This window comes from Ptychodera flava, chromosome 16, assembly GCF_041260155.1.
Source record: "Ptychodera flava strain L36383 chromosome 16, AS_Pfla_20210202, whole genome shotgun sequence".
Classification (NCBI taxonomy): domain Eukaryota; kingdom Metazoa; phylum Hemichordata; class Enteropneusta; family Ptychoderidae; genus Ptychodera; species Ptychodera flava.
In genome coordinates, this window is record NC_091943.1 from 14,540,462 (window position 1) to 14,612,550 (window position 72,089).

A 72,089-nucleotide genomic window follows, 5' to 3' on the forward strand; every position below is an offset into this window, starting at 1 on the left:
AACTCTTCATAGGATATTAAAATTGAATACTTATTTTTTGAATTTGAAGGAGGAAATTTACAGAAAAGTCATGTACACGTTCTACATGAGTAATTGCATGGTTTTCAATAAAAACACCAAACATATGTAAAAACATTGCAAAGACTATGCATGAAAGTCTGTTCTTACGATAAGCCATAAATATAAGAATTAACACAGAAGACAGTATCCAACCCAACAGAAATGTTCAATCCTATTAACTGTATGGTTTCACAAAAAAACAGAAATTCTAGGTATACAGTTCTTGAAATGCCACTGTAAGTATTTCTTACAAAACTTCAGGATGAATTCAGGATGAATTTCAATTTTACAGTTGGTTTATCATAGGAAATAAAGTGACATAAAGTTATATTTACCAATGGCAACATTTCTTAGTGAATGAATATGTTGCCCTAAGTTACCAAGGAAACTATAATATTTTTTTGAAATTATATATTGTTATGTTAAAAAAAATCATGAAACTGCCTACAGCAACTTTGTGTTCCACAAAAACATGTTTAGAGTTATAATGTATAAATAAACAATTTTGCAATGATTACTTGCAAAGACTGTTGGGCTGGGTTATGGTTAATAGTTAATGGTTTATGGCAACTGACAGGCAAATTTTCTAAATGGAGTTATTTTCAGACAAAATCCTACGAATTGACTTCATGACCAGTGCTTAAAACATGAAAAATCCATGGCATACCATTTCTTATCCAATGAAGCGTTAAGAATGAGCCTAAAAAAATTTACATTTATGGTATTTGAATAAATATATGACAAAACTTTCACGCGCATCCCCTCCTGACATCACGTATGATTTGCTTCGCTGCAAAGGACACCTCATATCACAGCGTTCCGATTCCACACCGTTTCCGCTCCAATGAACAAATTTAATCTGACAGAGGCAAAATATGGCATGAAGTCCCCGTGACATCATCCATTGGCTATGACGTCATCCGTGTCAAGAGCCCAATGAATTGGTCATAAATTCTTGATGCTTTAGAGGACTCCCAAAAAGAAGTCATTACTTAGCGGCTATTTATAAGATCTCCATGGCAGCTGTCACTTAGCAACTGAATCTTTGGCTCCTGTTCCATTTGTCAACTTTAATTTTTATCATGAAGAAAGAAAAAAAAATGATTGTATTTCCGAACACACATGGCGCGGTTTGTATACATTTTCTACCTCTAGGGGGCAGTGCATCAATACTCCTGTATCAATACTTCTGCAGGTGCGACCTACACGACAGCAGAATTGTTCCATTGATGACAGACAGACATTGAATCCTGTATTCTTGCTGACGTTGGGGAACATTGACAAATGCTTTGGGAAGCCCTGGTGACATTTCTGCTGTCCCTAAATCTGATTGCATTGATATACCAAGGGGAACCCCTAGTAATATGACTGGGGAACCTCGGTAACATTTATCTGTTTACTACCCTTCACAAAAAACTTAGTAAGCTGCTACCAGTAATTTTTTCGATTTGATTTTAATCAAAAGCAGGTAATTTTCCATTTTTGTCTCAAGTAATATTCACACAAACACATTTAACAATTCAATCACCACAAATCTTGGTTCAACTAAAGAACACTGGATGCAATCTTCATTATGAAAACTGCATGATTTTCTTAGGGGGCCTTCCATAGCTTTGTGAAGCAACAGATCCCCCTAGGGCTATGGTGATTTGTAAACTTTTCACTGTGAGCCCAGTCTTGTTCAGTCCCACCCAATCAGACCAAAAATATTGTCTAGATTGGAACACGCTGCAAGTGCTTTGGGTTACAGGGTCCTTCGCAATGAGATATGAGGGGTGGGCCACTCCTTTGTTTTATGAGCAATCTATTCATATGCTAATAACCAAACAAAAACAAGTACATTTTACTACAATGAATACGCAAATCATGCATTATATATGTAAATTGGCTGCCCATCTGATTTTCATTGAACACTGTGGAGAACACTGCCCTGGTATCACAACATTTTACGCGCAAATGACCAATGAAACGTACTATACCAATTCAACTACAAGCGAATCTCACTGATGAAATTTATTTGCTAAAGTTTTGACATGAAGATGTTTGTCAAGGTAGAATGCAACTCGGTGACAGATATTCAGACTCTCAAACTTTTACAGTACTTTGCTGTCTTGTCAGATCTTTCGACTTATTATGACATTTTTGGAATAACATTTTTCATTTTCACCCGATGTTTTTTTGTAAAGATTAAATCTTTCCCCATGTAGTTTATATAAAGACGGCAGACATTTTAAATTTTAAATATCGGTAAATTTAATGTAATTTGTGTTTTTAGCATCAAAGTTTATATGGTAAACCCTGATTTTATTCCTAGTTCTGCAAGAGAAAGGTTTAAAGTTTCCTTGACGAAAGTTTGAGCAAAGATTAAATCCTTCAGTTTTGAGGTGCATACTACCTTACAGAACTTGTCAGGTCCCGAGATGACAACCTTGTGAATTTGAAATTTATAAAATGAATGTATAATCCTATCAATCTTCACATAATATAAAAAAATACCTTTTTGTATTCTACCAGAGGAAGTTCCAGTGTATTCTAAGTTGGTCTGTCCGAATGATATAAAAATAAAATTTACAAACACCCTTTGACTGTATTTTAGGTTTTTTACCAGCTTTTTTATTATCAGCGGTTGGTTTCGACTGCTCTAGTGCACTTGAAAAAACGATGGCAAACACAGAGTCAAATGTTATAATGTCACAGAAAAAATTCTCCAAAGAGTTCTTGATGTTGTTCAAATCCACCAAAGGGATACTCAACTATTTACATTGACATGTATACATTTGTACCTAAACTTCCGCCCTCTACAAGAAGACATAAATTCTTTCTTCTTTATGTAAATCTACCTGATTGAATTACTTCTTTGTTGATAACATGTGTCGCATCAGATCCTTGGGATCCTTGTGTTTCAGGTGGCCAAAACTTTTTGATTCTGAAACGATAATATAAACAATAAAAACCTTAAAAAGGGAACATTATTTACAATATTTGCGACAAAATACTTACATGCAAGAAAGCGAAGTGTAGTTGTTAATATACGCAGAATCCATATTTATTTTTGGATAGACAAGTACATGTGAAAGGGGTCCCTATTTCTTTTATGTATGGTAAGGGTAGAAATCGAGAGAGAATACCATAATAACTCAAATTGCCCACAAGATACACAATTTTTTTAACGGAGATATTTTGGTAGGATGGAACCATCTGAAGACTAAACTGGTCAATGTCAATTTCAAAGGAGAACGTAGGACTAAAATCACATAAACAGTCAATGTCAACAACCATTAATGCGAGAAAAAGGAATTGAAGACAGCCCCTTTAACCCTTTGAGCGCTGTAATTTTCTCCCGCCAAAATTTTAGTGCAAAATTTTACCAATTTTTACCAATTTTTATGAATTTTTTTCTGCAATTTATTTGATAATTTTGGACCAAATGGACATCACATTTTGTTTGCTACAGTTTTTTTTCTCAAAATTTTGGCAAAAAGCTGAGAAAAATTGACTGGGGTTTATTTTATACGGGACAAAAATAGACTTTTGCACTAAAAGGGTTAAAGGTATACCTGTCACCATGGAGAAAGAAAATCTAATCAATCACAGATTTTAAGCAGGTGGCCGCTTTTTAAAAACAGCGCCCTCACATGGAGATTTTGAACATGTTCTGAACACTACAGAACTCTGAAAAACACACACAAATACTCTACATAGGTGACAAAGGATAAGTGGTCTCTCACTCACCTACAGAGTATACCTGGCTAGCAAGGAATTCCTTGGTACATTTTTCATATTTCTCAGTCTGCTTCACATTTTGATGAAGTTGGTCTACCTAGATTGAAAAAAATAAACAAAGTATTATAAGAAGTTGACAACTTAAAAAAAAATACTGATTTTTAAAATTATTTCAAAATTGTAAAATTTGACTTTTCATACAATGAGATTTTGCGACATTTTAGCATTAAACTAAATTAAATACTGTTTCACTGCAAACAAACTATTATTATTATATAAAGCTTTCTGGATTTGTTATTTCTTTGACAAGGAGCACCGCTTCTGGTACAGACGTTCAACTTTGCCATGCAAAATGTACAGTTTATGAAAATTTTGGTATTCAAGAGTTTGTAACTAACAAGGCTTTGTGAATGATATCTACATTTTTAGTGATGTGGCATGCAAAAGCTGATTCATAATGATTTGAAAACTACTCAATTGTTGTGATTTCAGAATCCAGCTTTGCCCTTTTTTGCCAATGTTTTGCATATAAGGTCATTGTTGGATATCATCAAAGTTTGCCTATGTGATAGAGCTACTCATTGGTTTTAAAATATATGCAAATTAAGATTTGAGATGGACTGACCAATCAAGAGGAGGCTTACTTGTAGCGGCAGAGTCACAGTAGCATCACCGATCCAGCCACTGATCTCAGAGAGGTCAGGCAAGCTGCTCAACAATTTCCTGTGTGCTGTGCTCAGTTCATTCTTTGTTGGGTCACTCAGCTTTTCTGACACACTGCTGCAAGGAAAAAACAACATCAGAAAAATAAGAACAGACTTTTCTCTGACAAACACATAGAAATTGACTTTTATTGAAAAACTTTCTCAATCTTTTTACAATATTTTCATTTCTTTTATCTGCCTTAAAATTTTAAAGCTTGTTTACAATGAAAAAGTACAGTAACAAGATTTTCTTTTCAGGATTAATTGTAGTTTCATGACTCATTCTGTAAAGTTGGGTATGCTCACATACTGTGATTTTGCCAAGTGTGTTAAATGTATCTGTACTGGAAATGACCAGACCAGCCTTGCAAGAAAGCCTTCACTATGATAAAACTTTTTAGATTTCAATTCAATTCAACTGATGACAAACAGTTGTTATGGCTCTTTAACCTGTATTTCTTCTTAACCTAACCCTTTTCTCAACCATGGTTTGGTCCAATTCTACTGTTTTCTAGAGTCGAGCTGGACCTCTACACAGGGTAATAGGGTGAAATGGTTTAAAAATAATTTTGTTTGTACCTTTGTGCTCTATCTGCTAATTCCGAATAAATGGTTAGTATCCTCTCCCACTCATCACTTTCCCTCTGCAATTTCTCCATGTACTGAGTACTTCCCTGGATGGCATCTTCCATCTCTAAATTCCACGGATTTGGTAAATTTCTGGGAATGAAAAAACAGTGAAGTATTTCAAGAGAACAAAACAGACACCTGCATTTGCTAGACATAGCTATTCGAAAAAATTGTCAACTAGAACTGAAAATTAGTAGTTTTCATAAGAAATCCAGACAATCTGAAGGTTCCTCATTTTGAGTTGGTTGTCCAGTCAATTAGTATAAACTACACAGCTCGTACATTTACACAAATAGCTGAGCTGATGCATAAACATATGTCAACATACTGAGACACTGAATAATGTAGCCGGTATCAGACAGCGACACAAAGATGCAGATGAGGCCACATACAGAGGAACTGAAAACAGAAGGTATTTGCTTTCCCGCCCTTGAGGGCAAGATGGCCTACACCTGGTAGAATGTTCCTTGAGGACAGATATTCCGACTCTCAAACTTTTATGATCCCTTTTTGGTTTACCACTTATCAGGGCTCATTTTGAAGCTCAAGGAGTTTATAAAAGTTTTTGTCAGCCTTTTTTTGTGAAAATATAAAATTTTATTTTTCCCACCAGAGTCAACATAGGTATGGCGGCCATTTTGAATAAGGCTGTTCATAAACGATATCATTGTTCTCTCATTATTATACCGGTAATATGCAAAAGTATATATTTGATGGTAAATTTAAATTACATTTATGGAAATTACTCATGCAAGAACAGCAAAAATACAACTTAATAGGGGACTGTTAATGTTACAATTAACACTAAAGGACATATTAATGGCTCAGACTACAAGCTGCAACAACAGCCGTGCATGCAACACTGACAAAATTTGTCTGCAGAGTCCACATTCACACTCTTGCAGCTATATTGAGTAACTAACCTGTAACTGTGAACAGCACTATTTCAAATATCGGTAAAATTAAGATGATTTGTTACCACAGTAACAAAATTTGCACTATGACTTCTGATTTTATTCTTGACGCTGAGGAGGAATGGTTAACAATTTCCTTCGGGAAAGTTTGGGCAAAAGTTGTCTTTCAATTTCAAGGTGCGAGAACTACCTGAGAATGCGCCTCAGGGACAGATATTTGGTCTCTCAAACTTTTTCAATTCTTTTCTGATCTACCACTTTGGGGCTTCATTTTGAAGCTTTTTGAATAAGAAAAACTGTCACAGTCTTAGGTTTTTGAAAATCAATTATTTTATTTTTCTCCATAGATTTAACACAGGGATAGCGGCCATTTTGAATTTCAAATATCGGTAAATCATGGATAATTGTTTCTCTGGTATCAAAATTTGCACTGTGACCCCCGATTTTTCATTCCTGATTTTGAAACTAAATGGTTGAAAGATTCCTTGAGGAAAATTTGACCGAAAGTTAAAGTCTTTTACTTTCGAGGCCCATACTACCTTAAAAGACAAGCAAACAGTTTCAAAGAAAGAGTTGATAGTTGTTACAGGATGACTGGACATACAAAGCTGGCATCAAGAACTTACTTGTTACTGCCACAAGCTTTCTGCAGATGACCTTCTTTCTTGAAGTTATCAACGCTCTTCTTGCAAGAGTCTAGAACTGTCAAATCAATATTTTATTTTTTGTTGTTGATTATTTTACTTCACAAATGAGCAATGGTAACAAGATCTACACAAGAGGTCTTCTTAATAGGTTAAACCCAGAATTCGAAGAGACCATGGTTTAACAAACTCGCATAAATGAAGGCGGATAGAAATATGTGTATTTCCAGACGCATTTGTACACAATGGGCTTGTTTGTACCATCATCACACGATTGCTTGGGACTAGTGAGTCTGTAGAACACAAAGCAACATTTTTATTCCAGAGTAGAACCATTCCATTTGAACATTCCCTGCGAAAACCCAGTACATGCTATTCTTCATATTCTTGAAAATCTAATGATACATTACTAGGGCCAGAAGCTGTAACTTGTGATGATTTTTCTCTATTTTTGTTTTGTATGTCAATTGCAAGATCTAGTTCTACTCCCCAAACAATGTTAAAGCCACCAACAATTTAGCTTATCAACACAGCATCTATGTGTGTAAACTGCAGTTATTGTTTACATTTGAATTCTAGCTCGGCCCAAAATCCACTCATCAACAATAACAACGCAGTCTACATAAATTGGCTGAATTGACAAGCTGAATGCTGTGTATCTCAACATGCTTTGGGGAGTTAAACAAGAACTTGCACGTGACCTACAAAACAAAACTAGTGAAACAATCATCAAAAGTTACAGCTACTTGCCCTTTGACCCTAATCTGTCAAGGAAGTATCACTTCCCTATCTGCTGAGTCAGCTAAAGTGGCATTGAGCCAAATCTGTGCATATTTTCACCTAATTGGCATGGTATGTTGTAGCAGGTCTGGTTAATGAATATCATATTACAGTATCTAGGTATGGGGGGGGGGGCCTTAAAATATTCAAGTCTTTGTTAGAATGCAATATATGGGATATGTTATGCCTCACTGGTTTTAGCAAACTTGACCTGATGGTGACATATGACCTTGGCAGGGTAAGGGTTAAATTACACATAGGCAAAGTCATGTCAGTATGCTAATTGTTGTGACAAATTGACAAAAAAAATGAAATCATTGGATAACAAGACAAGGACAAAATCTCACTTTCTGCTTTGAGGTCAGTCATGGACGCCAGCAGAGGAAACTCCTCTTCAAGCTTTTTCAGAGTGTGCTGTAAGGAAAATATACAATGTATTTATCTCAAAATGAATCTGTCTAGCTATTGTACTGTATATATGTATCCAACTAATATCTGTCTACCGTAATATCTATCTGATATCTGCCATCTACAAACTTACCAACTCCATCTATCTTCCTATCTAGCAGTCTATATTCTCTCACTAGCAATTTGTTTGAAAATCTGTCTCTGTCTGTCTGTCTCTCTCTCTCTCTCTCTCTCTGTCTCTCTGTCTCTCTCTCTCAGCAAATCGCTCCATTTTTCCATAAAATATTCTCAAAAAAGTGGTAAAATCTGCCGTTTCTATAATCGTCTTCTGTGTCTAACTTGCAGAAAAGCTTTCATTAGCCATTAAGGGCTCTCGTTGAGTACACAGCAGTAAAGCCGCTGTCCTGATTAAATATTCATGCAAACCACTGAGTCAGACCCCTTTTTGGAAAGTTTGCATAAACTACTGGAACTTTCCATCGTTAGGCTGGATGATGTCATTATTTTAGTCCTTATATGGTACTAAACTGGGTTCAAAGGGTCAGGAAAAGCTTTATGGCTTGCTGAGTTTGGCAATGCATTGCTAAGCTGGACAGAACGCATAAAACGCAACCATTGTCGCGTATCATATACCGACGTGGCGCTGAGAGTGAGAGTATAGTCATATGGATTTCGTCACCTGATAAGATGGTACCGCAGTGTACACCGTGAATTTGACTCAGGTCTTTGAGATTGAGGCCAGTTCGCCACACTTTCATTAGCTCAAGGTGAACCAAGAAGACATTTTATTCGCCACTCAGCACTTTCTGTCGCATTTTGCCAATGTGGCAAGCGCTAGTGCGAGCCCTGGAAAGCAGCAACAACTCACTGAAGTGTTTAAAGCCGAATGATCTAGAACCATCCACTATTTGAATTTAGGACTAGGTAGTATGCGCCTCGAAAGTGAAAGCCTTAAACTTTTGCTAAAACTTTCTTCAAACATTCTCTTTCAAAATTAAGAATACAAATTGGGGGTCAACGTGCAAATTTTGGAACTAGAGAATCAAATAACCCAACATTTACCAAAATTTGAAATTCAAAATGGCCGCTGTCCCATTCCCTGTGTTAACTCTATGGGGAAAAATTGATTTTAAAAAACTGAGATGGCAAAAGTTTTTCGTTCTCCAAGAGCTTTAAAATGAGCCCCCACGAGTGGTAGACAAAGAAAAAATTGTAGAAATTTGAGAGTACGAATATCTGTCCCTGAGGCACATTCTACCTTAGTGATAACATTTCTCGAGAGCACTTAAACATTTGACAGAGAGTTTGAGTATCATCAGTGGATACTACTCACCTCTGCTGCAACCATCTGTAACTTTGCAAGCCTTTCTTCAGCGGGCAGGTCAGAGGATATTGACTTATGAAGTTCTGGCAAAAGTAAAAACATTTCAGACATACATGAGAGCCTGGTTATGACATCAATCTTTGGTCAAATGGCGTGGTAAAAATTGGTAAACTTCCATCATACTTTCATAGTGTTCATTGATATGTATGTTTATCTTGGTAATACATGAACATGTGACAACTTCAAGCCAAGAGCATGCTAAAACATCGATGTCGGATAAAAATGTTAATTCTTTAAGTTTGGGTTGGAGAACAAAACTTAAAGAATTTAATTTTTTATCAGCCATCTAACTTTTGACGTTGCCCCGAAGTTTAATGATTTTGTAAAATGAAGACATTTCAGCAATTATTACAAATTAGTGTTACTTTTTATGTACAATGCTTTGACTGGAATGATTGCAATAGGACTGTATTAGATCTTCAACAAGTTGCATGAAACCATGGCATCTGTGCACGTGTGCGTCAGCGCTATCGGACCTTTCAGTTGTGGTTCTGGCCACAAACAAAGATTTGAACATTTCATCAAATATCATGAGCACAGATGGTCTGGTGAAGCTTTACAATGGTTACCTTCCAGCAAAGCAAAATGTAATGGTTTGTTTCTTGTCCTTGAAATTTGGCTAAAGTGATGACATTATTTTTTCCCAACATTTAAAATAGTTTCTCTGTCATTTTGGAATCGCAGTGATATGAGAAACAGGCAGTATGTACCTGACGCATCAACATCTGTTGCTCCTATTGACTTTCTGCTTCGGCCTCTTACAAAGCTTGATCTCCTCCGTTTCTTCTCCTTTTCTTCAATTACGTCTTCAGATTTTCTCCTGTTGGTTCAAGCACAGTAACCTTTGCTCTAGGATTTCAGCACTAGCTATTAATTCAGTGTCAATTCCCATCAAAATTCAGCTTTGAAAACAGCGGACTAAAGCGACAACTTGTGCTGACTTTCTTTAATTTTGCTGTGTAATAAGCTATAGACAGCTCCTCTACTGTCTATGTATAAGCCAAGTATATTTCTCCCAAAAGTATGTTGTTACAACACAAAAGTGCTGGGAAAGTGGGCAACAGAACTGTAGCAAACGCACAACTTTCTATGGGCGAAATCAAAGTCTTTGTGCCTCTGTTGTGGGTGGAGGGACTGTGGTTGAATACATTCGCTATTTACTATTAGCAGTGCTACGGTTGAGAAGTGAATTCTAGTCTGGACTAGAAATCAGTTGTTCACAGTATTAACCCTTTCACTGCCATGGTTTGGCCCAAACCCATTGTTGTTAATGGTGACTGTGGACCTGTTTACAGGGAATCGCGGGTGAACAGGTTAAACATTGGGTGTGCATGCTAGTAACAAAAGGCACTAAGACTTTGATTTCGCCCATTCTTGACCGCGGAGTGATGTCAGTAGATGAAATGCACGTGAGCGAGGTGAATGAGAGATAAGACGATACAAGATGAATGATACAGAAATTGTGTGCAAGAAGCAGAACTAAGGCAAAACATCGACTTACTGTACTGCAGCTTAGCTCTGCGTGGCATGTGTGTTGTTCCATGGAGATAAAAAAGAAATACCTCCATGGTTGTTCCCAGCTGCGCCTGTGGCTTCGAGACGCAGTTGGTATTTTAACACAACCCAGCTACGCAGAGCTGAGCTAACTCACTGCAGCTGAATAACGGGCCGTGCACCGGCTTGTTCTGTCCAGCCCTGCTCACTGCAGCCCAGCCGCGACATTGCCGTTAGTCTGGTTACAGTCACAGTCGCTTGCGGTTCGATACACACAGCGAAGGCCCCTGTGAGCATTGTAAGGCGTAGCTCTGCATGGCAGGGCTGAGTGTTACCGGCGTTACACGGCCTGTGGTGGGAGGCCGTGTAACGCCAGTAACACACAGCCCTGCCATGCAGAGCTATGTAAGGCGTACAGGGGCCCTGGATAGCTGCAAAATTGTAGCTCTACGGTGAGGCGGTCGGTGAGTTTTGGTTTTTGCGACTTCGCTCACCAGTAGAGCTACAATGCCGAAGGCCCTGTAGCATTCAAAATAAGCGTGTCGCCCATGACGCAGCATTTTGATGTGAAATCCCACATAAATGGGTATGACCAAATGCAGTAAATATGTGGGATTTCACATCAAAATGCCGCGTCATGTGCGACGCGCTTATTTTGAATGCTACAGGGCCTTCGGCATTGTAGCTCTACTGGTGAGCGAAGTCGCAAAAACCAAAACTCACCGACCGCCTCACCGTAGAGCTACAATTTTGCAGCTAGGGCCCTGGACCTTGTCAAATCATGGAGGTACTAGGTAGAAAGAAAGATGTCGTGCCCTCGCCTAGCTTCAGTACAGCAGATCGAGGTTTTGCCTGGGTATTTGGGTTGGATTTGCCGTCCGACCAGAATACCCAGGCAAAACCTCGAGCTCCTGTACTGCAGCAAGCCCTCGCTGTGTACATCGAATCACAACTGAACTGGCACAAGCAGGGACTCGAGTTACCGTTGGATAGATCAGATCACTTAAATGAATCAAGAAAATGTTAAAGCAGAAAAAGTTAGAAAATCACTGTATGCGGTCTTACAATAATTGCAAATCGACCTTCGTCAGGTTAAAGTCGGGTACAAAATAAATAATACCAACTTTTTCATTTTCAAGCGGGCGGAGCTCCGTACGGGTGTTGCTGTGTCCGCCATATTTGATTCTCGCGCCTTTCAATAGCTTATTCCACTATTACAGTAGGTAATGCAGAATAGTCTAAGACCTTGTTTAGTGTACGTGTGTTTCTGTAAACCTCCTGAATAAATTTTGCAGTGCATGCTATACCAAGATTACAGAAATTCACTCTCAAATATATCAACTTTTCCTTGTCAACGTGTTGGGTCGAAATGTGCTATATCTCAAGAAATGGAAACGCCCAAAACATCACACGAGAAATCGCGTGACTTGTAACCAGCTAACCCGGAAGTGAAACTTCAGGCAGGGGACTTCTCTGTCATGATCCGTGTTTGTGCACAACAATTCCCGACAGCTTGAAAAACCCATGTCATACCGAGGATGTAAAACCCAAGAACGATTTACAGTACTTGTACAGGTTTTACGCAACCCGGAAATTTTGTCATTTGGAAAGTGAGGACTCTCAACTCAAAGTCACGAGTCTCAGGTCCTGACCTTATCTCGTCGTGGATCCCGTGGCCGTGTTCTGCCGTATCTTTCAAAATTCATACCTATCCCGGAACCATTGTATCACGTCATTTCAGTTTAGTGTAGTCGCCTTTTAATCACAATGTCGATTAATTTGAATAGTTTGCAAACAGCTCTAACAGCTGACCACCCAATAACAGGGCTGTGCGTCGTTGCCGACAAAAATAAGTGTCCACCTGGCTATGAGTTGGTAAGTTTTCTTGCACAAGTTCTGTCCATGTATTCCTGATACAATTCACAAGCATCTTTCCCGGGCGAATTATTTTATTTACAGGTTTAATGATTATGACAGCTATATGAAAATAGCCCAAAGGATTGGTCTATTTAAATGTTAAAGTAAACAAACTCCTCTTTATAAAGAAATCGGAGTGTCTATTGACACCCGGGTGTCAATAGCCAGAAGCTGCCCTATATGGCTATTGACACCCCTCGACCCGCGACCCTACTCGGTACTCGAATACCTTCAGAACTGAGCTAAGCTACGTTGTTTATTTCTTGTTTCAGACAAGTTGATGCCCACTTTTTTGCTGTCGTGGGTACAGCTTTAATGGGGTAAAGTAACTGTGTAATGTTGTAGAATCATATCGACAGCTCGGGGTCAATAATTTTTATCCGCGGGCGAAGCTTGTCGAACAACATTTGACCCGAGTTGCGGAACCTTTGAAAACATGCGGACATACTAAACGAAGACAAGGACCAACACGGTCCTCTTGTGGAGGGACCGTGGACCAACAAGGACCAACAAGTGACCGACAAGTGACCGACAAGTTGAATTAAAACCATTCTTTTTCGATGTTTTGGTTTTAAAATGCCATTTTCTACTATTTTGGTGAATATAAACGCAATTGAATACGTTGGAAATTAGAGTGTCATCAGACAGCAAAGTTGTGAATTAATGGAATCGCTTTGATCAAACTAGCCTGGAGAAAAAAGGAACTTTAGGTAATATCGAAAAAAAACCAAAATCGTGTCACTTCGGTCCTTGACTTCATTTCTAAAGTAGAAAGTGCAGTTTAAATGGCGAACGATCGAAAAATAAAGTCGTTTTTTTTATTTCAACATTTCCGTAACTTTTTGGTCACTGGTCGGTGACTATCTTTGTTTGTATAGTTGTTGCAGCTTTGACAGATCTCTTTGTCGCTCTATTTCGATTTGAAACTGTTTTTTTTTTCAAAACTGTGTATATTCACCAAGATAGTACAAAGTAGAAAGTGGTGTTTAAATGTCGAAAGATCGAAAAAAAATCGTTTTTATCTTTAACTTTTCCGTGACTGTTAGGTCACTTGTCGGTCCTTCTTTGACTTCATTTCTAAAGTTGAAAGTGAACTGAATGCGTCCATCGACACAATGACGACAGGAATTTAATACTTTTATTTTCGAAACTGTTCTTTCGAATCTTCTTTCGAATGGGACCGCAAAATGACGACGAAAGAAGCTTTTTCGAAGGAATTTTTTGGATTTCTATTGAGAATATATGTGTGTTATAATAACTAAGCTAAGTTTGGTTGAATTTGGAGGCCGACTGGCGAAAAAACGGGACGGGTGTCAATAGCCAAATAGAGGGCCGGTTGGCTATAGACACCCATTGGTATAGGCCGCCTGCAGTAGCACTATGGGACCGCAAAATGACGACGAAAGAAGCTTTTTCGAAGGAATTTTTTTGGATTTATATTGAGAATATATGTTGTTTAGAATAACTAAGCTAAGTTTGGTTGAATTTGGAGGCAGACTGGCGAAAAAACGGGATGGTGTCAATAGCCAAATAGAGGACCGGTTGGCTATTGACACCCGGGTGTCAATAGCCAGGAGAAGCTCTATATCGCTATTGACACCCGGGTGTCAATAGACTCGGCCTAAAGAAATATTTTTAAGAGTCCTTGTGGTCCAGTTTACATTGATGTCAAATATTCCCAAGTAACCGTTTCGTGTGGAAGCAAAATCACAATTCTGTCCGTTATGCTTTTAACATTGAATTACAACAAGAATATTCATACTGATGTAATTTGAACGATATATTTTCATTACATATAAAGTGGCAATAATATGGTAAGTAATTTTTTCAGACACATAATCAAATTAATTACCGTGCGCATGCATTTACTTCTCATCTGCAATCAGTCAATATTATAAGTCCTGATTTTCTGGTAACTTAGCAGCATTACCCCAGTGTGTTTGTGCGTGTGTAAGGAAGTTTGGGTGTGAAAGGGTATTAAAACTTGATTTTGCAGAACCTTTTACGAAATTTTATCACGAGCCCTCACACCCTGACAACTATTTCAGTTCCTTTTCACTTTCATGAGTGACATAAAAATATCCAAATCTACAGCTGGATGTTAGCATTTCTGAAAAATCACACAATCTATATTTCACCTTTCTGGTGTTTATCAGAGTTTTCTCTCCACAGTGTATTTCACATCATTGTGAAAACGAAGTTGAAAGAAACCACCATCAAAGGCATATAAGCTAGCATCTCACTGTATCTGTGCTGCAACACACTGTACATAAGGATCTGCTGAACAGTACATTAGCAGACCATGGTATCACGGTGTATCAAATTCAAAATATGCAATTTGAAAAGTACATAGCTTACACTTACAGCTTAGCATCCGAAGAGCAAAATCCATGTGGCTGTTTTATGTATTTGATAGAGGGATTTTACCCAGGCATTATAGGTTTTGATATTGTTCAGTGCAAACAACAGGTGACGTGATATTGTATTGATATTGACAAATGAATAGAGTGCTCTAAACAGAGGGGTTGGCCACCTCTCAATATCCCGTTGTGGAGAACCCAACATGCATGAAAGCACATGCAGAGACTTCAGTAGAAGCACAGTCCCCTACCCAGTAGAGGGACTGTGGTATAACATGGAGGTATAAAGAAAGATCTTTATACCCCCATGATTAGAACTGATCTTGGATAGAAGACAAGGTTTGTCATTACTTTCTGTGCGTACTGCCATGCACACAAGTTACCAGGCAAACCACTTTATATTCATATAGCATTGTTAATCATAATTTGTACCTCTTTTGCTCTTTCAGCAAGCTAAAACTGCAGAAGGAAATGATGCTGATCTGTGGAGAGATTCTTTCTTTGGCAAGAAAACCCCCAGATACTTCTGTTACACAAGAATTTTTCCATTAGATAACGTAAGAAGTATTATTGTTATTATCAGAACTCCTTAAATGAATATCCTTTATTTCATTGATTTTGAATTGTTTTCAAAGGTCTGGCGTATTTCTGAAGTAAGTGATATATTCTATAAGGTGTAAGAATATGTTAAGATAGCCAGTAACCCATCAAACATAAAACAGTATAAAAACCATACGTGTATCCATTACCTTTACAAAATGGTCTAATTGTAGCTGAAAACTCTGAATGACAAAACTTCTCCCCTTTTGTGCAGTGACATATCTTCTAAAAGTGGCAAAGTAAACCTGATAGATGTTGATGTCCCAGTTTCATTTTTCTGTTTTGCCAACACAACAGGAAGCAATGATACAGTATAAATGTGGATTGAAGCATTACAACAACTCATGGTCCATTACACTGACATGGTATTTTCTTTTGATTTGGGCTTTTTCAAAAGTGGATAACTTTGCCTATAAAGTGTTCTATTTTTTGTCTCTGTACTGATCTATGATAGTGAAATGATGTTTGTTCAAGATGCACATCAATTTAATCACCGTCCGATCAAATGATGTTGATAAAAAGAGCATAAATGTATGGAAAACTAAGTTTGTGAATCTGTGATATTTTATTGTTATCAAGCTGCAGAGACTTGTACATATCATTGTTTTATCTTCCTGTCATACTGCAGGGTAGAGTTAATAATGTATTAGCAGATATGGCACTGCTGGGTTTAGACAACCCTCCTCCGCCTGGATGGTCAAGTATCCCTACAACTCTAGATTCAAGTAAGTTACTGACCCATGTGAAAGAATATAGTAGATTGTGAAACACATATTCAAGTTTCAAAATAAACGGTATCAAAATTACCTGAATTCTTGGCAAAATTAAACAGAAAGCAATTTGTTTCAAGGGATGAAAAATGCAATAGAGTGAAAATTGCTTGCAGAGTGTGAATAAGATATGTGTAACATGTCAAAGAACATGGCCCTTGTAGAGTTAAACGTCGTTCTAGTCTGCTGTTCTACCTGTAATGTTTGTAATATTTGGGATTTTGGTGGTTTCTGTCAAAACTTTAAAAATTGTGAGAGCAGTTGAGAAAATGAAGTTTCCAATGACACCTTTAGAATAAACGGAGAAACAGAAAAAGGCGGGGAAAAGTTTGTGGAATCCACCTACTCAAGCCCTGTTTAAAGATATGTCCTAGTAACTCTTTTTTTAATAAAACAAGTAATTATATTTTAGGAGCTACAAGTGTAAATGATCAGATAATTATATATTTATGATATAATAGTATATATATATATATATATATATATATATATATATATATATATATATATATATATATATATATATATATATATATATATATATATATATATATATATATATATATATATATATATATATATATATATATATATATATATATATTAAGGCAGATTTCACACTGCTGATAGCAATGTTTTAGTCAGCAGATCACTCTACAAATTATACAAGAATGGCATTAGGACTTCCTCAATGGCCCTGCAAAAGAAGTGGCCTAGGCATGTATTTAGTTAAGTCTGTTCACTTCGCAATTTACAGGAGAACCTGTTTTGAAGAAGAAACAACTCTGTGTTCGAATGCTCCCCAGGGAAAACACACAGGCTGCTGTCTGTGACATACTGTTACTTGCCAAGGCCAAGAGGGCACCAGCAGGATACACTCTGATTGGGTGAGTACAGTCACATGTTTGTGTATCACAAGGTATATGTTCGCCTGTCAAATTTTCTTCAGAGGCATGGCATTTCCAGTTGCCAATCTTTTGGTCAGTTTCAGCGTGCCTGAGTATCTCAGCTAAGATAAGTCCAAAATATTCAGTTGAAAATAGTTTGAAAGTAGTCAGTTTCATGTGACATTACATGTTGGTAGACACAACTTGAATTGACTGGACTACATACAGGAACTTGGAAACTTACATCACCAAAATTTTTCCGGTTCCATCATGCAGTGTACACGAGGGTTTACAAAGCACACATTACTCATAGAACTTTGTTAGCTGTAGGGTATACGCAGGGTATGTCGCTCATAGAACACCGTGGCAGGTTATATCCTAAACCTATAATTTCATCACCGATGGCTACAAAATACACGTGGCAGTTTTTAGCGTTGCAAATTTGTGTCATTCTCATATAACAATACTTTGTAAAACAAAATCAGTGTGTTTTGTTGTTTTGGGTGTGTACATGGTGTTTGATACAACCACAGCAATGCATTGTTGGATACTGTTATCGTCTTCTCATTCACACACCATGTTTAAGTGAATGTAATGCATCCAATATGATAAGTGCATTAACGAATTTATTTGTTGTTTTTTATCCTCGGTACTAGAGTATGGGAGATTGTGCCCCTCCCCCCCCCTTCCCGCCCTAATCTCAAGGGGGCATCGGGAATCATTGATTGAGGGGCAAAATAGATATCTTTCACAGTAATCAGAGAGTTGTATGATTTGATGTTGTGTTTGACAGAGGGGCATGGCTTACCAAATAGTGAATTGTGGGAATCTTGCTATCCTTCAGCCCAGATGGTATACTGTTTTGTAATATCTGAAGGACAGAAAAATAGGGCTTGGGATGGATGAATTACACTGCCCATTTTTCCTGGTTTTCACAATCTGAGGTAGTTGTTCAACTTGAGGAAAAGAAATAGGAAGCTTTGAAAATAGAGTCTACATGGTGTACCACGTTAAACTATTGATACCAGCATGGCAGAGAGAGTGTTTTCATCTTGTTGTGCATCAGATGATTGCATGGTATTCTTACTCAGGATGTGGTGCCCCATATTAGTTGTGAGCAGCGGGACAGAAAGACAAAAAACAAGACTTTGCAATGTATAGTCAACATTTATTACATTTTCACTGAATCTACAATCTGATTATTGTATGAGGGTTTCAAGATATATTTCCCTTGGATATTTACTACCATTTTGACATGTCCCATCTGCCCATTGGGACTAAGGATAATGTCCTAAAAGTAACTGTCCGAGAATGCTGTTGGCAAATTGTGATCCCTCAAACATGTACTGGTATAGTTTGAGGACAGCTACCCCTTTGACAATTGGCCACTCAGGTTTACTAGTACAGTTGGTTTTATGCAAAAATACAAACATGAATAGCATCTAGTTGAAAAGACTGACATGCAAAACTCCTTATTACACATACTTTCTCACAAGTCAACTGAATACTTATATGTGATGTCTAGAAATAGTTATATCATTCAATTGTATGATTTCTCTCTAAGGTAGCGTGTGCCTTGTAGTGAAGACTGATACTTTGGTCAAACCTTCCTCTTACTCAATGAAACTTTCAACCATTCTCTTATCAAATCAACAATAAAAATCAGGGGTCACTTTGCAAAGTTTGGTTCTTGAGAAACGAATTACCTAACATTTCCTGATTTTTGAAATTCAGGATGGCAGTCAATGTTGTGTTAACTCTATGGAGAAAAATAATATCTTTTAAACACTAAGATGGTTAAAATGTTTCTTACTCAGAGTCCAAGAGCTTTAAAATGCAACCCCACAATAAGTGGTAGATCAGAAAAGAACTGTGAAAATTTGAGAGTCTGAATATCTGTCCCCGAGGCGCATTCTACTTTAAAGACAGTACACAGGGAGAGCAACTCTGTTCTCTAGTCTCTCTCAATGTCATAATTGCATTATGACAACAAGTAAATATCACTTGACTGAAAGGAACATTACTAAAAATATTTTATTCAACAAATGTACTGACTATGTAACAAAAATTATCTTAAAGGGATACAGTCATCGGAACTGCACTCAAAGGTCGTATGGGACCATACGACCAATGTAAACACTGTATCCAAGTTTAATGGTGATTGATGAAAGTTAAAACATGTCTGTCATAATCTACATCGTATAATTTAAATGTTGCAGCTATGATGATGAGGTGCATCTAGATATTGTGCATGAAATACATTGTTTGTAAACAAGAAAGTCGCTCAGGCGCAGTTCCTAAGTCTGTTTCCCTTTTAAGGCATACACTGTTACTGATTTAAACAAATTGCATTGCACAAGTATCTTTGGCTCATATTGCAGCCTTTTAAAAATTTAAAATGCGGAAAAGTGATTATTATGCTTTACTTCTTCAGGATCAGGTTCAGTTTTGCATTGTAGTGTGAGTAATATTCTGTTGTGAAATTAGGTAGCCATTGAAAGTGTTATAGAATGGATTACTTCTTCCAGCTACTGCATGAGAATTTGATTCACCAAGTACAAGAGCAACTTCATCTCCAACTTCTAATCGCAACATTCCACTTTGAGATTGCATGATGTACCTGGAACCTGGCGCTAGACCCAAAGCAATTTTTCTTACTCCATTGTGTGTGAGAGAGATAAACATTGGACTTCCTCCAATTGGCCAAAAGGTAAAGGAGAAATAGTAAATTCCAGCAACCCTGCATGTGAACACTCCAGTGTCTGTATTGATGTCTGCATTTTCTTTGACAAGGATATCAGTGAATGTGATGGTTTGAGCCGAATCAGTTCCAGAAAGACCTGTTTGCCTGGTGACAGAGAATGCCACAGTCCAATATTCCGCGATTACTCCCTGCTCCCCTTTGCTTCCGGGTTCGCCTCTCTCTCCTGGCATGCCTTTTTCTCCTGTATCCCCTTTAGAACCTCTCGGGCCGACTTTTCCATGAGAGCCAGTCTGACCGTTGGCACCTGATGGACCTGTTTACACTCAAGAGATGTCACATTGTCAGATTTATTTAGTTGCAAAGCACTATGGTAAGGAATTTGGTGCAAAACTGGTAATTTTGAAAAGCGACATTACTCCACTCAACATAGAAAGTACTGACATTAATATTCATAAATCTTGAACTTGATTTGAAATGTCAACTCACTCCCCCTGCAGAAGATGATTTTAATAATGGCAACTCTTATGGGAAGAGAGATGCCTAAATCAAATGGCTTAAGTTCCAGGACCAACAAAATTTTTGCTCAGAGCAGTTTTTGCAGTTAACCCTTGTGAGCGCCACAGTCAATTTTTATCATCTTTAAAATATTTATATCCCTGTCAAGTTTTTCAGATTTTTGTCAAAATTTTGGTAACAAATTGTAGCCAATGAAATGTGATGTCCATTTGGTCCAAAATTATCAAAAATTGCAGAAAAATTTCATAAAAATTGGTAAAATGTTAAGAGCTGGCATTTAGGGGCCATATCCTGCCAAGTCACTGAAATTCATTTTTTTATAGCCAGCCAAGTCCAGTGACACACACCATGTTCAGGTGAAATATTTAGAGGGCTCAAACTGCAGTGCTGAGCACAAGTATGTTTGCATTCTTGTTCGTGAGACATGCCTAGTACATTGTACATGAATATAGGTTTTTGGCTCAATATGGCTTTAACCACAGTCCCTCCACCCACAGATGCTTTTACTGACTGATGGCGGATAATGGACCCAGCAGTAAAATGATTAAAAGTGACTCAGTTTATAGATACAAAATACAGGACAAGTGGTCAAGAACAAAATATGGTACATTGTATAAGTCAAATTGTCCATATTGTACAAGAGTTTGAAATCCTAAAATTCTAATTGTCCGCCATTTTCCTCAGTAAACTTTTATCCTTTAACCATTATGATTTTGATGATGGTGAACACATCCATCATTTCCTTTTGTTAGGTTTAACAGAGATAGGACATTATTATTGACTGAACAAAAGAAAAATGTGGCATTATTAAAGTGATGGTAAGCCATTCATTACAACCAATAGAAGCTTTCCGCCTCAAGTTATGACAGTACCTATTGGCACTCTACAAAATATGATCACTTTATAATATGTGCCAGCACATCCAGTGTTTTGATAAGGGCGGTAAGCATGTAAATGTTACCAGGTTCCCCAGTAATTTTACCAGGGTTCCCCTTGTTATATCAATGCAATCAAAGAGGGGACAGCAGCAATGTTACCTGTGTTCCCAAATCATTTACCAATATTCCCCAATCTTAGCAAAAACACTGCATACACACATTAACCTGTTGAGTGCCAAAGTCACGTTTGTCGCCTTTATAAAATATTCCCCAGTCAATTTTTTCCAGATTTTGCCCAAATTTTGTTATAAAACTGTAGCCAATGAAATGTGATGTCTGTTTGATCCAACATTATCAAAAAAATTTACATAACAATTGATAAAACGTTGCAAGTATATTTGGGAACAACTTATGAGCACTTTAAAATCAGCCAATAAATTCAAAAATATGTGGTGTTTTAATAATATGTTAAAATCTCACCTTTTTCCCCTTTCATTCCAGATTCTCCTTTAAGTCCTTCTTCACCTGGTTCACCTTTGATTCCTTGTGTTCCCATTGGTCCAATAACACCAGGTTGGCCTGTACAAAGATGCAAATTCAAATGTATAAATTTAGTTTGTGAGATCTCTGATAAATTAGGAGGTATGGTAGTTCCAATGTGCCTTTTTTCTTTCGTTCAGTCAGTAATAATGTTGTATCCCTGAATAGAGTGAAAGGAGAGATTATCCATAATAATGCTGGATCTTTGAGATTTGTTCAAATATAGCTGATGCCACCATTTCTCTGGTGTTTTACAGCTGGCTTCATAGTTATATTTGAGCTAGGAATCATCAAGATTACCATCATGAGCACCTTCCCTTGGGTAGGCAGCAAATTGTAATCTTGACCTTGTTATCATGTGTTCTTTATATTGTTACACCAGACAATACCTTTCTTTGTCCTTGTCTTTGTCTGCAAAGAATGAAGGCGATTGCAAAAGTTCCTGCTGTGCACAGCTTCATTTCCCAATCCCGTTACTGAAATTGCCAGTCACACAGTTTCTAGAAACAGAAACACTTGTGGTCCAATTATACTAGAATTTTGTCTGACAAAGCCACACTTAACTTTTGGCGCTTGTCTAGGCAACCAGTGAATGATAATAAATGTATCATGTGTAGGAAAGAGGCACACTTAACTCTGATGTGTCCCCAACAGACAATATCATGACATTGTGTAGGAAGACTGTCCTGAGCCATGTTGTATCAATTTTTTGTTCCTGTGCCATTTGACTAAGTCGAAGCCACTCATGATAACTTATAAAATTAATAATTTTTTAGCAAACAACTTCACCTTGTCTTCCTACTGGTCCAGAAATACCAGGTGAACCAGGGGGCCCAGGTGGTCCCATTGGTCCTCTAGTGTCTGGCCAAGACTGGGCACAGATGCTCAGACACTGACCATCACCGTCACTGTCACCATCAGTCACCTGTGCCAATGGTGTCTGAAGCAGCATGGCGGTTACCAGAATGAGTTGTAACGCCATTATTAAGTCAACCAGTCCTGAAAGCATGGAGGGAATTCATCAATACAATCCTACTGTGGTCCTCAAATGGTTGTTAGATTTTGATACACAATTCTAGTATCAAGCCTCGTTTTGAAACCCAAGACTGTCATCTAGCCTCATGTTCTAGAAATTGAATTCCGTTTTAAATGCAAGTTTGCATCAATTGTACAACGGAATTGTGGTGCATTTGGTCATAGCCATTTGGTGATTAATTGTAACCATAATTAAAACAAAATCCTACTGGTAAATTTACAACAAGGGTTCTCAAAAAATTTTGAAGTAGGCGGAAAATTCAGAAAAGTAGGCGGTTAGCTTCTGTGTGCAACCAGAATCCCTGGTGGGCGGGGGAGACAGTTCTGAGCAATTTCATGCATTCTTATACAGTGTAAAAGGCTATTCCAACATACACACAGGGGGAGGGTTTCCTGTGTGCAAGAAATTTTTAAAATTTGAAGGCATTTTGGAGTAATTTCATGCATTATGTACTGTACGGAAAGACCATTTCAGCATAAGAGTGTTAAGGATTATTTTTAAATTTGAAGACATTTCTGAGCAATTTCATGCATTCTTATACAAGTGTATAAAAGGCTATTTCAACATACACAAAGGGGGAGAGGGTTTCAGGGACGGGGTCCCCGTCCCTGTGTGTGGGCAAGAAATTTTTAAATTTTGAAGACATTTTGGAGTAATTTTATGCATTCTTGTACAGTATTAAGACCATTTCAGCATACAGAATAATCATTATCATTGCCAATTCAACATGTTTTCAAGGGATAAAGTTTAAAAAAGTCAGAAAAATTAATTTGATATCACTCGGGCCTGTCAACTGCATTCAGTTGACATGGATAATAGCAAATTTCACCAGACTGTTGTGTAGAATTATGTTTAGCTCATGACTTGAACAAACATTTTGAAATACATCATAGAATAGGGGTTTTCACAACCCAGAAAACGATCCGCTAGAATCAAGTGTTTTACTGATTTAAATAAACTTGATTGAAGAGATACAGTAAAATCAAAGAGTTTATTCAATTCAATGAATTATAGGAACACAATTTTCAGTGATTTTAATTCACTGTACTAATTTCACAATAAAACGAATCCGCGAGCTGATTATTGATTTTTTGCTGATGTTGAATATAATTGAAAATGAAAGCTAAATTTCAGTGTTCATGTTTGATAAACCTCAAACTAACGACACTGAACGCCAGCCTGTACTACACCGTGTGTGTACAAAGCACCGGTAGTCAGTACACACAACGCGATATCGGTCGACCTGAAATTTGACACTGTGATCGACGTAGCGTTTCAAAAGTACGAAAAGTGAGACCAAGTAATTTTTTGTTTATTTAGATTTGATCTAAACCTCCCAAAACCAACAGACAAAGTCAGAAAATCAAAGTTTTCGAGCGTCGACTTTCTCTTCCGCGATGCACACAACCACGGCCCTCCACAAAACGCGATGTCGATCGACTTGAGTTGACATCGTGATCGACCATGGATAGATTGACGTGGCGTTTCGAAAGTATGAAAAATGAGACTCAGTAACTTGTGGTCGCTTTAGATTTGATCAAAACCTACCAAACCCATCAGACTAGGCCCTACTCTTACGCAGAAAACCAAAGCTCTCGAGCGTCGACTTTCTCTTCCGCGTTTGAGCGAAACAAAAGTCGGCTTCATTCGGAAATGGTCGGCTATTCGCGGGCATAACGTAATTGTATGTTAGTCCAATTTTCGGCTATACCCGATGTGAACGTCGGAATATTCGGGCTGTGATCGGGCGAGCGAGGTTGACCTCGAGAGCGATTCCTAGTCACGGTGTACAGTACAACACGTTCGCTGATTGCGGTACTACAGTGATAGCAACAAGTTCACCGCGTAAATTGCTAGACTACATATAGCCACATCGGCACTTCTGAAATATTATCTGCGGCTTTCAAGACCACCAAAAAATCTAATTATTGTTATCAAAACCAGAATTTCCGGGCCAGAGAGCGAAACAGTGTTGAAAAGTAGCCGGCCAAAATACGAAAGTAGCCGGTCAATTTGGCCGGCATCCGGCTAAAAATGAACACGCGACAAACAATCACTAAGAAGTCAAACCCGTGATTTATTAGTCCCCAGGACACAGTCCGGGGGGAACTTATAGGTTTGGTCCATGTCCGTGCGTGTGTGCGGCCGTGCGTGCGTGCGTGCGTGTGTGCGTCCGTCCGTTCACGCAGATATCTCAGAGATGCAAGAAGCGATTTCATTCAAACTTGGTACAAGGATTACTTCATATGTCATACAGATGCACGTCGATTTGTTTGTGATACGATCCAATATGGCCGCCAGGCGGCCATTTTATTACGATTTTTTCATGTACAGAGCCATAACCCAGACATGTTTCAACCGATTTTATTCAAAGTTGGTACAAGGACATTGACCAATGTCATAGATATGCACGTCATTTTGTTTTGTGATACGATCCAATATGGCCGCCAGGCGGCCATTTTATTACGATTTTTTCATGTACAGAGCCATAACTCAGACATGTTTCAACCGATTTTATTCAAAGTTGGTACAAGGACATTGACCAATGTCATAGATATGCACATCAATTTGTTGTGTGATACAATCCAATATGGCCGCCAGGCGGCCATTTTATTACGATTTTTTCATGTACAGAGCCATAACTCAGACATGTTTCAACCGATTTTATTCAAAGTTGGTACAAGGACATTGACCAATGTCATAGATATGCACATCCATTTGTTTTGTGATACAATCCAATATGGCCGCCAGGCGGCCATTTTATTACGATTTTTTCATGTACAGAGCCATAACTCAGACATGTTTCAACCGATTTATCAAACGTTGGTACAAGGACATTGATCAATGTCATAGATATGCATGTTGATTTGTTTTGTGATACGATCCAATATGGCCGCCAGGCGGCCATTTTATTACAATATTTTCATATACAGTGCCATAACTCAGACATGTTTTAACCGATTTTATTCAAAGTTGGTACAAGGACATTGACCAATGTCATAGATATGCATGTCGATTTGTTTTGTGATACGATCCAATATGGCCGCCAGGCGGCCATTTTATTACAATATTTTCATATACAGTGCCATAACTCAGACATGTTTTAACCGATTTTATTCAAAGTTGGTACAAGGACATTGACCAATGTCATAGATATGCATGTCAATTTGTTTTGTGATACAATCCAATATGGCTGCTGTGTGGCCATTTTATTACGATTTTTTCATATGCAGAGGCATAACTCAGGCATATCTCAACCGATTTTATTCAAAGTTGGTACAAGGACATTGACCTATGTCTTACATATGTACGTCAATTTGTTATGTGATACGATCCAATATGGCCGCTAGGCAGCCATTTTATTACGATATTTTCATGTACAGAGCAATAACTCAGACATGTTTCAACGGATTTTATTCAAAGTTGGTACAAGGAGATTGACTAATGTCATACATATGCATGTCAATTTGTTATGTGATACGATCCAATATGGCTGCCTTGCGGCCATTTTATTACGATTTTTTCCTGTCGAGGGCCATAATACTCTAAGGCATATCTTAACCGATTTTATTCAAAGTTGGTACAAGGACATTAACCTATGTCATACATATGTATGTCAATTTGTTTCTTGATATGATCCAATATGGCTGCATGGCAGCCATTTTGTTACAATTTTTTCGTGTCCTTAGCCAAAACTTGGGCATGTCTCATTAATGAAGAGGGACTCTATCCTCTTAGGACATGTAATCAAAGTACCCTTAACAAGTGGGGACTGTGTCATCAACGATGACTTGTCTGTCTGTAGTATGTGTGCATCTTGGCATCCCAGTTGTGTTCTCCTTATGCAAATTTACCATTTCTTCTCATGTTTTTTTAAAAACATTAAGCTAAGGTAACACTTAGTTTTGAGTTTGAAATGAGGCCTTTCCACAAAAACGAATGGCCATCATTTGGCAAAGTGTACTACCAACAATGTATGCCACCAGCAGTCGCAGCCGGCATTGATGTATACAAATTATCACTGGTTTGACTCTTTCACATCCCAAAAAGATAACATACAGCATATTTAGAAATTCACTGCTGATATTCAAAGTAAAATATTCATTAGTGTTTCCTTGATTGACGCTAGGTCATTTGTTCACTGACTTACCTGATGTGGAAGTGAAAGGCTTGGTGGGATATTAAAGGGTTAATGAAATTACGTTCCCTCTTCAGAAAAAGGACCTGAAAGTGGATTTTCACAATGCAAAAAGTTTAGATATTGATACACTGTCCCATGTTGTCATGATGCCAAGTAACAAGATATGGTAGTTCACCAATTTTCCAAGTAAGACATGTGACCTATTATTGTATTTCAACTTGTGCGGAAACTGTGTGAAAAGGCTTAGCAGGATATTAAAGGGTTAATGAAATTATGTTCCCGCTTCAGAAAAGGACCTGAAAGTGAATTATCACAATGCAAAAAGTAGAGATATTGATACAATGTCCCATGTTGTCATGGTGCAAAGTAACAAGATATGGTAGGGAGCAGTTCACCAATTTTCTGAGTAAGACATGTGACCCATTATCGTATTTCAACTTGTGCGGAAACTATGTTAGAGCGATAAGACAGTGGATGGAGTTGTTTAGAAAGTTAAGCAGATGAAGGTGCAGTAAAAGTAAGAGTACAAATCCTTGCTGACTTGAGGTGGATGAGATTCTTCCTTGAAAGTAATGCTGTATGTTTGATGCAAAAGTTTGAAAAAGCAGAAAATTTTTGGTGAAGAAAGAATTTTCTGAGATTATTGAACTACTGTTTGTATGATTATGCTACTGGTAGTTCAGTTTGGTCTTCACGGAGGAAATGATCAAATAAATCATCGTTGTTGTATTTTTTTCCTCCATTTTCTGACTGTAACAACAGCTTACAATAGGGACAGTTGTTAAGGATGTATGCGCCTTGAAAGTGAAAGACTTTTAAACTTTTGCTCAAACTTTCCTCAAGGACTAATTCAACCATTGTCTTTCAAAATCACAAATAAAATTCAGTGGTCACTGTGCAAATTCTGGTATTAGAGAAACAAATAACCCAAGATTTACCGATATTTGAAATTCAAAATGTCGGCCTTCCCTGTGTTAACTCTATGGAGAAAATAAATTTTTATTTTCATAAATTTTCAATCAAGTCAAAATTGAGCCCACAAAGTGGTGAGATCAGAAAAGAATTGGAAAAGTTTGACTATTCAAATATCTGTCCCGGAGGCGCAATCTACCTTAAAGGGGAAGTTCAACAAGGATGATTTTTACATATGTGCTAGCTTTGTGGTCACTTACCACAGAAAAGCTATTTTAACAATTTATAACTCACAAGATTTTTTACAAAAACCGATAGAAATGGTACAGGAAGTTGCCCATGTAATTTGAATCATGGGAAAAAGGTGCCAAACTTGGAGCTTGCATAATGTGATATGGAAGAGACCATCTTCTCATGGGTATGGCATTGTCCCTCACCCATGCTTAAACCAGGCTGTGCGTATTTACATAACATTGTTTATACTGAGTACCTTGCATAAACAATGAATCACTTATAATAAACTGTCCACTGTCAGATTTTGTGTTGCTGTTTACTACAGTCTTACCGTGAGTGGACAATGTGGGGGCCATACCGTCCGAAGATGGTCCCTTCCATACACATGATGAAAGCTCCAAGCCTTGAGCTTTTTTCCAATGATTCAAATTACATGGGCAACTTCCTGTACTATTTCTATCGGTTTTTGTTAAAATCGAGTGAGTGATAAATGGTGAAAGTAGTTTTTCCTTGGTAAATGACCTCAAAGCTACCACATATGTAAAAATCATCCTTGGTGAACTGTAGTGAACAAGAAAAACTGGTGCATGGCCACCCATAGCTGCGTTGATAGCTGCTGTCAATCATATCCAATTGGGCATCCCTAGATCAACATTTTTACTAGCCTGTTTTCAGTACCTTGTGCCTATTTGTGTCGTCGTAATTAGTCATACAGTGTTTAGGTACCGTTAGTGAATACTGAATGTAGGGGATTGTTGCTTGCCTTAGTGGGGCCAAGCAGCAGATACTTCCAATATTGTGCCAGTACTTGCTGAGCTCAAAAGGCCAAATTGACACAAACAGCCATCAACACTCTACATTGCAGGCTGAAATTCTATGGAAAATGTGCAATGATGATCTATTTTTACCTTCTTTTTTATATTGCAAGAAAATGAAAGGCATTTCAGAGATTCCACAGTTTTCTTATTACTGGCTGGAATTTTTTGATAGAGGGACATCGATAATTTTGACACCTCGAAGATACCTTCACAGTTAATACTCAATACAACGACTTAGAATTGTGTGAAAGCTGCACACACCATCTGTAAAGCAACCGGTGATAGGTTTGTAAATTTCAGAAAGTAGTTCTGTTTTGAAAAAAAAACGAAAAGTGTGCTCACCTGTTTAGTACTTGATGCAGACACTCCAAAACTGCCCGACTTTGTGGAGTAGCGGCTTTAGTGCCAGGACTATTAGGTTTGGTGAACACAATATGGTGTTCTTTTTCAGGTCAAACCATTCTCTGTGGGTTGTTCCAAATGATGCCAATGTTCAAATCATTGCATGAAAACTCACATCTACCAGTAATTTCATGAAAGTACTTTACTACCCTTGTACCTTTTCCTGTTTTGTTCACTAATAGTGGTATCTACCACTTTTTTGTAATTCCTGTCATTGTAACATGTAGATTTATCTCAGTGGATGCATCTGTGCATCTGATAGTGTTTTTCCACAGTTGCAGAATCCGGAATCCGGTTCTTTCAACTTCTTGTCCTGGGGATTGGCACAAGATTATACATTCTGCACCATACTAGTTACATATAGGTCATTTCTCTACAAAGGTTAACAAACTATGATACGGCCATATGCGCCTTGAAATGAAAAGACTTCAACTTTTACTCAAACTTTTTTCAAGGAATATTTCAGCCATTCTCTTTCAAAATCAAGGAAAAAAAATACGGGATCACTGTGCAAATTTTGGTACTAGAGAAACAAATTACCCAAGATATACCAATATTTGAGATTCAAAATTGCAGCCAACCCTATGTTAACTCTGTAGAGACAAGTAAAATTCAATTTTGAAAAAAACTAAGATAGTGAAAAGTTTTCTTACTTACACCAAGAGTTTTAAAATGAATCCCCACAAGTGGTAGATCAGAAACAAATTGTAAAGTTTGAGAGTCTGAAAATCTGTCCCCGAGGCGCATCTACCCATAATTTGTTTCTGCAGTTCTCCCAGTCTTTAATTGGACTTTCCAAAGTTTATCTGTCGTAAAGTCTGGAAAGACACTAAGCAATGGCTCACTCACCTTAATTTAGTTTTGTTTTGTGATATATCCAATGTGCTGATTGATTACACTTTATTTCATGTGTCTTGTTACCTTCTCGTGTCTATTTATAGACAGAGAAGGTATTAGAGTTGAAAACCAATATGCTGCTGTCAAGAACTTCCGTCTGTCAAGACTTCCGTCTGTCACGATCCGTTGACGTCATGCCATTGTGATGGGTCATATCATAAACTGGTGGGGGTGTTCATGGCTCAGGTTGAGGTGTGGGAGAACGATTTTGAGCTATGACAAAAATCAAAAGGGACTTAGCGGCATAGCCACAGTGTTAAGCCTTTCTCCAAGGTTTCTTAGTTGACTACAATCTATTACAGACTACTGAGCTGACGTTAGGGGTACTCACTTTGTGTTTGCTCACGCTGTGAGCGCTAGTGTTTGGTACTGAGTTGCGTGGATATCCCTCATGGCCTCACGTGTATGGGCCTGTTGCATAATCTGCAGAGATGATCATATGCCTCCGAGTCTGAAAACTGTCATTGTGTAAGCCTGTCGGCATTTTCCTTGCATTTTTTCTCATTTAATTTTGCAAAATATCGGCGAGTACCTCAATATTTCAAGATAACTCTTTCTTCCCAATCGTTTCCTGGAGTTTCAGAGTCATATGAACGAAAATGAGTGAAAGTTTTAGACAGGAAAATCGGACGTCGGCCATGTTCAATGTTTACAGTACAATCAGAAGTTTACGTGGAGGAATTAACCAACAAACACAGGAGTGTTATGATGCCCGCCCTCTAGAGGCAGACCCTCCTATATGAAGTACCACATTTGATGCTTGTGGAAAGCTTGACCACACAATGGAGCATTTAAACTTTTAGAAAATGACAAACTGAATAAGAAGGTATTCAGAAAATGTCAAATACTGAGGAAAAATGCGCAAATATTCAAAATAAACAGGTTAACTGATTGGTCAGCTATAAAAAACAATGAAAATGTTTATGATCAAAAGTTTTTGAGATGCGCACATTTTAACAAATACAGAAATTATTAACATTATAAATATAAGACCAAACTATTTTTAGCTCACATTTGGTTATACCAATGTGAGTTTATCGTATAGGCTGAAGTCGATGGCGTCTGTATGTATGTGTGTATGTATGTATGTATGTATGTATGTATGTATGTATGTATGTACGTACAGTATGTCCGTCAACATCAAAAACACGCAAACCGCTGCACGTTTCAGCTTGGTATTTGGTGTGTGGATGCATCCTGGGCTATAGATGGGATTTTGTTCAAATGAAGTCTGCATTGCCAAAATTATGCAAATGAGCTTACAAAATGTGAAAATGGTTAAGAATTAATAACTCAAGAACCGCTTTTTTGATTGCTTTGAAAATTTGTGTGCAAGTACCTTAGGTTAATCTTATACAGTTTTATGAATATTGTGAAGATATCCTTAATTTTGTATTTTTGCTGAATTTTTTTGTGATTTTTCTCATTTTCAGTAAAAATTCTTCTTCTCTGAAACCGCCGGCCCAATCGCTCTCAAATTTGGGTTGTCTCTTTGCAAGGGTGTTACTCTTCTAATTTGTTGAAATTATGACAAAATTGGGAAAATTACTATTTTTGTGCAATTTTGTCATTTTTGGTCAAAAAAATCTTAGACAGTGTTTCCTTTTTAAAACCCCTGGACAGACAGCTTTCATATTTCGTACACAGACGTACAGAGATGACAATAGTTAGATATGTGGAAATTGTCCTGAAATATAAAAAATTGTATTTTTAAGACAATATTGTCATTTTTGGTCAAGAAAACTTTATCTCAACATTACTTGTTTGATAGCTTTGTAATTTGGTATAAAGTCCCGAAAGATGTTATTAGATAAATTTTCTGCTCAAAGTGTTGGGAAACCCCAAAATTTGTATATTTTAGGTACTTTTCTCAGTTTGTGACCTTAAATGACCTATACTACCCAGGATATGTTGTGAGACAATTTTGAAGGCTGTGAACATAATTTTGTCATATTTGATACCAATTTGTAGGAAAATTTGATCCAGAAAACAAAGCTGAGGTGATTTTTTTCATTTTGGACCAATTTTGCAACTTTTCTATGTAAGACATACAAAAACTGATGAGAAATTTGGATCCAGGATAATTCCAGATGTTGTAATCACCACCCACAGTGGAAGGCATTTCACTATCTGTAACTAACTAAGTGCTGTTTACATTAGAATGATAACACTCATGACATTAATTAAAAAATCTCCAAGGTTGTAAATGTACTTCCTGTCATTTGGTCTCACGTAATACCAAGGGGTGGAACATTTGATATTCAGGAGGGGGTAGGGTCTAGAAGATTGATGATGTAGCATTACTTTTTTACCAGATCCCTTGTACATTTTTTGCCCACTCCCACCTTTTCTTTTTATCAAGCCTTCTCTGTTTTTTTGTTGTTGTTGACATTTACTTATGTATTTAGGATCTGCTTGTCCCATTGCTATAGAAGTTGATATGCATGTTCCTAAAGATGACCTCCAGTACCTAAGTTGGAGACCTTATTTGCTTTTGTCATTCTTGTTTTTCCTGGTTTAAATATTTCTCGAATGGACCAATTCAAACCGAATGTGAGCACATAGTGTCCTTGACGGTATTTTTTCAGGGATGGGACAGGTTGGAAATGAGGGGTGAGAGACAAAGGCACTCCTATTGCTGCATGTGGATGCAGCCACACCATTTCATTTACAGCATACTTATTCACTGTGTTGTGTTCAAGTTCCATATTGTACTGACTGTCATACAAGGATAACATGAGCAAACAAATCAAATTAGAAAAGGATCAATGCTGTTGTGTGGAATTTGCTGAACATGGCTGATTTATATTTCGCCCTATATATTTGGTATCCAGCAAAGGCATATTTTGATGTAAAGTCAAAATTAACACTACATTGCTGACAATATATGTTACCGTTTCTGCATGAACTTTTCTTTTTTAAATTATAGTATATTAGTACTTCAAACAGATTAACAGTTATCGTGATGTCAACCCATAATTTTACATCACAAAGACTGTAATTCTGCCAATTTTTTTTGTTTTTCAGTCATTTTATAAATTTTGCACTGCACAAGATGATTGAACAAATTGCAATGTTTGAATTTGTAAACTCAAAGAATAAAAATCCTTTGGTCACAAATTAAATTATTTTTTGAAAAGAAATTTACTCTTAAACACTTTTAGCATATATTCTTTACACGGTCATGTATTTCAAGGAAAATATGCCTATTAAAAACAGTAATTTCTTCACTTTCAATTTTTTTTCAATACTATGACAATTATCAGCCATGAGGTTATACAAACACAAGACCAGATAGGCGTTTTTCATCATTTCCACAGGACTCTTTGGAAATCACAGGACTCTTTGGAAATCCATTAAAAACAGTTAAAAGTGACTGAAATGATCACTTGGTATACATTTAATTTACAGATGCCAGGTTGTGTATTTCACATGCACTCAGGTCAGTAAGGAAGTGCGTCATTACTATTTTGGACTGTTAATTCTTATTTCTGAATTGTTTAACTTTTTTCCACATTGAACTATCTATCTTTAGGCAGTTTATACTGTAGCTTAGAATTTTTTTGATTGATGTATTTAATCATCTTTTGGGTTCTTTGGGTCCATATCCCACCTCATGCCCCTACATCATCAACTATTTACCAACAACTCCATGCCAACAACCAATTACCTGACCTGGCCACACATTAGAGAAGGTACAGCGTCATTGACGGTATTTTTTTCCAACATCACTTTTGTAAGCCTTTATAAATTATTAAAATTGATGACAAAGATTAATGCAGTGTGGTGGAATTACATATAACAGTCTATTGATATACATGTATGGTCAAATATGACCATTTTTTGCTCACGTGTCAGGGCTCGAAATTAACTTTTTTCCCCCGGTAGTCCAATTGGGCTACCATTTTCTGAAGTTGGTAGCCCAGTGACAAGGTCTGGTAGCCCATGCATGAATGAAGAGTTTTTTGGAAAGGATATTTTTATTTATATCTTACAATGAAAGATTTATTTTTCATGATTCTATTGAATTTTCTAGTCATTTGACATCAATATCTGCAGATCATAGCCTTTATAGCATGTGAAGTGGACAACGGTGACGCCTCAAAGTTTGACGACCTACTCACACATACGCAGAGCTTATATACAAATTTTGATGTTTGCCATGACAACAACTTTTCACTCAGCACGTGTAAACGTAAAAATAGATTGGCTGTGAATTTCAGGACGACAACTTGGTACAGTTATGTTAATCTTACTTTCATGGCAGTTTGGCTATATTTCTCCACCATAGTACACTATCATGGAATGATCTCGTACACTTCGGAAAGTATAATTTGTTGATGGTCTGACAGTTTACTTTTTCCTTTGCAGTTTGAATAATTTTGTGTTTAATTGTGATTGATACATTATGATTAAATAACTATGAAAATGAATTTTCATTAGCTATCATTTCCCGAGTCTGTCATCCAAGTACATCGGTTCAGATAATGATATTTTATTGAAAGTTTATCGCAACAAATTCGACTGCACTATCGCCTTTCAATTTGCATAACAAAGTCATAGTCGGGTCTTTCTGTGTACAGCTAGGTTGACTGTATGATCGTCGGGTCCATCTACATCGATCAATATCATGCAGCCCACTAAGTAATTAGTCCCCACGGACACCGTCCGGGGGGACTTATAGGTTTGGTCATGTCCGTGCGTGTGTGCGTGCGTCCGTCTGTGCGTCCGTCCGTTCACGCAGATATCTCAGAGATGCCAGAAGCAATTTCATTCAAACTTGGTACAAGGATTACTTCATATGTCGTACAGATGCACGTCGATTTGTTTTGTGATACGATCCAATATGGCTGCCAGGCGGCCATTTTATTACGATTTTTTCATGTACAGAGCCATAATTCAGGCATGTTTCAACTGATTTTATTCAAAGCTGGTACAAGGACATTGACCAATATCATAGATATGCACGTCAATTCTTTTTATGATACGATCCAATATGGCCGCCGTGCGGCCATTTTGTTACGATTTTTTCATGTACAGAGCCATAACTCAGGCATATCTCAACCGATTTTATTCAAAATTGGTACAAGGACATTGACCTATGTCATACATATGCACGTCACTTTGTTTTGTGATACGATCCAATATGGCCGCCAGGCAGCCATTTTATTACGATTTTTTTATGTACAGAGCCATTACTCAGGCATGTTTCTACAGATTTTATTCAAAGTTGATACAAGGACAATGACCTATGTCATAGCTATGCACATCAATTTGTTTTGTGATATGATCCAATATGGCCGCCGTGCGGCCATTTTGTTATGATTTTTTCATGTACAGAGCCATAACTCAGGCATATCTCAACCAATTTTATTCAAACTTGGTACAAGGACATTGACCAATGTCATACATATGCACATTGACTTGTTTTGTGATTCAATCCAATATGGCCGCCATGTGGCCAGTTTATTACGTTTTTTCATGTCCAGAACCATAACTCAGACATGTATCAAGCAAATTTATTCAAAGTTGGTACAAGGAGATTGACCAATGTCATACATATGCATGTAAATTTGTTTTGTGATACGATCCAATATGGCTGCTGTGCGGCCATTTTGTTATGATTTTTTCATGTACAAAGCCATAAGTCAGGCATATTTCAACCAATTTTAATCAAAGTTGGTACAAGGACATTGACCTGTGTCATACATATGCACATTGATTTGTTTTGTGATTCGATCCAATATGGCCACCATGTGGCCATTTTATTACGATTTTTTCATGTCCTGAACTACAACTCAGACAAGTATCAAGCAAATTATTCAAAAGTATTTTTATCACAGACCTAATGAAGAGGACTCTTTCCTCTCTGAGGACCTGTAATCAAAGCACCCATTAACAAGTGGGGACTGTGTCATCAACGATGACTTGTTTCATGTACTAGCTTTGGTAGTCCGTGGGGGCTACCATTTCATGGACTTTGGTAGCCCAGGCAAAAGTTGGTAGTCTGTGGACGCGGGACTACCGCTAATTTCGAGCCCTGCGTGTTGACATGTGAGCATATGTCGCAGCGATGTCTGTCTGTGTGTGTATATCTGTCTGTCTGTCTGTGTAGTCAATATCTCAAAAACGGTCATCAGATCAGAATCAAATCTGGTACATAGATTCAGTTTGCAAATGGCAAGAACTGATTAGTTTTTGGTGGGTGTGGGCTTGCTTACTTTTTGCTCATTTACATAATTAATGATTTTAGAAAAAAATGGATATATATTGACAACGACTGAAAACAATTTGATGAGATTGGCTACAAATGTTGATCACACCAAGATATATCAGCTGTGAAAGATATTAAGGGGTGACATAAAAAGATAATGGATAATTTGCATATTTAATGAACTTTCCTTATTAATATTAGGGATACTATCTGATTTGACTTGACAAAACTTGGTATGTATATTGAAGATACTATGATTTAACATTATTGAAACTCATTAAGCATTTTTACTTCATCAAGCTCTTAATTTGCATATTTAATGAACTTTTGAAATTAGGGATATTTATTTGAATTGACTTGACCGAAATTGATGAAACTTGCTATGTACATTGAAGATACTATGATATAACATTATTGAAAATCATTAAGCAGTTTCACTTTAGCCAATTCCTTATTTACATATTTAATGAACTTCACTAATTAGGGATATATATCTGAATTGACTCGACTGAAGTTGATGAATCTTGCTATTGATATTGAAGATACTATAAAACAACATTATTGAAAGTCATTAAACTTTTTTGCTTCAGCCAATTCCTAATTTGCATATTTAATGAACTTTCCTAATTAGGGATATTTATATGTATTGACCAGACCAAATTTGACGAAACTTGCTATGTACATTAAAGATATTATGATACAACATTGAAAGCCATTAAGCATTTTTACTTTAGCCAATTCCTTATTTGCAAATTTAATGAACTTTCCTAATTAAGGATATTTATCTGTCTTGACTAGACCAAAGTTGATGAATTCCTTTTAACATTGAAGATACTATGATATGACATTATTGAAAGTCATTTAACATTTTTACTTCAGCCAATCCCTTATTTGCATATTTAATGAGAACATTTCAGTCAGTTCCTAATTTGCATATTTTAATGAACTTTCCTGATTGGGGATATATACTTGGATTTAGAATTAATCTGTGGTGAATATAACACTTTCAATGAAGTTGCAAACATGTGGCAAAGGTTCAAATTTACACATAAGTGCAATAATGAAACATGTGAGCATTTTCAGTAAACATATCTGGTTTAAAGACATGTTCGTGTCTTTGTGTCATAGCTTTTTCCCAACATGGTTCTTAATCAGTCATTTCAGTTTAGCAATGGATCAGGTAGTTCAGGTAAATTTTTCACAAAGATTTCTCATAAAAGTATGGTATGTGTCTTCTAGTTATTTGCTGCACCATCAGGTAACCTGATACAGTGTAGTGTTTTAACCTATACACCCGCTATTCCCTGTAAACAGGTCCACATTCACCTTTGATAACGATAGGTTTTGGCATAACCATTATAATAAAAGGGTAAGGTCATACAGCCAAATTCCAGTGTACTTGACAAAGTGCTTTTAGATGTTGTTATAACGTTTGTAATGCACTATCCGTATCACTAAATCCAAATCACAGGGAAACAAAGTAGATATATTTAACTTTCAATTTCCACATGGTCAAAGCTACCTATGACATCCAAAATGAATGATGTAGAACATTTTTTTAGCTCCCATAGCCATATGTATATATGGCAATGGAAGCTATTCTTATAGGCTAGGGAAATGTCTGTATGTATGTATGTCTGTATGTCTGTATGTCTGTATGTCTGTATGTCTGTCCGTCAACATCAAAAACTCCAAAACCGCTGTACATTTCATCTTGATATTTGGTGTGTACATGGATGATGGGCTGTAGATGAGATTTTGTTCAAATGAAGTTGTCATTGCCAAAAATATGCAAATTAAGTGAAAAAATGTAAAAACAGTCAAAATTGAAAAAACTCAATAACCACTGAGCAGATTACATGAAAAATTAGCATGTAAGTACTTTGGGCTGACATGAAATGATTGTGCACATCTTGGGTCAGTATCTTGGACTTGCTATTTTTCATGAATTTTTTTGTAATTTTCTCCCATTTTTGGTCAAAAAATCTCCTGCTCTGAAACCACAAGTCCGATTGATTTGAAACTTGGTATGGAAGTGCATAGGAGTGACCTTTCCCAAATTTGGGCAAATCGTGGTGAAATTTGCATATTTTTAGTTTACACGTCCATAGACTCCCATGTATAAGGCAGATCTCCATAGACTCCCATGTATAAGGCCACGAAAAATAAAAATTTAGTTTCTCATCGTATTCATATTGCAAAAAGGATGCAGTGACACAATTTTTAGTCCCCACGGATGAAGTCCGGTGAGCTTATAGATTGGGTCATGTCCGTCTGTTCGTCCATCCGTGAGTCCATCCGTTCACGCAGATATCTCGGATATTTGACAAAATGTCATGTGACCTTGATGACCTTTGATCTCAAATATACATATTTGTCCATAACTCAGTAACCACAAGTGCTACCACCCTTCATATATGGTATGATGGACAGCTTATGACGCCACATATTGTACCTCATTAATTATGCACATATCTAATTTTGAGCGAGCCAATAGAGCTAGAGGTCTGATTTTTGGTATATAGGGATAACTTAGCAAAACAATTTTTTTGACAAAATGTCACGTGACCTCGGTGACCTTTGACCTCAAATATACATATTTGTCCATAACTCAGTAACCACAAGTGCTACAGCCTTCATGTATGGTATGATGGGACACCTTATGACGCCACATATTGTACCTCATTAATTATGCACATATCTAATTTTGAGCGAGCCAATAGAGCTAGAGGTCTGATTTTTGGTATATAGGGATAACTTAGCAAAACAATTTTTTTGACAAAATGTCACGTGACCTCGGTGACCTTTGACCTCAAATATACATATTTGTCCATAACTCGGTAACCACAAGTGCTACACCCTTCATGTTTGGTATGATGGGACACCTTATGACGCCACATATTGTACCTCATTAATTATGCACATATCTAATTTTGAGCGAGCCAATAGAGCTAGAGGTCTGATTTTTGGTATATAGGGATAACTTAGCAAAACAATTTTTTGACAAAATGTCACGTGACCTCGGTGACCTTTGACCTCAAATATACATATTTTTCCATAACTCGGTAACCACAAGTGCTACACCCTTCATGTTTGGTATGATTGGACACCTTATGACGCCACATACTGTACCTCAATAATTATGCGCATATCTCATTCTGAGCGAGCCAATAGAGCTGGATGTCTGATTTTTGGTATATAGGGATAACTATAGGAGAGAAATTTTTTTACCAAATGTCATGTGACCTCGATGACCTTTTACCTAAAATATATGTTTATGTCAATAAATAAGTAACCACAAGTGCTATGTCCTTTGTATTTAGTAGGATGGGAGACCTTATGACAACACACGCTTTACCTCATTAATTATGTACACATCTAATTCTGGGCAAGCGAATAGAGCTAGAGATCTGATTTTTTGGCATATAGGGATTAATTAGCAATATAATTTTTTTTTTCAAAATGTCATGTGACCTCATGACCTTTGACCTTGATTATACATATATATGCATATTTCAGTAACCACAAGTTCTATATACCTCCAATTTTGATAGGATATTAGACCTTAAGATGTCACATCTTGTACCTCATTTATAATGCGCATATGTATTTCTTGGCTGGCCAATACTGCTAGAGGTCTGATCTTTTTTCCCGATTTAGAACCATAACTTAGACATGCCTCATGTGTTTCAAATTGGGAACAACGACATAGACCTATGTGCCCATAGATCTCAACATATACACTCCAGTGATACTTCTTAATGACCACATTTTCCTGCCCCATCAAGACTAATACTCCTATTACAAGTGGGGACTATGTCATTGTAAATGACTTGTTGAGTTAATGGTTGTATCACAGTATTCGATATATCTAATTCTGTATTTTTTCCATTTTATATTCTGAATAATTACATTAAACATATTTCACTGTCTCCAGTACATTTCATTTAAGTATTTTCACTTCATGCACTTTATCCCTTTCACACATGTTCAAATATCTGACCAGAGAACAAACACTAAATAGTCCAGGATGGGAGCTACAGTGTCATTGACGCTATTTTTAACCATTATCGTTGTATTTGGTAAGTTTTCAAGCTGACTGTGCATGGTGCAAGGTATTTATTTGTACAGATGAATAGGAATGGTAGCGTTCTCAAATGTGTGAGAGGAAGGAGTAGGGAACTGCAAATAAATAAACACTACATGTATGTTGTACCGTCAATACCACAGATGCAAATACCGGTAGTATATATTCATCACATTGTGTATGATAATTTGGCAATATCCTACACATATGTAGTGTCAGCCTCTAGAAAGTTTTATGTGTCAGGAAATACGACAAAAAAATATAATACCCTGCAATTCTATGAACCTGAAGTCTGATATTTATTTAAACAGTAAGGGTTGTAAGGACAGGTTGCCCAAGGAAATCTGATGACCAGTTTTGCTTGTGTTGGAGCTAGGGTTAGGATCCGAATATGCTTACAGTTTGGGCTAGGGTTGGAATAGGATTTACAGTTTGGGCTAGGGTTAGGAATAGGATTACAGTTTGGGCTAGGGTTAGGAATAGGATGCCAGTTTGGGCTACTGATGGAGAGGATTGCAGTTTGGGCTAGGGTTGGAATAGGATTACAGTTTGGGATAGGGTTGGAATAGGATTACAGTTTGGGCTAGGGTTAGGAATAGGATTACAGTTTGGGCTAGGGTTAGGAATAGGATGCCCAGTTTGGGCTAGGATGGAATAGGATTGCAGTTTGGGCTAGGGTTGGAATAGGATTACAGTTTGGGCTGGGGTTGGAATAGGATTATAGTTTGGGCTAGGGTGGAATAGGATTACAGTTTGGGCAGAGCCTGAAAATAACGCTGGTCTCAGACGGTTCCCGACTAGTGATTTTTATCCCGAACCAGTATAAAATTACCCCCAAAAAGTCCGCGGACCAGTACAAACGGGAGCCAATTTATTTGGCAAGGGAATTTCCGGTGTTTTCCCAGCTAGTGTTCTAGTGTCTTTTGACACAAAATCAGAAACTACGTCCCCCAAAATACGGGGGACACATTAATTATCAGGCCGAGAATTTCACTGAAGAGTCCATTGTGAGACTACGTCTTCTAGTAGCTACAAAATTGCACTCAATCGGGTAGCTCTTACTGCTTCTTTTAAGTCAATCAAACATTTAAAATTAGTCTATTTCTTTTATCACAACGTAAACTCTAAAGGAAAATCAGTTACTCTGTTACAGTCTGTGATTCATTACATGAGCAAGGCGATGTGCGTCCGCTAGCCACTGCACTGGGCCCTGGGACAAAAATCAAATGCCGGGCCATGTACTCATGTAAAATGTAACGTGGTAAAAACCAGATCATAGCCCCATCCAAAAATATCATCAACCCCAAAATTGTGTGAAAACATTATATCTCTGTCCATCAATGTAGTATTTTGCAGTAAATTTCTCTGGAAGGAGTCATTATAACTTTACGATCTTCCGTAGCAAGCAAGCTTTAGCATTTAGAAGGTCACCATGCTGAATTCCTTATATAGTCAAGACCCCCTAGCTTCATTGTAGCTGACCTCAACAAGAACCGCCTAGCTTGTCAGAACAGCGTTATGGCAATTTGCTATTGATATCAAAGGAAAAGAAGTTCATCTCAGATATTTTGTGTTTTCAACCTATTTTTTGCAATTTAAATGGAAAAGAATCAACAGCTGGGCAATTGAAATTGAAGTGAACTTCATAACAATAGTAAAAGTATGTGTACAAGAACTTAAGAAATCTACCAAGTAAATGTTTATGCAGTGTGTCTGTATTACAAAGATTGACAGTTTTTGCTGTATGTAAATCCCAAGCAAATCTGATAGAAATGCATAATATAACATGAGTACGAGAAATGAATCATTCTCGTATTGTTATGCAAATTTTTGAGGACCAGTGGATTTAACCTTCGGACCAGTGAAAAGAAACAGGTCACTGGTCCTGGGACCAGTGGGAAAAAAGGGAAATTTCAGGCCCTGTTTGGGCTACGGTTGAATAGATTACAGTTTGGGATAGGGTTGGAATAGGATTGCAGTTTGGACTAGGGTTGGAATAGGATCACAGTTTGGGCTAGGGTTGGAATAGTATAACAGTTTGGGCTAGGGTTGGAATAGGATTGCAGTTTGGGCTAGAGTTGGAATAGGATTGCAGTTTGGGCTAGGGTTGGAATAGGATTACAGTTTATGCTCCGGTTGTGGATAGGATTACAGTTTGGGCTAGGGTTGGAATAGGATTACAGTTTGGGCTAGGGTTGGAATAGGATTACAGTTTGGGCTAGGGTTGGAATAGGATTGCAGTTTATGCTAGGGTTGGAATAGGATTACAGGTTTTGCTACGGTTGGAATAGGATTACAGTTTGGGCTAGGGTTGGAATAGGATTACAGTTTGGGCTAGGGTTGGAATAGGATTGCAGTTTGGGCTAGGGTTGGAATAGGATTGCAGTTTGGGCTAGGGTTGGAATAGGATTACAGTTTGGGCTATAGGCTAGGGTTGGAGTAGTATTGCAGTTTTGGATAGGGTTAGGAATAGGATCACAGTTTGGGCCAGGGTTAGGAATAGGATTACAGTTTGGGCTAGGATTAGGAATAGGGTAACTGTTGTGTTCTGTGGATGAATGATGTCCAGTGGGCATAAACTGTCCTAGAATCAACAATGAAATAATACAAGGTCTGTATAAGGATTCCTACATGGATAACAGAATACAATCATACTATGTAAAATACAGTAAATTTCATACCTCGATTTTCCACCAATCTCACGCAAAATTAATTACGTTGCTTCAATCATTGCTACCATTTAGCTTATACAGTTGGTGTATATGAAACTACTAAAAAGTACAATAGCAGAATAGTCAGTATGTACTCCTATAATATTTTCTATTTTCAGTTGCCAATACACAAACAGTGTTTTCTGGAAAAAATAATAATAATCTAGAAAAAATATATTGACCTATTGTTTCTTCTGAAAATACAGAAGGCAAGCAATCTTTTCCTAAAGGATTTAACAAAAACATTCTATGACATTGAATGCATGTCTGGTGACCAGAGGTATACCGTACAACAGCTGATAGAACTAAACGCTACAAAAAATATTTCATTCAACAAATATGATAAAAACATGTTAGCTAATTAGTGATTTTGAAAAATTGCAGTGCAAGCTTATTTGTGGCTGGTTTTGTAGCATTTATATATTTCAATATTTGTTAAAATACCTCCACAGAACAATTCCTCACTTCTTTGTTGCCATAGACAAATCCCCTTTTCTGGAACAGTTCAGTCTATTAAGACAGTCGGCTTCATTTGGGAAGTAAGTATCCATTGAAAGTGTTGTATAATCCGGTTGTACTTCCGCTTACTTGATAGTCGCTGCCAGCGCCCAGTACTAACTTAACTTCATCCCCAACTGCCAATTGTAACATTCCACTTTGAGATTGCATGATATACCTTGAACCTTGAGATAATTCTAAAGAGATTTTTGGCACTCTGTTGTGTTTGAGGGAAATAAGAAGCGGCTTTCCTCCAGCGGGCCAAAAGGTAAAGGAAAAATAATAAATTCCGGCAACCCTGCATCGTGAACACTCCAGTGGCTTTATCAATGTCTGCATTTTCTTTGACAAGGATATCAGTGAATGTGATGGTCTGATCTGAATTGGTGCTGACACAGTCCCTCTATCCATAGAGGGACTGTGGTGCTGAGAAGTAAGGTTTTCCTAGCCACAGAGAATGCCACAGTCTGGTATTCAAAATCCTGTATTTCTGTCCTTCCTGGTACGCCTTGCTCCCCCGGCATGCCTTTGTCCCCTGTGTCCCCCTTTTGACCTCTGGGGCCAACCTTTCCGGGAAAACCATTCTGACCTGTGGCGCCTGATAGACCTGTTCATATTCAGGAGAAGTCAAATGATTTAGTTGTTATGAACCGTTTTAAATGACCATGCGCAAAACTGGTAATTTTGAATAATAAATGTAACAGTGGAATTTCTCTCTTCACGTTCCTCTTGAATGGGCTATTCATGATTGCAAGTTTGTTACTAAATATAGGTGCACATGTACGAGGTCAGACACTTCTGTAACGTAGTCGGGACAAGTTTGATCTGTGTTGCATACATGGCTTTTGTGACAGCTCACATCCGTTTTCTAGTGTTCTTTGTAACATCAACAGTTGCCTATTGAGTTACAGCCACTGTTCTTGCATGCAAAATTTTCCAAAAAAGTCTTAATATGGCAAAGAGTGATGTGCTGTGATAACATGTGATGTGATGTGCTAATAAGGTGTTAAAGTCTCACCTTGTTCCCCTTTTGTGCCAGGCTGTCCCTTGATTCCTTTCTCACCTGGTTCACCTTTGATTCCCTGAGTTCCCACTGGCCCAATGACACCAGGTTGACCTGTGATGAGATGCAAAGCCAAATGTACAAATGCAAGAACATGTGCCGGTGGATCACGAGGTCATTGGGAAATTTGAAAGAAGAATTATGGTTGCCTCAACGCGTTTTTTTTATGTGTTCAGTCATCAGTAATGCCGTATCACTAAATACCATGAAAGCCGAGAATATACATACTAATGTGATAGTTGTATTCTTTGTTCAAACAGAGATGATGCTTATGTTTGGCATTCTTCAATTGACTCCACAACTGACATTATATCTTTATTCCCTCTTGAGCATCATCAATATTACAACCATGAGAACCTGTGTCCCTTGGCTAGGCAACAAATAGTGGTCTCCCCCCAGTGTTGTTAATCATCTTTCTACCTGGCTCCATAGACAAACCACAGAAATAAATACCACTTGGGAGATAAAGAGGATTAAGATCAGTACACTGGATACAACTTCGGTGACTACGCCTCTGCATAGGCAGTGATCTCCATCCAAGCGTTGATGGTCATATGATTTCTTCAAAACAAAGACTCGTACAGTCCAACTGCTCTACAATATGGTCTAATTCAGCCATAGTTAATGTGGGGTGCCTGTGTAAGCAGCCAGTGAACGACAATATGTTGTGCACAGAAAAAAGGCACACTATAGTCAAATGTGTCCCCAACAGACAATATCATGGCGTCAAGCAGGAAGAGTCGTGTCATCCATGGTGTATTACTTTTTTCATCATTCCATTTGACCAAGTCTCAGCCAATCATGATACCAAACAATAAGCCAAGCATGATAAACCTCTTCAACAGACAACCTTACCTTGTCTTCCTAATGGTCCGGAAATACCAGGTGAACCAGGGGGCCCAGGTGGTCCCATTGGTCCTCTAGTGTCTGGCCAAGACTGGGCACAGATGCTCAGACACTGACCATCACCATCACTGTCACCATCAGTCACCTGTGCCAACGATGGCTGAAGCAGCATGGCAGTAACTAGGATGAGTTGTAACGCCATTATTAAGTCAACCAGTCCTAAAAGCAGGGAGGGAATTCATCAATACAATCCTTCTGTAGTTTTTAGATTTGATATGTAGTAGAACTCTAGTATCCAGCTCGCATTTTAAACCTGAAACTTTTGGTTTCTGGATAATGCTTTGGGTACCCCCGGACAGATGCAACCTAGCGCAAAACTTGAATAACTTATATAATAGCATCGTGGAGGGCGCCTATTGAGCTTCACCATTCCAACTTTCCTTCTGAATTCTAGGTCTGATCATTGCAAGTGAATCGCACAAGTGCATTAACATCTTGGACAAAATTTCTAATACCGGTACTATTGATAATAGACAAGAAATGCTCTGCTAGCTATCTCATGGTGTATAGTCTTTCAGATTACTTTCAACATTTCAAAGGAACTTTTAAGGGAAGATCATTCGACCATACTTATTTATTTCCTGGGCATCATGTATCATTTCTTCAGAGAATTTAGGAGTTGGAGGTATGGAGAGTAAAAGTTATGGAAGTGTGGGAATGGATTGGGGTAGAGAACAGAAAAGGAAGACCACCTAATCTACAAACAGTAAAAAAAAAAGATATATCGCATCCCAATCCTTATACCGCACAATAGGCTGTTATTTAGCGAAGTCATGAGTCTTTAAATACTATAGTATTAAAAGCCAAATCACTGAGTGATATCACTACGCATGTAATGAATATTCATGAGATAGATATAAAATAGTCCAAGACAATAGTTCTCTGCCTCACTCGATAACGTTGGAAGAGGAATGAACACAGTATGAACGCTTATAATAAAGGTGAAGATAAGATCTAAGACGGAAAGTGGCCAGGTTTCAGCTGACCTTCCCGCCCACCCACCTGATGACAACCTTTGCTGAATAACATAGCTGCAAACGATATCTTGTATCCCAATCCTTATACAATAGGCTATGCTATTGAGCAAAGTTATGAGGCTTTAAATATTATTAAACTTAAAGTTAATGAAATCATGTTCCCCTTTCATGCTAAAGACCTGAAGGTGAATGAATTATCCTGGCCCCATGCAAAAATAGAGATATTGATAAAATAGTTCATTTTATCTCGGTGTAAAGCAACAAGATATGCGCCAGGCAAGTATTCATTAATTTTCTGAGTTAGAAATGAGATACATTATTGTATTTCAACTTGAGCGGAAACTGTGTTGGAGTGATAAGAAAGCGGATGGAGTTGTTTAGAAAGGTCAGCAGATGAAGGTGCAGCAAAAGCTCAAGTACAAATCCTTGCTGACATGAAGAAGATGAGATTCTTCCTAGAAAGGAATGCTGTACTGTATTAAGGCAGCATGCTAGATTGAAAAGTTTGAAAAAGCAGAAACTTCTTGGAGAAGAAATAATTTTCTGAGATGATTGAACTTCTATTTGTATCATTATGCTACCTGTAGTTCAGTTTAGTCTTGACAGAGGAAATGATCAAGTTAATCACCGTTACTGTATTTTTCTCTCCATTTTCTGACTGTAATAACAGCTCCCAATATGGGCATCAAAAATTGTTACAGCCAAGAGTATTTCTTGTTGCGGCTGTTTCTTTAACAGAGGGACATTGATAATTTTGACACCAAAGATTATTAAGGTTTCACAGTTGACACTTAATATAAAGATATGGCGCTCTGTGCAAGCTGCATACAGCAACTTTAGAGCGACCGATGACAGGTTCCTGAATTTCAGAAAATAGTGCCTTTTTGTAAAACATTAATTAAGTGTACTCACCTGTTTGTACTTGATGCAGTCACTAGGAAACCGCCAAACTTTGTGGAGTAACGCCCGTTGTATCTGGACTATAAGATTTGTTGAATACAATGGGGTGTTCATTTTCAGGTCATTCCATTTCAAGGAGGGAGGTTCCAAATGATAAACATGTTCAAATCATTGCATGTAATACTCGCATCTACCGGTAATATCTCGAAAGTACTTTACCCTTGGAACCTTTTCCTGTTTTGTCAGTGGTATCAACCTTTTTATGTAATTCCTGTCAGAAGAAACATGGATCACAAAGACTTACATGTATCTCAATGGATGCATCTGTGCATCTGGAAGTGTTTGTCCAAATGTGCAGAATCCTGAATCCAGTTCTTTCAGCTTCTCATCTGGGGAATTTGCACAAGATTTTACACTTTGCACCATATTTGAAGCTTAAGGCTATTTCACTGCAAAAGTTTACAAACAGCCATTTCCTTTTCATTTTGCTTTTGCAAGTTCTTTCGGTGTTTTAATTGGACTTTCCAAAGTTATCTGTCATAAAGTCTAGGAAAGCAATAAGCAATGGCTCACTCACCTGTATTAGTTTGTTTTGTGATACAATCCAATATGGCTGAGTGATTACTTCATGCGTTCTGTTGTCTAACATCACTTTTACAAGCCCTTGTACAATACTTTAAAATTGACTGTAAGACAATGCAGTGTGTGTAGTACATATAACAGTCTATTGATATACATGTATGGTCAAATACGACAGACCATTTTCAACCAATTTTTTTAATTTTCTGAGACCTGTTCATGTCCTTGTGACACATTTTGCAAAAATTAAACTTGTTTCCAACCAGATTTGCATGTAGCCTCAACTAACTTGTTTCCTGTTGATTGTTTTGACAGTAAACATCTAGACAAGCTGATGTTATAAGTTACAAAAGAGTTCTTGTGTTGACATTTATTAGACCCCCAGACAGTGAAAACTGATAAGTGCTGGCAGTTTATATAAGCGACATTGAGATCAGTCGTTTTGGGGTCCTAAGCCAATAATGGTTGTATTCCGCATGGTCAATGCTACCCATTATATCCAAACATCATGATGTTCAGAACCACGGACATGCAAACAACCCTGAATATATACTAAAGGGGCAAAGTCAGCCATTTTTCATTGATACGAGCTCCTATTTATATTGTTTGGCACGTTGAAAGATACTGAATGAATGGGTGACCATGCATATATTCGACCCCGGTTTTAGACACGATACATGAAACCATTGCGAAAATGAATTATTGGTCATGATCATTAATTCATTTTCGCAATGGTTTCATTTAATCAGTCTAAAATCGGGGTCGAATATATGCATGGTCACCCATTTATTCAGTATCTTTCAACATGTCAAACAACATAAGTAGTATCTTGCATCAAACAAAATTCATGAAAAATGGCCGACTTTATCCCTTTAATTTTATGTTAAAGTAATTGTTTGACATCGTTGAAGCATAAAGTTGTCCATCCATTATTTATCTGTCACAGGGAATTGAATGGTATGCTGATCTGCTTGAGGCTTGGCCCAATACCACACCAACAACGACAACAACAGCAACAAGCTGCCCCACAGCAACAGCAGCACCAGCAGCAACATCAACAACAACAGCAGCAGCCACAATCAATGGTCAGCATGCCACCATCGTATCTCTCAATGCCGCCAACTTACTCCATGGATCAGTAAGCATGACTCTTCTCAATTCCTGTAAAATCAATATAAGAATTTGTTTCAAGTTTAGAGATAGTACTTTGGTATTCTGTGGTTACCGTATGTACTGTAAATATTAACCCTTTACCTGCCAGACAATATCACTTCCCCATCTGCAGAGTCAGTAAAAAGCAGTATTGAGCCAAAGCCGTTTGTATTTTCACCCACTTGGCTTGGTAATGTTATAAACGCCAGGGACTTGATCCCCGGGATCATGTTTGTTCTAGTCTGTAAGAGAATTATGGAGTGTCATAGCCATTTGTTTTCCATTGAAATTGTAATCTAGTAGGTAGATTTCCTTGCAAGACAATCTGATGCCAATACAGGCCTTTAATAGTCTATAAAAATAATGTTTATAGTATCTCTGTCTTCAGGGACCTTCAAATCTTCAAGTCTTTGTTAAAAAGCACTATATGTTTTGCTTCACTAGTCTTGACCAACTTGACCTGATGGTGTAATATGAACTTGGCAGGTAAAGGGCTAATGATCTCCATTTAAACTCAATGTGCAAAATGTGAAAGTTGACGCTTTTCCCTCTGGTACTGTCATCCACCATCCTGCTTTGTCAGTAAAAAGCAGCATTGAGCCAAAACCTATTATTATATATGGCATGTCTCATATTCAAGCACACTTAGTGCTCAGCATGGCAATAAAAATTCAACATAAACATGGTATGTGTCACTGGACTTGGCTGGCTGACTAGAGACTTCGCTATATCTTCGCTATGACTTAATTCAACTCAATGCCAGCAAGTCCTTGAATATCAATGCAATTTTCGCTGACTTGGTACGAGTAGGGTTAAATTTGGTGTTGTATTTTTTCTTACAGTGCTGATCACGATTATAGCTTTATTACTAAGTATAGGGGCAGTGTGTAAGACATTGGCCACTGCTCTCAGAAATTAGGACAAATTTTGTCATCATTGCATCTGCTTTTATTGCCACAGCTGATGATGATTAGCTTCTCATCAAACCGTATTGTTCAAAAGTACTGTTTGTTTTCACAGCATGATATTGAAATGTATCGTAGGTAAAAAGTTGACTTTTCACCACAGCAAGAGTTTGAGATAGTAATCTCATAAATGTAATTGCTGCGATGGCAAAAAGTTCTGTTTTAAGAGTTTCTTGAGATTTTTTCTCATCACTCGTATACCAGTGTGTGCTTTATGTACAATTCTTGTTGTTAGTCAGAGGAGTAAATCAGTGCCATGTCAAAGTAGCCTAGGAGTACACTGCCAGGGTGTACTCAAGAAATGCTACTGCCATATAGCGAAGTCCGGGCAAGTCGATTCCGGAGTGGATCGTCGCTAAATCAGCAACCGAGAAAAGGCAAAATGTAGAGTCACAAAGTGGCATAGCCAACAATTTGCCACATCAGAGCAGTAAAAGATCAAAGGTTGGACTCAACATTTTGTTTTCTTGTTGGCGCATCTTTTACAGACAAAGCAATCCAGCAAGTAATCTTCCATATACAGCGCCCTCTATGGGGCAGATGTCAGCTTCTATGTTGAGGACAACTTCTCGAGTTCAAAGGTCACAAGATCTCCCTGGTCAACAGGCGAATCCTTCTTATGGTAAGTTTGTCAGAGAACATTTTGATCAAATCAAAATACAACATCATAACAACAAAAAAAATACATATTTGCATTTTATATGAAATTTTTCTTCTTGATTTGGATATGAGGAGAAACGATACAAAAAGAAGCAATTAACATAACAGGTGTGCAATAATTTTGGTCTGCATTAGATGATTTATCAAAGAGCATTTCATAACGCTGGAATATATTTTATGAAAGATCTCACTCAAACCAAACATGTAAGGAATGATTTATCTTGCTTAAAGAGCAAACATTGATGTGAAAATTTGCCAGCATTCATGAAACGAATCATTAAACTTTCTGCTTTACCATTTGTTTTGGTCGTAGGTATCGAAGGTGTTCCGTTTGACTTGAATAAACGATTTGAGGCTATGCAGACTTTGACACACGTAAGTTGAGTTAAAGGTCATGTGATATGTTAAACTTGACTGAATTACATTAGCTCTCAAGCGAGGGCAAAGATCTGTAGGGGTCAGTAGACAAATATCTTGTTTTAAAAATGGATAATTTGAACATTTGATAATTTGAACATTTTCAACTGAAAGTCTACCTACACGAAAAAGTGAATGTGACAATAAACTTTACACCACCATGGTTGACCTAAACCATTCTTATCAACCCTTTGAACACTGTAATTTTCTCCCACCAAAATTTTAGGGCAAAATTTTACCAATTTTTATGAATTTTTCTGTAATTTTTTGATACCTTTGGAGCTAATGGACACCACATTTCATTGGCTACAGTTTTTTCTCAAAAGTTTGGCAAAAATTCGAGAAAAATTGACCAGAGTTTATTTTATAAAGGGGACAAAAATAGACTGGCACTCAAAGGGTTAATGATGAGTGAAGTTTATGTGATATATAATACTTACAAAATTACATCAGCTCAAAGAATGCCAAAGATCTTTGTCAGGAAGGTAAACAAGTATTTTGGTTTTATTTGATAATTTGATCATTTTCAACTGAAGATCTGACACACTAATACTTGAAAATGACATTTCGTGTGTGTATTCTCAATTAAAATGTTGTTGTGTACATTTCAGACGTGTAACAGGTATCTGTATTTTTAAATTTGACAAGACTGTAAATGTCATCACATAGTTCTGTTAGGATTGTTATCAAAAAAAAAGAAACCATCCCTGCTGTACCATTGAATCTCTTTTGGTCCACTTCCTAATACTGCAAAACCTTTATATAAGGGACCAAGTAAACATGTTCACTATATGGAGGTGACTTTTCTGTAGAGTATGGTTGGGTTATTACTGTCAGTGTATGTGTTGAGTAGTTAATTCTGGAAAATATAACAGCAACAATAAAACACAATATCTTGTCTTTTGAAAACCACAATACATATGTTTAATTTCTGAAACAATTATGATGCAGCTATGAAAATTGATCAAAATAGAATCATTTTGTGTTCCAGTCTCAGAATGTTTTGACTTAGGTCAGTCATACTGATCATTATACACATTGTATCAAATTGGAGCAATCACATGTGGCCTCTTACCACATAAGAGAGTTGGCTGTTCTGCAGAGGGCCTTTAACATGTAAAATGTAACCGGACTGCCACAAGGTGACCACTATAAAGAGGTGACCGCTCTGTAAGGGTGACAATGTAGAGAGGTTGGACTGTATATTGGTCCACTTACTCTGTTGCAATTGATCAGGATGTAGAAAAGTACAATGGTAAAGATTTTGGCGGGGAGAAAGAGGAATGTGTGTGTAACAGATATTTCACGGCATCTGTGTTTGGTTCATATAAAATTTGTGGTTGTATTCATGCGGTTAAAAGCACCACATTATATATTATAGCCCAAACATGGGGACTATGTGCCCTTGATTGGGTGACCATTTGCCCGACATAAAGAGGGCAAATGGTTTCCTTTCTCAAGGATACATAGTCCCTTGTTTGGGCTATAATATTTTTTTATTACATGCCTCTCATACACAGTTTACGCTTCAAGGTATTTAGGTTTATTGGCAAATAATAAAAATAATTAAATACTTCATTTCCATCTTAAACGAAAATCTCTTAAAAAATGGAATGATTTTCATCCTCAAATGGCGCATTGATATATTTAAACCACTGGTACGCGGTTTATCAATATTTTTAAGCAAAATTTTCCAAAAACTTGATTCCTATGCAAGACATGTAATTTCAACTTTTTTATATCCAAAAGTTGTCAAGTTGAAAATAGTTCCAGTTCACGTTCAGTCCAGTTTTGACTATGCGGCCCGCGATGTCATCAATGAGTTACCATTGAATCCTATGGAGCACGCAACGTTTGATATACGAGGCATGTAATAAACAGTACTGTGTAAAAGATGAAATTTGGTAACTCTAATACTCTATGCAAAGAAACATCATGAACACAAATCAGCACTGTGTGCAAATGAAACTTTTAGAAACTGTAGCCTATACATAAATAATATATGCTAAATTTGACTTTAAAGAATTTGAACTTGGTTCTTTTGTAATAAAGAATTTGAACTTGGTTCTTTTGTTATCTTTGATTACTCCTATGAGCTCCTTCTCTGCTTGTCTGATTTCACAGGTGGACATTCCTGAGGTTTCCTACATGTCAGAAGTAGAAATCAACAACCAATACCAGTACGACTTCAAAACAGAAAGGCAAGCCACGCAGCGCATAATATAGTCATCATAGCCAATGTCATAAAAATGCGTGTACCATTCCCTCTACTTGTATTATGTAGCATGTTATACCATGGCATGACCAAGTTAATGTACGAAAATATTTCATTTTGGAAGACAATATTTTGCTTTCCATCAAGGATACACATCAAGACTCATCACATTATTTGACAGACTGCAATTCAGCTCTCACTCAAGAATTTATGTAGCCACTTTCAAGTCAACTTTAGATGTACACTTATAGATACACTTATATAGACTTCCAAAGCAGCTCCTGATTGGTTGTAAGCTGTTCATTGTCTACCTCACCTGTAGATATTAGCCAATCACAGCAGTGATACTTTAATTTATTTGAGTGATTTTCTAGAAATTTTGATCTGCCAGTGCCATGGTTGTCATCACACACTCAAATGCTTTCATCCCTGTCAACCTCCCCTACTATGTCTGAATTTTAAAATATTCCTAAAGCTTCACACTGGTGACATTGGCCTCTCCCATTGAAGTGTAGGGGTGTGAATGATATGACCCGTTACACGTATGTGATGCAGCGACAGAGTGGTGAACCGATCTGTGTTCAGAGAAAAGCAGAGATTCAGACCATGACAAAAAAAGATTTCCAATTGAATAATCACTGGATGAAAGTTATATAACTGAAATTTAAAGGCCCTGTACATATCTGCAATCACTCCTTGACACCTCCCTAATCAGCACATCTCTGTTTAAAGGACACAGTTTTGAAAATTGAAAGTTGCATTTGCATTGAAGTTTGTTAATTAATGACACCTCTCTGTTGAAGTTCATTATTGTAGCATTTAGTGTATTTTTCAGAGTTTTTTTTGTTCTGTTTGAGAAATGCTGTTTCTTATTCCACTCTGAAATTTATGTAGCAACACCTAGCAGTAAAGGTCTCAGCATCTCCATCTTTACATTCAATATCCAATACTAGTGTCAAGCATTTCATTCACATCCAGACTGGAATTCATTTGCCAACAATAGCATTGCATACTGTACATAGTGAATTGAGTTTACATGTAAACACTTGAGTTTTGACATAATCTAGGGAGTAAGAAGAAAAATGCCAACACGCCATTCAGAACAAAAAAAATAAAGAAAGTACCATTTAAAAGTTACATCTGCAATACATTCTTTCCTGGTATGTCTTTTCGGCTTCACAATGTGCACAATTGATAAATTTGGTTTTAGCTTTCATGATTCAACGTCACCAACATTTTTGTCTCAATTATTACTTTAAATGATGCAAATGTTATAGCGTGTATCAGAGCAGCAAACGTAGATATTGATCAAAGTGCCTCGCAGTTCTGTAAAGAGTTCATATCGACAAACTGGCACATGTGAATTCATGTGCATTCAACAGCGCCATCTAGTGGCAGTAGAAGTAATTGCCTTTCTTATGAAAAAAACAGTCAAGGATAACTTTCACATTTTGTTGGTTGAAAGATCGTAAATACATAAGAGTACTGAAAATTACATAACTATTTTTCCCAAGTTATTCAAAGTATATTTCTGTCATCCATAAAAGAAAATTTAAACTAGTTAAGCTTGTAAAGTCCAAAATCTAAGCATTTCTCACAGTTACTGACAGACACAGCATCTGGATTGTCAAGGTAGAGGCATTATTGAATTATAAGTGTACAGTGTCACATTCATTTGCAAACCAGGGCTGACTTTAAAATTTTGAGAAATAGACTGAAGAGTATTATTTTATTTATTTCAAGTGACTGGCTTAGTTGAACAAGTCATAAATACAGCTGAGCTGTCTTAAAAACATGCCACAAACACTGATTATAATTTTTCATTTCTTCAAAAGTATTGTGTTCATGCAAGCCATGTTTACCCACCATAAAATGGTATTGTCTTTCTGTGACATTCTGTATACATAATATTGTAATGCCAGCAGCAAATATTGAGCCCTCAAATTATGAGGGAATCGCGTGAAATAAAGGAAAAAGAGGACGATTCTAGTGAGTGACCTCCAGAATCTGATATGCTTCGATCTTGTCTAATTTTGTATGGACCAGCGTCGTTTTTATCATTCTGGTTGATAATATCCTAGGGGGTACAGTCAACAAGAAGTGAGGCACACAACTGTCTGTACACTCACAAGGTTTAGAATGCATTTATGCTCCTTAGGTCAGATTACAAGAATGCCAGTGGCATACATTTGATCTTCAGAACTGAAATTGATGAGGCTATCAAGATGCACACTTCTCCCTAAAAGCTGTAACTTTTTATCTATTTCGCATGGTCTTCGCTTATGTACAAGATCAAATATTGATTCTTGGTAGTGAAATAAGATATTTATTCTGTACGAGATGTTACAAACATATAATCTTACATCAATACTGGGTGCCTTGCTGTACTTAAGAAAGGCCGATAATGACATGCAAGTGATATTCAGAAAAGAGATCACACAGAAGAGTAAACAAAAGTTACAGGTGCTGGCCATGGCTCCTTTATTTTGGACAAGTAGATCAAATTTATATACTGAATGACGAGAAGTTCCTCAAAGAAACAAAACAACAAAAAATGATTGACCCATGGAGTTGTCTCATCCTCACACCTATGGATTTATTGCTGCAACATACAGATGGATATTAAGTCAACATAGACAATATATAGAGTGTGATTTTCATTGCATTAATGTAAACTCAATTCAATGGCTGTAAAATTTAGCTGCACATTTCCCAACCAAGCACACAGGGTCAAAGGTCATATTGGCCTTTTCTGGCATGGTAGAAGATGCTTGTTTAGTGTAAGATAAATAATGTTTAAAATTGACAATGTACATTAAGAATCATTGTTGTTTATTTTATTTCCTTATTTTCAATTGATTATCATCAAAATAGAATAATAGTAAACTTTTGGTTATTCATAGACCTTAAAAATGGAAGGTCTATGGGTTATTATAAGAAGTATTACAATTTCATGATTAAAAAGAAAACTGCAAAAATATTTTCACATGGTTGTGTTTATCACTGTGATGTGATGTGATGTGGTGTGATGTGACATGGTCTGATGTGTATCATTCTATTGTGATTGAAGAAATTCAACATGATGCAGTGTGTGAGTTGTTTTGATGTAATGCCACACCTATGAAGCAATAAGTGATGTGCAGTGATTTGGATAGATGTAGCATGATGTGCTGCGACAGCAATGTTGTCCAAACAGGAGTGAAATTAAAGGTATACTGTCACCTGTTCCAATTTTGCCACAGTTACCATGGAAAGAGAAAATCTAACCAATCACAGATTTTAAGAGGGTGGCCGCTTTTTAAAAACAGCGCCCTCACATGGGCATTTTGAATACTAAGGAATGCCCCTTTGACCATATATGGGCATATTTAGATTACAGGTGACTGTATACCTTTAACATCGGATGCTATCTTGCCGAAAAAATCATCCAAAATTTGCATAGAAAAGCGTTTTGATCGCCCCTCATCATTGACTGCTACTAAGAATGAAAGATTGTGCAACAATAACAATTATATGAGGTATATGCAGATACCTGTCTGGGCACCGTGTTTTGTTCAGCGTATACGATCGTTTCAAGAGATAATCTCATTGCATGTCATCAGCAGAGAGGCATGGTCCAGAGGAGAGTTTGAGTCAACACAAAGACACGCGTGTGTATCAGCTGTTTTAATATGGCAGTTTTACATCGTTCAAAATGGAATGAAAACACTAACACTGCCGTCCGGCATCGACTTGGTTCCACATTCAAGTCATTGGCTATCCCCAGGACATCTTCCATTTTGTCGTCGAGAAATCATAATTCTGTCTTCCGTTGTCCGATTAATTTACAGAGTTTTTTTTCGTTTTGACTTTATGTCATTTCTAAAAAATACAAATTCTCTAAAGGTACAGTTCCGCTATGGATCAGTGTGTATCTTGGTAACGAGTTTACTTTATTCTGATAACTATTTGTACCGCATGACACATCTATGGTTCGTTGTAATCAAATAATATTAATGTTATATTAATATCAGCAGGTTGTGCTATATGTTTTTACTGGTGATCAGAGGGTCATACAAACCACACCACTAGAAAGTAGTATAGGGGAGACATGTTTAATGTTGTTTGAGATCGATTTCCCTTGTTGTATTTGTTTACTTTCTGTACATATATTTTCTCTGGCGGAATAGAATTTCATCTTCATTCGGGGGAAAACGTGTTTTTCAAACCAAATATATTAGAACTCTTTTATCAAAAATTCAATAATTATTCCCAGCATGTATACTACGACATAACGCACTCTCCTTATTCGGGATCCATACCACAGATGTTGCACCAACATTAGAACATACATTCCCCCAGACTTACCATTCAAAATATACTGATATTCGAATTATGAAAATCTACATCTGTTGACGTCGGTATCACAGTTTTATAAGGGGGTAATCACATCGTTTCGTTAACGTCTATGGTTTGAGTTTCTTTCGGAGTTGATGTTGTATAAATGCATGACTGTTCTCACTCTTCTTTCTCCATAATGTCATTTTGATAAATCTTAAAGTTCAAGAAAGAACGAGAAGTGCACAGTCAAGCCTTTTGGGTGCTTAGGGATGGGCCATTAGATCGTGGGAAGGGGTGGTCAAAAAGAGGGAAAAAATTTCAAAGCAAAAAATTAGGGGAAAATGTTTAGTTTGCAAAATAGAAAAAATCAGAACGCAAAAAAAATGACAAAATAGCACATGACTCACTCGGCGAAAAAATCTTTAAAAATTTACAATTGTAAAAAGATATTCACGATCTGATTGTGACCACCCCCACCTCCCAAGATCTAATGGTCCATCCCTTAGGCAGTCGGTGATAAGACAAATGAACAAAGCAAGATTCAGCTCCATTAGATGTAGTCTCTTCACAAATTTACTGGGTATCGTTTGGTTTTAAAGCATCGGGTTTTGTAGAGTTTCATTGACTTGCTGTAATCATATGTGGAGCTTATTTATATCATAACATAGTGAACTGAAGGAATGAGCTGCAGCAGAACTGTAACGTTAATGGTGGAGTGATTGAGAATTACTATATATAAGAAATAAAGTTCATCACACTGTCGCGTTTATGTTGTTGGTGATCGCGCTTTGCTAACCAGTACACTATCGCGTGTGAGCGAATGTTCCAGACAAAATCCAAGCGATTAGTGGGTTAGTCTCAGACATGTACTATTTCGACCAATATTCCGAAGTTAGAAGTCGGTTCCAAAACGTCACCGCGGCGCACTTTGCTGCTTTCATAGCGAGCAGAGTCACTGACGACATCAGCATGCACACCTGGATTCCAACCTACGTATCTCGTTGTCGTTTTCATTCCTAATCTATTTAATCAGATATCTGATGATATGTTAGTGCAATAGATTATAGACCATTGTCCATAGCGGTATGTGTGTGTGTTCAGTCTCAGGTTTGCAGACATTGTTCGAAGTATTTGACCTTGCTTTATGAACACCTGACTCAGTCATCGGGATTTGAATCAAATCAAAGCCGGGCTATTATCGCTCCTGAAATCGAACAAATGTACATTATCACAAATAAAACATATAGCGAACTTTGTCCATTTTGTTGGTTTCTCTGTCTGAGTGCTTTCTCTAAATCTCTGAAATATTACATAAATTCATTGATAAACATTTAAATGGATATCAGAAAAAAATTTACCTGTTCTCTTGTTCGGCGGTTAGAGTTTCGTCAGATCAGCAACGTTGGATCGTCTAGCTGCGTGCATTTGTTGCAGATATCATAATATATGTCAAACTTTCCATCCTCAATACCCTGTATAGAGTACACACTCGCAGTTGAAAACGATGAGGTTGGGCTAAATTGTGTTGTCGGTGAAAAGGGCTGACGTTTTATCGATCCAGTCTTTATAGGAGTACCACTCAAAGGTACGTTATGCTGACCTTTCATTCATCATCATGTCCTTAGACGGTGATCTATATAAGCTTGCCTTTCAAACAATGAAAACTTTAAAAATCATGTCCGAATACATCCACAGGATCGACTTTGCGTCTCTACGGAGAGGTGTGCTGATCAGACGGGTTTTGTGTGATTTTTATGTGCAAAATTTTCGTTTCTGTCATTTCGCTTCCCTAAAATTCTTGAGATCCCTCTTGTCATGTAGGTTTGTGGAGGTTATCCATGATCTAATCTTTTCAATGCCGGATTTGTGCCTCCCCCTTGGAGGATTTTAGCTGATTACATCACGTGTTTAGTATCTGGAAGTTACCTAACGGTATGACAACGTATGGACAATTGTGTGACACTTCGAGTGTTTTCGGATCCCGTCATGTCAGTGAAAACTATTCCCATAAGTTTTAATCATTGATATTGTTGTGCAGCGAAAAACTACAATCTGATTCTATACTATATATATTTTTGAATGTTAATTAGACTTGCTCCAAGTCTGCGGGCATGAAAGTATCAAAACATATCATAAATTGTAGGACTAAACATCAGCCGACCGACGCGCTATGATGGTAGGCTGTTGATCGTGGGGTGAATGCCTTGGCATAGTAACTCAGCTATCGAGAAAGGCTGGGAGACTGGGGACAGTCTAAATGTTAATCTCAACTTTATGGAGAGTGGAACGTTTTTAGATCAACTGGAAAATGTAAACGTCGACAATGAAAGTCACTGAGGTTTGCAATTTTTATATTCTCATATCCTAAACTATTGACTGAATGCACATGGTACACTTGAAGGTGAAGTCTATTAGATAATACTTAGCTGTAAACGTCGACTTTCTGTTCGAAAATAATTAACTCAAAATATCATCACTTTTTATATCAAAATTACTGCATTTTGGCATTGTGTCTTTCCAATGTACTAAGTATTACTTACACTGATGACGACAGTCGCGTCGCCGTCATGCTCAGTACAACTATAAAACTGTGTTAGTAGCAAGTTCAATGCCAGTTAGTCACATTTGCCATTTGTTTGAGTCATCGAATTTTGCTTTTCATTTTCTATATTGATGTCACCCCCTGACAACAGTGACAATGCATCAACTACACCTTTTCATCAGTTTGCTAAAGTAGATGAGTTACTTGGTGAAGTGCCGAGTTCATATCGCTGCGGGTACCAAGTAACGCAACAAACTGAATCCATGGCCGGTGATTACCCCGTCTTCGATCGACACGAGTCAGTCGAGCCGAAACGGGCTTGCGGTGAAGCGGGCAGTGCTGGGTATAAAATAACTCCCCGAGTTTCGGTCTAGCAATATCCGCTGGAAATATTACTGGCGCTAATTGTGTGAAATTCTCGCCGAAAAGAAACACGTTACAATTTATTGCGCTGTGAATCGATTACTAAACGACTGTCGTTAATTCATAGACCTTAAGGTCTATGGTTAATTGCGGTTCCGTACGATAACGCCATGACACTGTATAGTACATGCCGGACATTAAACGGGGAAATAAGTTTGATCGTACAACTGAACACGCTTATGGTTTGTACGTTACCAATCCACCGATCGTCCCTTAAAAAGACGAAAATTTTGCATAATTCCTGATAGAGGCAGATGATCACCCTTCTGAAGACTCCACTCGTGATCAATGCGACCGTAAATGACTCTCTGGCAAAGATACTGACTTCTGTTAAACAAAATAACATTACATGTAGTTTGAAACATCAAGTTCTTCATTATAATACAGATAAGATATAATCTCGTCCTCGATGTTTAACAACGATTTCAGTGTCGGTTTGGATTTTTCATATTTACCGGGAAGAGAGAGAGGGAGAGAAGAGAGATTTTCACTAATGGAAGAGAGCGCCCTCTCTGTCCGGAAACAACGAATATGAAACCACGGTCTTTCCACCATGACAATAGCTAAACTTTGCTTCTACCTATAAGCTTCCTCAGTCACCGTGCCTCAACTCGCCGATAGGATGATTAAATTTTCACAAAACACACCAACACACAATATACGTTTTGAAAAGTTAGACGGTCCCACACAATCGAAAAGTTCAAGTACTATGCGGAATTGCGTTTTTCCTTTCTTTCCCAATCCCTTTATTGTATGATAACAATATGTATAACTGTGCGCTTTTCACTTCTGTGACTGAAGACGATTTTGGACTGAAAAGGTCGTATCATTGTCACATTCAGCCTGGGCGAACATCCTGATAAGAGTAACCCTGACGACGTAAACAGTGAATAAATATTCATATTAATGTAATCGAACGCAACGCCCCTTTGGCCAGCCTGCCTTGTTTGCTGGGTAAACTTCAGGACGGTCTCCCGTTGCCACTGTCTGTATGACAAACAGGCAACTCGAAAAACCCGGTCCACGTCCGTAACCACGCATAGGTCGTTTATCAGAGATCGATGGTGATTTATGTCTGGGTTTCGAAGCGGGGTCTTGAAGTACCGTTTTATAACGCATCGGTGACGTTGCGGTCAACTGTCCACGCACACAGTGTAGCTTCTTTTCGTAGTTCGGTGATCTCGTCAACACACAAAACAGCCACGAAGAAGGCTGCATACGTGCACGGCGTGAGCGAAAGAGCGCTCTGAACATCTAGTCTGAAAACAACTATAAAACCGCGGTGCATTCAGGTGCTTGTTCGCAATACACTTGTAGCCTTTGGAAGGGAATTTTCGCGTCGAGTAGGTACGTGTCGACCCACACCAAGTGCGGCTAACGAACTGATGAACATGTAGTTCGTCCTCGCGTCCTGTCAGCCCTGGAAACGTACACATTTCCCTCGGATCTCACCGCACGCTCGAACCCCCGTGACAATTTTCAACCAAGCCTGTAGTAGCCGTTGATTTCCAGCACAGACTCCACGACCCAAAGGGCGAAGCGTCGTCAAGCAGTGAGGGGCCAAGCCATCCCAACTCTCCCGGACATCACTAGGTGTTATTTGAGGACACGGCCGGAAGGAAGTACAGTCAGGTGGGGCAACGGAATATACCACGGCAGGTGAGTCCCCTCACCGATAGCGTTTCCCTCTTTCCCCGTACTGGTGTGAGATCACAGAAAATAAGGTATGCATGAGTAACACTGAGGTGTGTCAAGACTCGTCGTGTTGACTCCGTATATAGCTACATCACACATCCTACATACACACTCGAGACGTATATTCTGTACGGTGCGTATTGGCAAAGCTGTGAACGTGTGTACGTTGCCGTGTAAGCTAATGCTGTGGCGTCTGACATAGGGACGGGCGATAGTGCTGTATAACGGAGAACCGATTATCTGAGTTAAAATATTTAAAGGTAAGGGTATGTACTTTCGTCAAATCAACATGTTGGTTGTGAAAAAGAGAGTGAAACTAACCGATCGCAATTTACAAGTACTGACGTACAGCGCGTGGTTGCGTTATGACTCCAAAATCTCGTAAAACGGATCGAAGCGACCCGTGTCGAGAGGTGTCCCGGTCTCTGACCGCCTGTTTACAATAGCAGGGCTTCATAAGTCTAACTCGTTGTGAAAACAACGCTTGTCCTGTCCATATTCAAAAGGGTGCATTGTGGACCCTTGGAGATTTTTGAGAGCTATCAAAGGATTTGAGTGACCCGACGGTCGCTACAAAACCTGTGCAGCGCCCGAGCTTTTGTCACAGTGACTTTCTTATTTATATAATTTAATGAGTTGCCATAAAAAAGAGATTTAAATCTTTCTTCAGAATCCATCACAACAATAAAGTATTTTCAACTTCGTGGCGCTTATTTGTGGAATACACCATACTGTTGGCGGGATAGCGATACAATGCAGCCAGCCAAACAGAAGTTACAGACGTGGTATGCGAGGTTTCTGACTTTTCTCACAGTGTCAACACTACCTGTCGAGTACACACACTAGATACCTATGTATGGGAATAGGTATGTCCACACCAAAGGGTCGCTGTGCGAAACTTGCTATTGAAGCGTCGCGGGTCCCCTATAAGGTTTTGCGCTTACTTTTAATGAAGGGCGGAAACCACGGGATGCGGACACTCTGAGAATATTTGGCACTCCGATTAGGTCAGAGAAAAATGAAAGCGTCGACGATAACTTAGTACTAATTATACAAACCAATTTCAGGGTTTTTTAATAATAGGATAAGGGGCGACACGACTGCATTTGTTGAGCGCCTTATAATCAACCGTGGGGAGCGTCGTCACGCCTAATTAACATCGCTTTTATATCATATGAACCGGTAGAGCCATTGGCACGAACCCACTGTTTCTACGAAATTTTGGTCACGTATTACTTCACATGCATTAGCACTCGCAAAGCGATCGCTGTAGCAACATTTGGAACGCTCAATGGGCTTACAGCGACCGCGTATCAAATGGACGTCGCGGAACAATGAGCCAACGCTCCGTTCACGGTGCGATGATCACGCGCTGATTTTTTTTTTTTGAGCTAGAAATCAGACTCTTACATATTTTATTCGTTTACCAAGCGCTATGTACGCCCACTTCAAAATTCCCTGGAAAACGAAGATTTAGTGTCTTAACATTTTATTTTTGTTTATTTTCAGTATACTCGAGTGAATTAGTTTAATTAAAGAGACTCAGGGTTCAAATGCGGCCATTTACCTTTCCATAGATTCAACAGGTGGTTGCGTTTCAATCTTACCAGCACGAATCGTTTGTCGTTCAACTTGAACTTTAAACTCTGATCGCAGGTCTGAAAACGTAGCATCATTGTCAATGTGTACATAGTACAATCTGTGTAGCATTATAGCCTGGTACTAAGTATCCCGAAAGTTAAAAGCGTAGGGGCAATTTCTTTCGCTGTCGGGTACTTAAATATCATCATTGAAGGATTGGGAGATTTTACTATTATATACGCAGTTCATATCTCTCTCTCTCCTTTTCGTACCATATTTTATCTCCAAGGTCCTGACTTTATATAGTTTTCTATAGAGATGCATCTGTATGGATGTCCCCTGTTTATCTGGCTGCCAGTCTATGTGTCAGCGTCTATGGACTCGCTTTCCCTCCCCGAACTTCTGCGTGTATTTAGGGAAAACAGAGAGAGAGAGAGAGAGAGAGAGAGAGAGAGAGAGAGAGAGAGAGAGAGAGAGAGAGAGAGAGAGAGAGAGAGAGAGAGAGAGAGAGAGAGAGAGAGAGACAGACAGACAGAGAGACAGAGAGAGACAGAGAGAGACAGAGACAGAGACAGAGAGACAGAGATAGACAGACAGACAGACAGACAGACAGAGACAGATTTGTAGTACTTTTTCATTCATTAAAGTAAAATCCGTAGTTATTCAAGCGTCGACTAGCTTTGCACTGAACTCCCTATCAGTCCCTATGGTGCAATGCTCTATGTTGTACAAGTCTGCAGTGTTACATAAACTGTTTATACATTTTCACATCGCACTGTGGTTGCGGGGCTCGTTAATTTGCTCAACTGCATCCAGTTTAATATGAGAGAACCAATTTAGTCGATTGGGTCTAGATAGCATTGAGTGCAGACGATACGCTCGGGATATTAGGCAGATTCATATCAATCTGTGACAAGACTGCACAAGTTGGCCCATATATATATATATATATATATATATATATATATATATATATATATATATATATATATATATATATATATATATATATATATACCATCTAGAGTACGAAATAGCTCTGGAAAAAGACAAATTAGAGAGACATTGCAACAAATGGATTTCAATTTTACACAAAATTGTAGATAACTAAGCACTGTACTTCATTTTAATTTAAGTTCATGTTACTAAAGAAAATGTTACCAATAAAACAATTTAAATACAATATAAATAAAAATATATATATATACATATATATATATATATATATATATATATATATATATATATATATATATATATATATAACTATACATACCAAGCGTCATGGTTGTCCTTTTCTGCTAATTTGGCGGCAAAGTTATTGCAAAGTCAGCATCGTCGTCTCATATGAATAGACCACGTAGGATAAAAACGGCCTGTAAAAATCTTTTCTACCATGCGAATTGTAAATTAATCTCCTAGTACTACTAAAGTGGTAATGGAAGTGAAAACAGGGTTTTTTCCCGTCGAACAACTCATAAAAGAGGATGGCCTCTTCTATCATTTTCTCAGTGTGTAGATTATTTTAGGTTTTGCGGTTTTTTTTCTTGCTATTGTTCGCTTGAACAATTTAATGGCATCTTTCTGGCGTGCAGTCGAACCTGTGATTTGTTCTGCAGTTCTAGGGCGAAAGTCTTAGTTAACCGTAAATAATGGCCTCGCTTTCCACCGCCCTGTGTTTGTTTTGATATCTTTCTGGAATCATGCGGGCCTTTATTACCCCATGTGATGTCTTGAAGTCGCATCTTTGTCAATAGAAACGATGCTGTGCCCGGAAGGGGCGTCAATTGTCATCATAATACAACCCATTAAAATGGGCCACAGCAAAAAAAATCACTTTTACCAAGGCAATATTTTCCAAACGACTTTAAAGGGGCTAAGTCTCTCTTGTTTTAGCCCTTTCTTGAATTTTTTTATATGAAAAGTACTTTGTGCTCTTTGACTTATTGAAACATGCTGAAATACTGATCAACTGTGCACAACCATAACTCTGCTTGTAGCCAGACAAGATTAAACGTTCACTGAAGTTTACGGTCTGTACTAAAAAATCAAGTTAATGTTTATAACTGTCACCATGCATGGCTGAGCATACACCACTCATGCAAGCTTTTGTAATGAAATTTTAATTGGTTGTGCCAATCATAGGGATAAGGGTAGAAACTTTCCCTTACATTGTCGCCATGTTTGTTTTGTCATTGGAAAGTAAGTCGGAATAGGAAAAAATCCATGTTGTTCGCAGGTCACAAACGAAATCACTTATTTGCATTCAGCAAGGGGGTAATTTTCAATTCTTTTGCCGTTTACGCACCGTCGTCGTTTTTTGTACACTGAGTTGATGCAAATTTGCCATGTTTTCTTAACATCTCAAAAAGGTATTAAAAGCGACTTTTCCCCTTTACATGTAAGTATAAAGTCCAATATGGCGACAGTAGTACATAAAATATAGTTCGTCCTTCCAATTACTCATATCACAAAAACATTTCTTTAAATTTTTATCGTAGTACCTTTAATACTATCTTATTTCCATGAAATTTCATTTGTTTTTGCCCCTTTTTTCGGGGGGGGGGGGTTGAACAAGTCTGGTTTCGCAGTTCTGTAGTGCAGAGTAGCGACTTGTACAAACACTATGATTCAGTAATCTCCCACAATTCCTAGTGTATGACGGGGTCATAGTGTCTTACACATGCACGTGTTGTTCCCTTCAATAGCCCATTACAGATGTTAGTCTTAATTTAGGGTTTTCATTGGCCCGAACCGACGAACACGAGTTTTGGTCAAATTACAAAATTATTCAAGTTATATTTTGTCAGCCTTGGGAATGGGAATGATTTAAAAATTTGCACTCGTGAATTCAGAATGTCGACTTATTTCTGCGACGTAAATGAATCTAGAGATCTGTCATTATGGTCACTCATTCGCGATTAATAGGCCGTTAGATGTTCGCACGCAACGTGTCAGCGAACACAAAGTCCCTCTCTTTTCCAGCCTTCCAGGTTTAGTTTCCTCGGTCAGTTTTGATTCTGTGCGAATCCATCAACTCTGAGATCTTGTGTCGATCGATCTGTTTTCCCCAGCTCGGCCAATATATCTCTCACTTTTGAAAAACAGGAACGAGTGATTTGCGATCACGAAGTGCTTCGGTCTGCTGGGCGAACAAAGAAAGTCGCTCCCCGGATTGTTTCGTCGCCATAGCAGCAAGTAGGGAGAGCGAAAAAAGTTACACGGGATCGAGCATGACTGCACTGGGAAAAAACGCTTCGCTGCGTTGAGTAGAGCCGTGTCAAGTATAGTGTGTCATAAAACAGTGTTGGACTGTGCGATAGCCTACAAGGAGTGGGAACTTGGCTTACACCTGTTTGTTGAGTTGTGCGCGCACACTTTCGCGGGCTATGTAAGTTCTGGCCACCCTGTCGTTTGACCCAGATTCTTTTCATTGTCGTTCAGGGACCGTTGTTTCTACGCACATCGTGTTGTATTCAACAGACGTATTTTTAACATGTCAGTTTTGTAAGCATCGCTCGTTTTATGAGGCGATCGACTGTCACCACAGATACTGTAGATTTCCCATAATTCATTGCGATTTGTATCCTCGGAGATACCTGAGTGAAGTCTACCATGTCTCCCATGTGTAGACAAATTCACAGACTATTTATCAAAATTTTGAAAACGTACTTTTATGCACACCATTCTTCTCAATTCTCATTTTAAATAATTGGAAAATATGCATAATTGAGAGAGGAGATAGCATTTTTGTGAAATTTGCCAGAGATTGTGTCCTCAGCCATACAGAATAATGTGATGGAAAGTAGGGAGACTAGTTGCACCTGTTTTATGAAACAAAAGGATATTGATTTTTTGCAATGGAAGTGACAAAAGAAATTTGCATGCTAAGTTTTCTCAGAGAATGACCCCTTCAGTTCGTCATAACTTGCTGCCAAAAAAGCAAGGCATTTGTAGTACCTACAGAATGTGACTTTTATGGTTGTTTAGTGGTTATTTTGAAACTTTCACTGAAATATCTAAACGTACTTTTACTAGATATTATTTATCAATTATTCTGATGCTGCACACTAGTGCTTACATGCAGAACTGAAAAAGTTTTTAGAAAAGTAACCTTCATGTGTACAAATCAAAGAGAATTGTGGGTAATTTATTGTACTGTGTGTCACCACAGAAACAGAACATGAATATAATGTTACCTTAAGTGTAAATATATACTTGTCAGACGTTAATAATGCAAGTTCTTAACAGCAGTCTCGATTGATTTTCACATATTCTTTCATTTTTTTTACAGGGTCGACCTGGTTTCTGACTCGTGGTAACAGTGAAAGAACAGATCACCCGGTTACCGTGGACCGCGCAGGTAACATCAAACGTCAATTTGTAACCTGGGAAACGACTCATCTCCTGGGCAACCATGAGTCGCCATCTTGACGGTTTCCAGATGTACGAGACGCGGACGGCGGAGGAGGCGCGGCGACGCAACAAGTATGCGGAAACCCAGAAGAATCACGAACTCGGCGCGCATAAGGAGCTAGAGAGGCTACATCTGGAGACGATGAAGAAAGAGAGGCGGAGGCTGGAGCAAGAGTTGAGTAAAATAAGAAACAAGGGACAATATATGGTCAAACGTCCGCCGAATGCTAGTAACCAAGCCGTTAACTTCACCCTTCGACAATCCGGATCCACGTACGCCAGCAAGACCAACGCTGGTCTGGCAGGAACGTGGCACGGCAGCCCGAATTACGCCAAACCCACCGGTGCAAAAAGACGGTCGAGCAAACCTGAGATCGTACCGCGGGAGAGAAGAATGAGCCGGCGAAGAGCCAGCAACGCTTCTTCTCAAAAGCAAATCGCAAACGGAAAAGCGTCTACCGAGAAAACCGGGACTCCGGAACAACAGAAAGAAGCCCCCGAAACCGACAGCAAAGAGAGTTCGCAGAGCTCTGAACTCTCCACGGAGAGTCCAATCACCCGAGTGAAGGAGGCGAACTCAACACCACGGGTGCATCGGTCGTCAATTATCATAATATCTGAATCCGACGAACCAACTCCACGAAAGCCAGCGAAGAAAACAAAAGAAGTCTCGATATTCGACTTGAACATTCACGACGCACGAGATTCGGTCGCCAAAAGGTTGCTCTCCCAAGATGAAGAAATTTCGGAAGCGAATATCGCGACGCCGCGAACGGCGTCGCCCAAGCCGGCGGTGTCGTCGACGCCTGTAGTTCTCGAGAGTGTGCCCGAGGAGCCTCCGAAAGCTCCGCCGGCTGTACCGCCGATAAATACTTCGAAAACGGAAACGGAGGAGAAGGTGAAAGAAGACAGCAAAGAGGAAGGAAAGGTCGACCAGGACAAAGAGAAGGGAGAGGAAAACTCTACAGAGGGAGGGACAAAGCAAGACACGGCAGGCGATGCCCCTAAAGACCCGGAGCCGAGTTCGAAAACACCGCCTCCGGAAGACGAGAAACAACCGGAAGGAGCAGAAGATGACGACCCGACGACCGCGGAGAACCGCGCACGCGATCTGAAACGGGTGCAAGAGATGTTGGAGAACCCGACTCAAGTTTTTGACCAGGGGAAGTACGCTCCCGACGGGGGTCTGAGAACGATACACCTCCTTCCCGATGCGGACGAAGCTTTCGAGGAGGCGAAAAAGGCGCGGTATTTACGCGGAAAGGACTGGGCAGGCACTGAAACTGAACTCTCGATCAACGAAATCTTTGCCAAGGACACGAAAAAGACTGACGAGAATGATAACAAGGACGCACCGAAGTAACTGTTTTACAGAAAGCCTCGGCGAAAATGGCGACTGCGCAGATATGAAGTACCGCATTCCGTCAAACAATAATTTACAAATTTCGACAGTAAGTGGACATGTATAGCACTCTGAAATTTAGGAATCTTCAGGACAATTCAGCTGATGGATGTTATTTTTGTAAAAGGTAGAGCAACCAGCTGACTGAATTTACAGGTGCAGAAATATTATTAGTGATCACGTGTCGCGTACATTTAATCTGATTGGCTGATGAAATTACGTTTTCACGTTTGCAAAAGGTTGAAACAAGCATCCGACTATTGGTTCTTCGATGGCTTGAAATCCTTCCTGTCTTACTGACATCAACGCGAGACTTGGCCTCGCCTAAAGGCAGACTTCAACTAAATCATTGCTCTAACCCTATTTGAATTCACATACAAGTGGACGCCACTTTTGATGTCTTCAAAATAAACCGAAGAATATGATCCAAATTCCATTGTGTCTTTCCGATGCGACTTCTGTCTCCGATAGTAGCGGCTTTCACCGTTTGCAAACCAGGGGTCATGCTTCCTACAGAATACGGTCAGCGATGAGGACAATTGACAGCGCTACGCCATGTTTGGAACTACAATTTTACAATCACGTTTCTACAATCCAGTAGGCTTCCATTGGATTTATTCTGGACTTAACAGTGTTTGAGGCGTTATTTTTTCCAGTGCTCATTTGATCTCAAAAAGAGAATTGAAAGCCTACGGGTGGCAAAAGGGGATTCACGAGCTTACCAACTGCATTTTTTTGTATAACGGTTATTGTCGCCTACAATATACGTGTCGCCTTAAAGAGGGAGCTTATTGTGTTGGACTCGCAGCGTTACAATGATTTATTGTCGGTCAGTTGGTAGTTGCTCAGACTCCGCAAACTTTTGCACACGGCGCCGTTGCGACAAGGGTAGTCCCGTTATGCAGGGCCCACAATACCGACAAATTAAGGAAGACACCAATTGATTGGACTTTGAACAATTTTGACCATATTCATCATCTCCATGACAATTTAAGGTATAGACGGACACACTTTCAATATTTAGACTTTTGTTTCTCCGCAAATATATCTGTGTTACACAACAAAACATGGCATCTATCAAAAATGCGCCTTTTTGAGTTTGGTTTTCCTTCAAGGTGAACACTAGAATATTTTTTTCTTTTTTTTTTTGGGGGGGGGGGTAATTTTTGAAAATTTTGAAAGCCAGTCGTGGCAGTTTTTATATTCAGATGTTTTTATATGATTCTTGATTAACCCAACCGTCCGGACAGTATGGGAAAATAAATACAGGGCAATGATCAACCCCCATCGGATCTTCCCCTAACAGACTCCGAAGCGTTATAAGTTGTTAGCGGGAAGCCAGGCTGTCGGTAAAACCAAGTTCGAACGGAATAAAAACGCCTGTAATCTGAGCGAAGGCGGGGGCTGGGAATTTGCTTGCAGTCTGATCCGCTTGCCGATTACGATAGGGCGATTCCGTATCATAAGCCGTCGATAGGAAAAGGGATCGCGCCATAGTGCAAACTCATGACTCGATAAGTTGAACAATAGCTAGCAATCTCCGGCGTTCCGAAGTTGAGACGATCAAGCGATGGGTGATTTATTTCGCAGACAAGCCCAAACCGTTCAATTAATCAAGTTCACACTCGAGTTCTGGCTTGTGCGACACGACTGCGTGTATTTGACCTTTATCAATGACATCAAGTGAATTTTTATCGGGGTCGGGTTACGTACTCCGCGAGTTCACTGCTGGCAACAACTTCTTTTGCACAGGATTGGCAAGTTCTGCATGTTATAGAGCATATGCTAGCAAACTGATTCGATTTCGAAATCAGTATCGTTCAAAACATCGTAATTTGAAAAAATATATATATATACAGTTGCTACCGATAAAATGGCGCAACAATGAAAACGCAGGAATTTAAAATTTATGGCAATATAAGTAAACACCGACACAAAGTAGGTGTACTTCTCGGAGGGGAAAGCCTAAAATGTATTGAACTGCTTCAAACCACTCGGTAGTTAAAGGTGAAC

General features: G+C 38.2%; 4 protein-coding genes across 9 annotated transcripts in view; 2 read left to right on the forward strand and 2 right to left on the reverse strand.

Annotated features, from left to right (window-relative positions):
• Positions 1–2,646: 2,646 nt before the first annotated feature.
• Positions 2,647–12,146, reverse strand: LOC139114085 (kinetochore-associated protein DSN1 homolog). The gene is made up of 9 exons (XM_070675602.1): positions 11,866–12,146; positions 9,958–10,067; positions 9,197–9,270; positions 7,803–7,869; positions 6,658–6,733; positions 5,067–5,207; positions 4,428–4,563; positions 3,793–3,880; positions 2,647–2,986 (listed from the first exon to the last, which is right to left on the reverse strand). The coding sequence occupies exons 1-9, from the start codon at positions 11,916–11,918 to the stop codon at positions 2,910–2,912; spliced, it is 822 nt and encodes a 273-aa protein (XP_070531703.1). The 5' UTR covers positions 11,919–12,146; the 3' UTR covers positions 2,647–2,909.
• A 26-nt stretch (positions 12,147–12,172) lies between these two features.
• On the forward strand, positions 12,173–55,548 carry LOC139114083 (multivesicular body subunit 12B-like). The gene is made up of 8 exons (XM_070675597.1): positions 12,173–12,616; positions 15,468–15,575; positions 16,247–16,343; positions 17,146–17,275; positions 49,235–49,426; positions 50,894–51,027; positions 51,379–51,440; positions 53,607–55,548. The coding sequence occupies exons 1-8, from the start codon at positions 12,509–12,511 to the stop codon at positions 53,706–53,708; spliced, it is 933 nt and encodes a 310-aa protein (XP_070531698.1). The 5' UTR covers positions 12,173–12,508; the 3' UTR covers positions 53,709–55,548.
• On the reverse strand, positions 18,423–47,837 carry LOC139114084 (collagen alpha-1(IX) chain-like). Of its 4 annotated transcripts, none has more exons than XM_070675599.1 (5): positions 47,722–47,757; positions 27,100–27,173; positions 22,703–22,912; positions 21,854–21,952; positions 18,423–20,292 (listed from the first exon to the last, which is right to left on the reverse strand). In XM_070675599.1, the coding sequence occupies exons 3-5, from the start codon at positions 22,893–22,895 to the stop codon at positions 19,718–19,720; spliced, it is 867 nt and encodes a 288-aa protein (XP_070531700.1). In that variant the 5' UTR covers positions 22,896–22,912; positions 27,100–27,173; positions 47,722–47,757; the 3' UTR covers positions 18,423–19,717. The 4 variants fall into 4 exon arrangements, with proteins under 4 accessions (XP_070531700.1, XP_070531699.1, XP_070531701.1 ...); XM_070675598.1 differs by lacking the exon at positions 47,722–47,757 and adding an exon at positions 29,397–29,460; XM_070675600.1 differs by lacking the exon at positions 27,100–27,173 and having other exon boundaries at positions 47,722–47,760.
• Positions 55,549–61,916: 6,368 nt separating the features above from the next.
• LOC139114089 (proteoglycan 4-like) overlaps positions 61,917–72,089 on the forward strand; it is a 13,277-nt gene continuing 3,104 nt past the window's right edge. Inside the window, exons 1-2 of one of the 3 annotated variants that reach the window (XM_070675605.1) lie at positions 61,917–62,641; positions 68,553–72,089. The exon at positions 68,553–72,089 is cut by the window's right edge and continues 555 nt beyond it. In XM_070675605.1, coding sequence (XP_070531706.1) covers positions 68,676–70,037 — 1,362 coding nt within the window. In that variant the 5' untranslated portion in view covers positions 61,917–62,641; positions 68,553–68,675 and the 3' untranslated portion in view covers positions 70,038–72,089. Of the gene's footprint in view, positions 62,938–68,552 lie in introns of all 3 variants that reach the window. The other 2 variants (XM_070675607.1, XM_070675608.1) reach the window with 2 other exon arrangements.

Excerpts from the sequence above, each read along its gene's own strand:
- LOC139114083 (XM_070675597.1), top strand. The coding sequence starts at position 12,509 with ATGTCGATTAATTTGAATAGTTTGCAAACAGCTCTAACAGCTGACCAC. Across the intron at positions 12,617-15,467 it reads GTCCACCTGGCTATGAGTTG|CAAGCTAAAACTGCAGAAGG; the intron begins GTAAGTTTTCTT and ends TTGCTCTTTCAG. Across the intron at positions 49,427-50,893 it reads CCAACTTACTCCATGGATCA|ACAAAGCAATCCAGCAAGTA; the intron begins GTAAGCATGACT and ends CATCTTTTACAG.
- LOC139114084 (XM_070675600.1), bottom strand. The coding sequence starts at position 22,895 with ATGGCGTTACAACTCATTCTGGTAACCGCCATGCTGCTTCAGACACCA. Across the intron at positions 21,953-22,702 it reads TGGACCAGTAGGAAGACAAG|GCCAACCTGGTGTTATTGGA; the intron begins GTGAAGTTGTTT and ends ATCTTTGTACAG. Across the intron at positions 20,293-21,853 it reads TGGAATGAAAGGGGAAAAAG|GTCCATCAGGTGCCAACGGT; the intron begins GTGAGATTTTAA and ends GAGTGTAAACAG.
- LOC139114085 (XM_070675602.1), bottom strand. The coding sequence starts at position 11,918 with ATGGCGGACACAGCAACACCCGTACGGAGCTCCGCCCGCTTGAAAATG. Across the intron at positions 9,271-9,957 it reads AACAGATGTTGATGCGTCAG|AACTTCATAAGTCAATATCC; the intron begins GTACATACTGCC and ends TACTTTTGCCAG. Across the intron at positions 5,208-6,657 it reads AAAGCTTGTGGCAGTAACAA|AAATTTACCAAATCCGTGGA; the intron begins GTAAGTTCTTGA and ends TTTCATTCCCAG.